At 45.6% G+C, this 50928-nt stretch overlaps 2 protein-coding genes across 4 annotated transcripts; one reads left to right on the forward strand and one right to left on the reverse strand.

Moving 5' to 3' along the window:
- The first annotated feature begins 1488 nt into the window (after window positions 1–1488).
- Window positions 1489–25242, forward strand: mapk9 (mitogen-activated protein kinase 9). Of its 2 annotated transcripts, XM_045690153.1 has the most exons (13): window positions 1505–1730; window positions 2800–2851; window positions 3553–3709; window positions 3925–4054; window positions 4250–4308; window positions 11363–11501; window positions 16111–16276; window positions 16493–16564; window positions 16986–17168; window positions 17369–17493; window positions 19895–19958; window positions 20945–21016; window positions 21420–25242. In XM_045690153.1, the coding sequence occupies exons 3-13, from the start codon at window positions 3594–3596 to the stop codon at window positions 21557–21559; spliced, it is 1266 nt and encodes a 421-aa protein (XP_045546109.1). In that variant the 5' UTR covers window positions 1505–1730; window positions 2800–2851; window positions 3553–3593; the 3' UTR covers window positions 21560–25242. The 2 variants fall into 2 exon arrangements, with proteins under 2 accessions (XP_013985080.1, XP_045546109.1); XM_014129605.2 differs by lacking the exon at window positions 2800–2851 and having other exon boundaries at window positions 1489–1730.
- On the reverse strand, window positions 24164–34314 carry LOC106563759 (rho GTPase-activating protein 24). 2 transcript variants are annotated; one of them, XM_045690152.1, is made up of 7 exons: window positions 33762–34314; window positions 33212–33419; window positions 32852–32981; window positions 32589–32662; window positions 28998–29119; window positions 27436–28504; window positions 24164–26719 (listed from the first exon to the last, which is right to left on the reverse strand). In XM_045690152.1, the coding sequence occupies exons 1-7, from the start codon at window positions 33853–33855 to the stop codon at window positions 26497–26499; spliced, it is 1920 nt and encodes a 639-aa protein (XP_045546108.1). In that variant the 5' UTR covers window positions 33856–34314; the 3' UTR covers window positions 24164–26496. The 2 variants fall into 2 exon arrangements, with proteins under 2 accessions (XP_045546108.1, XP_013985077.1); XM_014129602.2 differs by having other exon boundaries at window positions 32852–32984; window positions 33762–34313.
- Window positions 34315–50928: the final 16614 nt, after the last annotated feature.

The raw sequence follows: 50928 nt of genomic DNA on the forward strand, positions 1-50928 counted from the left end.
TTAGGTGCAGTTAACTCTAATGAACTTATCCTCTGCAGCAGAGGTAATTCTGGGTCTTCCTGTCCTGTGGTGGTCCTCATGAGAGACAGTTTCATCATAGCGCTTGATGGTTTTTGTGACTGCACTTGAAGAAACTTTTAAAGTTCTTGAAATGTTCCGGATTGACTGACCTTCATATCTTAAAGTAATGATGTACTGTCATTTCTCTTTGCTTATTTGAGCTTGGTCTTTTACCAAGTAGGGCTATTTTCTGTACACCACCGCTAACTTGTCACAACACAACTGATTGGCTCTAAAGCATTAAGAAGGAAAGAAATTCCATACATTTTAACAAGGCACAGCTGTTAATTGAAATGTGTTCCAGGTGACTACCTCATGAAGCTGGTTGAGAAAATGCCAAGAGTGTGCAAAGCTGTCATCAAGGCAAAGGTCTCAGTTGCAAATGAGAACTTGTTCTCAACTAGCCTACCTGGTTAAATAAAGGTGAAATAAATATATATAAAAAAGGGTGGCTACTTTAAAGAATCTCAAATATAAAATACATTTTGTTTTGTTTATCAATTTTTTGATAACTACATGATTCCATATGTGTAATTTCATAGTTCTGATGTCTTCACTATTACTCTACAATGTAGAAAATAGTAAAAATAAATAAAAACCTTGGAATGAGTAAGTGTGTCCAAACTTTTGACTGGTACTGTATATAACCATGAATAATATGTAACAATATTTATAGAAAAATAAATAATTATTACCATTATTTTTTGTTAGTGTGTTTTATTTTGAAATCTTCAGTGTGCAACTTGAAGTGTTTACAGGAATGATGTCTGTAAACCTTGGATTGCTGATGCTATGTATTGGCCGTTGAGAGGATTTGAAGCCACCTGTTGGCCATAATTGCACTCCCCAGTAGGAGTAGTCCACCATAGGAATGGAATTCTATGGTATTTCAATTAATTGTTTTATGGACAAAATTACATGTATTAAAGTATTTTTGTTGTTGTAGTGGGGACAGTAACATTAGTAATCTTCAGAAATGATATATTAAGGAAAATGCTAATATTTTTATTTTTGTATGTTTAGCTCACATAATATAATTTAAAAGTATGCATTAAAGTGTCTGTAATAGAACAAACATGGTATAAATTAATGTAGACATTAATACATGCATTTCTAGAGCTTCCAAAATATTTTTTACAACGGTGAGGGAGTGCCAAGATGGACGCGCGGAGTATATTTATACATATTTTACATATTTTTTTATTTAATCTTTATTTAACTAGGCAAGTCAAGTATATAGAACTCATTGGTTCGCAATCGCAGACAGCATCATATATTGTGTCACAGTTGTTTGTGTGAGTTTGTGAACGGTCTGTCGGGATGTGTAGTTACAATATAACAAACTACTGTAGCTACATTGTATCAATTAACGTGCGCTAACTATTACTGCTACGCGATTACGTCATGCACGCTCGCTCGTGGCCACTCGTGGTACTGTGTGGAATTGTCCCAGCAGCACCCCTTCGCCTGCCTCCGCCCCACCGGTCATGCTACGGACAGGACCGCAACGTTTTCAGCCAAACTACAAGGAAACATAAACACAAAGTCGCCAATTTCACTGAACATACCAAGTGGAACGATTGTTCTTCTAGACACATCTGGTGGCGCGACATTTCATTTGGTTAGCGGGTGTACGCATGGGAGTGATCCGGCAAAAGAAAAGGCAGAAGGTAAATCAGGCTATCGTTTTCATCCAGATTGTTCTTCGGCGCACTGTCTGCTGTGACTGGTACATTTACTGTTACTTTAGCTTTGCTATCGAGAAAATAAATGACAGGAATAAAATACAAAATGATGATACTGATAGCATTGAATATGTGAATAAGATACAAAACATGTTAGTCTAACTCTTTAATACTGTACATGTGAATAGGTTTGGCCTTTGTAGCTGGCAACCTGGGTTGAACGTGTCATGATGTCGGTATAGCACGCATACTGAGTCATTCATTCGACTAGAATCAGTCTGTGCGATGCATCCAGGTAGCCTATTGAGGACAGAACGCAAATCCCTCAATGTACAGTGACTGTGTGCCTGAGGTATAGAATGTTTGGCAACACTTACACATATTTTGTTCCATGGTAATTATTAGTAGGCAGTAGAATACTTTGTTTTAAAAAAAAAAAAGCATGTAGCCTACAATTTCAGGTAGAACATAGTTATAGGCCACAGTTGGCTAAATCGTAGCAAGTTATTACATAGGTTATTATTATTACTGTGGTCTGGTGTAAAGTCAAATGTGCTCGAATGTTTTGTAGCTAATTAGCAAAATATAAAAATAAAACAAATGTGTATCATGTAAATGCGAGAAATGAAAACATTATGACAGTCAGCCTCAAATAATATCTGGTTATTAGGCCAACTGAAAAGCCTGACTATGTCCGAGCTAGGCCTACAGTTGTTTAACTCACCCATGTCATCTTGCACAACACAGATGCCCCATAATCACTTCTGACCACTAGATCATATTATTTAAATGACATGTTGGCAACTGTGGGGTCATATCTAACCCGTGGGATGAACCAGTGGTTTACAGTTGGCAGCTGCCCATTGCGCCATTGCTGAGGGACCATGAGGCTTTTCTAGGTCACCATCTATCTACTAACTAGCCACAAGACTCTTGACATACTAGTGTATCTGTCTGCCCTTACCAACGTGTGAGAGAGAGAGTGCATGCGTTTGCGTGTCTAACATAGGATTGACTGCAATATTTTTTCCTGATTGTACGCGTCTCTTAACAGGTCTGCATGCTGTTAGTTGCTGCCGATCTGAGCTCTACCTGACCAGGATCAGGTGAAACACAGCCTTGTCCTCCAGGCATTTAATTGTGAACGTTCCAAGGGGAGATGAATCATGGTGTTTTTCTTCTTTGTTTTATTCACCCAGAACAGCACAGCTTTATAACTTTGAATTCAGGATTTGTATGTAGATGTGGTGTATGCCACCCAAGCACTACATCTGCTGCTCCGGGTAGAGTTCTGCTGCAGCCCACTAAGAGGGTACTGCTCACCCTGAGTCACATTCAGCATGCCCTCCACTCTGTCCATGTTATGGCTGACCGGCTCTGGGAACCATGGAAAAAAGGGAGAAAACAGGACAGAGTCATATCGCCCAAGGTTCCTCTATGTCATCCAGCATCACGCAGATTACTGTTATGGCCAAGAGAGATTGTGTGGGCGCCTGAACAGCGTTGCGTTTGCTGTGTGTGTGTGTGTGTGTGTGTGTGTTTGCCAGCTAACAACATCCACTATGTACCATAACTACATTATTCATTTTGTTTATTACATGCTTTCATGCAACTATAATGAAATATTGGTTCCACATGAATTGGTCTGTTATTTGTGAATCTTTCCTAATTTATAGTTATTTCCCTCTCTACTGTAGAACTAGTGGTAATAGTAGTAGTGCTATAACATGCCCTAAGAACATAATCTGATATGATATTGGATGATATTATCATAATATTCGAATTCTTCTGTTCTCTCTCTCCTCAGGTTGTATCCTATTCGTTAGTGGCAGCACGGGGGGAGGAGCCATGAGTGAGGGGGAGGGGCTCTTCCACAGCGTGCAGGTGGGTGACTCCACCTTCACTGTGCTGACCCGCTATCAGCAGCTCCGCGCCATCGGGTCTGGTGCCCAGGGCATTGTCTGGTGAGTGGGCATGGCACTGCCACACTGTTATTTAAACTCCTCACAATCATCCTGCTGTTGCATTGACTGTGAACACGATGAGTCATTCCTTCAATAGACGATGGAATACTTTGTTCCACAGTAATCAAGGTGTGGTGTCCTATTTTCATGGAAAACAGTGATAAATCAGATGGTGTCTCCTCTCCTCCCACTCCTCTGTGTGTCTGTCTATGTAGCTCGGCCCTGGACAGTGTCCTTGGGGTCCCTGTGGCGGTGAAGAAACTGAGCCGGCCCTTCCAGAACCAGACCCACGCCAAGCGGGCCTATAGGGAGTTGGTGCTGCTCAAGTGCGTCAATCACAAAAATGTACGTCACTGTGGACATACTCAGCTGTCCACGTATGTGGGTCTTTTAGACCTCGTCATTATGGCGAATTCCTTTGTGTGTGACTTCATTGGCTAACTATACTGTATGTGTGTGTATGAAATTATTGATTTAGTCTTATATCACCAAATTAGTGTCATATTTCAGTCTCCTGATATATTGTCTCTTCTCCTCCAGATTATTAGGCTCCTGAATGTCTTCACACCACAGAATTCACTGGAGGAGTTCCAGGATCTGTAAGTCGGCTGCAGGCTCATACTTTTTGCTTATCCTTTTATGGTAAGCATTATTCTCCTCATCACTGCTGCTGGGCTGCACTGCCTCCTTCCTATGAGAGTCTGGTTGCTTGAGAGAGAGGATGCTATGTAATCACAAGCTTAGTAGTGACCTTCAAAGCACATACACATTTTAACACATTATTATACATAAAAAAGATCTACATGACCGTATTGCAGGAGACAGAGGAAATAACTGAGAAATAACCTCAATGACTGTATTGCAGGAGACAGAGGAAATAACTGAGAAATAACCTCAATGACTGTATTGCAGGAGACAGAGGAAATAACTGAGAAATAACCTCAATGACTGTATTGCAGGAGACAGAGGAAATAACTGAGAAATAACCTCAGAGTAATATATAGAGGGATACCTTAAAATGAAAGTTGAAATAGTTTTTAGGAATAAAAGAGCTCATATTACGACTTCCGACTTCCGACGTATGTTATAAAACTCTAGATGTCAGTGGGCGGGGCTCCATAATAGAGGGGTCCTGGTTGGCTGGACCAGATGTAAGTACTGGAATCTTAGGAGTGGTTGTCCCATGAAGTTAGATAGAGGACTCTAGATGGATATAAGCAGTTTTAGCATGGATATTGATGGGGAGTAGGGCTGACCCCATTTAGTCGACTGGTCGATTGTTTGGTCGATAGGCTGTTTGTCGACCAAGATCTTTTTGTTGTTGAGCACCACGAGACACCTGTCTGATTTGCTCCTGCCTCAGTGGACTAATCCATTGAGGAGGCGGCAGGGATGCAACGTTCCAAGAATAAGGGGAGTGTGGCTCAGATGCACAAGGCACATCTCTCTCCAGCCATTTTGTGTGTATTTATTGTTTCATAACTTCATTATGAGCATTATTTGCTGTGTCTATCAATTCCCCATTACATATATCACCAGTAGTGGCCTACATTTACTGTTAATTCCCATAATTTCTAATCTGCAATGTTTATTTGGTTATGGTAATTTCTGTTAGGCTAATGCATTCAACATGTTAAACTCAGCAAAAAAAGAAACGTCCCTTTTTCAGGTCCCTGTCTTTCAAAGATAATTCGTAAAAATCCAAATAACTTCACAGATCTTCATTGTAAAGGGTTTAAACACTGTTTCCCATGCTTGTTCAATGAATCATAAATAATTAATGAACATGCACCTGTGGAACGGTCATTAAGACACTAACAGCTTATAGACGGTAGGCAATTAAGGTCACAGTTATGAAAATGTAGGACACTAAAGAGGCCTTTCTACTGACTCTGAAAAACACCAAAAGAAAGATGCTCAGGGTCCCTGCTCATCTGCGTGAATGTGCCTTAGGCATGCTGCAAGGAGGCATGAGGACTGCAGATGTGGCCAGGGCAATAAATTGCAATGTCCGTACTGACAGAGCTACAGGGAGACAGGATGGACAGCTGATCGTCTTCGCAGTGGCAGACCACATGTAACAACACCTGCACAGGATCGGTACATCCGAACATCACACCTGCGGGACAGGTACAGGATGGCAACAACAACTGCCCGAGTTACACCAGGAATGCACAATCCCTCCATCAGTGTCAGACTGTCTGCAATAGGCTGAGAGAGGCTGGACTGAGGGCTTGTAGGCCTGTTGTAAGGCAGGTCCTCACCAGACATCACCGGCAACAACGTTGCCTTTGGGCACAAACCCACCATCGCTGGACCAGACAGGACTGGCAAAAAGTGCTCTTCACTGACGAGTCACGGTTTTGTCTCACCAGGGGTGATGCTCGGATTTATGTTTATCGTTGAAGGAATGAGCGTTACACCGAGGCCTGTACTCTGGAGCGGGATAGATTTGGAGGTGGAGGATCCGTCATGGTCTGGGGCGGTGTTTCACAGCATCATCAGACTGAGCTTGTTGTCATTGCAGGCAATCTAAACACTGTGCATTACAGGGAAGACATCCTCCTCCCTCATGTGGTACCCTTCCTGCAGGCTCATCCTGACATGACCTTCCAGCATGACAATGCCACCAGCCATACTGCTCGTTCTGTGCATGATTTCCTGCAAGACAGGAATGTCAGTGTTCTGCCATGGCCAGTGAAGAGCCCGGATCTCAATCCCATTGAGCACGTCTGTTGGATCGGAGGGTGAGGGCTAAGGCCATTCCCCCCAGAAATGTCCAGGCACTTGCAGGTGCCTTGGTGGAAGAGTGGGGTAATAACTCACAGCAAGAACTGGCGAATCTGGTGCAGTTCATGAGGAGGAGATGCACTGCAGTACTTAATGCAGCTGGTGGCCACACCAGATACTGACTGTTACTTCTGATTTTGACCCCCCCCTTTGTTCAGGGACACATTATTCCATTTCTGTTAGTCACATGTCTGTGGAACTTGTTCAGTTTATGTCTCAGTTGCTGAATCTTATTATGTTCATACAAATATTTACACATGTTAAGTTTGCTGAAAATAAACGCAGTTGACAGTGAGTGTCACGCCCTGACCATAGAGAGCCCTTGTTTCTCTATGGTGTGGTAGGTCAGGGCGTGACGAGGGGGTGTTCTAGTTTAAAATTTCTATGTTGGTGTTTTGGTTTGGTTCCCAATTAGAGGCAGCTGGTAATCGTTGCCTCTAATTGGGGATCATATTTAAGTAGCTATTTCCCCACCTGTGTTTGTGGGATATTGTTTTGTGTTTGTGCATGTGCACCATGTAGTCACGTTTCGTTGTTCGTTTATTGATTTATTTGCTTTTGCTTAAAGTTTCACTTTGTAATAAATATGTGGCACTCAACATCCGCTGCGCCTTGGTCCCGTTCTTACGACAACCGTGACAGTGAGAGGACATTTCTTTTTTTGCTGAGTTTATTATTACAGTCGTTTACCGTTCTCGTTGCAAAGTTCACAACCTATGATACGCTTGTGAGAAACTTTTTTTTTTATTACATCCCATTTAGGAGTTCTGTAAATGTATTCATTGTCTTTTGTTTGAAACACTCCTGTCAATGTTGAGTAAGACACGCACCTGATTATGCACATGGAAGTAGGCCTAGGCTACCTGGCCTGATTGGTCTGATTAGTATAATTCCAGCTCTCTCCAATTCGATAACGACTCAGCATGAAAGGGAAAAATGTAATGCTCTTATCCAGTGGAAACGTCATAAAAAACTTGTGCACTTCTTATTCCTTGTACAAATAGCCTACAGCTATGTCTGGCCCGAGCTCACTGGCGGGGAAACTCTGAGGGCCCAGAATATTTTATACAATGCTGCAAGTTTGCTAGCGTGAGTTTCGGGCTGACCAAGTTGATAGTTGATACATTGTTGTAAGTTTGTTGCAAACAGGCCATGTGTAGCCAATGTGATTTATTTTTATCAGGATATTTTCTACCTGCAGGCTGCAATGTTTTATTTGTTGGCTTTATGTAGGCTATTTTTTTTACATTGTTGGTTATGGCAATAAAAATTACTTTTAGATTTGTATAATTTTCATTTAGACTGAAATAGAATGTAGATTAACCACAGACAATGATTTTGAGATACAGACCATTAAAAATGAAACTGTTCCACAAAAATGTGCATATGAAAATCATAACTGGCACGCAGATTGGTAGAAATGGTAAGATAAATTGGCACTCCAAATGGAAAAGGTTGCCGACCGCTGGTGTAGCCTATTACTGGCAACTTCAGGAGAATAACGGCCAGCAGCTGCAGGAGGAGGGCCGGGAACAGGTTTATTTTTTTTCATGTTTAGGCTATCTTGATCTCTGGCTCCCTCTTGAGTCATTTGTGTATCTTAGTTATTTAATCAAACAGCGTGCTTGAAGCAAGTTCAGTAGATATACATAGAGTTGCACATTTTGGGGAATATTCAGAGGTGGAAACTTTCCGTGGGAATTAACGGGAATATATGGGAATTAACAGAAATATATGCAAATTAATATTGATGCCATTTAAATGTAGATGTTTGTTGCATTGGATATATTTATCATATCATATGGAGACGGAAACATAAACCTTTTACCTTATCATAAGTAGACATAATTGCAATTGATAAAATCCTTCCAATAGAAATTTAAAAAATGATTTAGTTACGAATTGAACTTTAATTAAATGAGTTGACTCTTCACATGGGATGATTTCACTGAACAACAAAATAAAGGGAATATCGCATCTCCCAAAAACATTTTCAACATACATCTGTAAAATGATAGTCTAGAAACTAAAGCTTTAGTTCTCTTCCTCTCAGGCTTCCATGTCTTCTCCCTGGACCTCCTCAATGTCCACACCTCTTGAACATCAGACTCTGAGGCCTCATCTTCACTGTCACTTTCCAACCTTGTTGAGGATGGCTTGTTGTCAGGCTCAAAAAGCCTCAATGGCCACCAATTTTTCAACCCTGTTGCGTGCTTCGGTGTGTGTGTGTTCCCAAACAAGGACCAGTTGCGCTCTGAGGCGGCTGATGTTGGTGGGATTTGGAGGATGATCGAGGAAACAGGGGAAAGAGCCTCAGATCCACAAAGTCCCTTCCACCAGGTGGCTGATGAGATATGTTCGCACAACTGCCATATTGCATCTCCATCCCAAAGCCCTTGCTTGGAAGTGTACTTCACCAGACTGCCAAGAACCTTGCCCTCATCCAGGCCAAGGTGGCGAGACACGGTAGTGATGACACCATAGGCCTTGTTGATCTCTGCACCAGACAGGATGCTCTTGCCAGCATACTTGGGATCCAACATGTACGCTGTGGCGTGTATGGGCTTCAGGCAGACGTCTTCACGCTTTTTAAGGTATTTCAGAATTGCAGTTTCCTTTGCTTGGAGCAACAGTGAAGTGGGCAGGGCAGTACGGATTTCTTCTCTTACATCTGCAAGCAGAGTCTGAACATCAGACAGGATGGCATTGTCTCCCTCAATCTGTGCAATGGCTACTGCTATAGGTTTCAGGAGTTTCAGGATGCTTACCACTCTCTCCCAAAATACATAATCCAGGAGGATCCTCTTGACGGGGCTGTCCATATCGGCAGACTGTGATATGGCCATTTCTTGGAGAGACTCCTTCCCCTCCATGAGACTGTCAAACATGATGACAACACCACCCCATTGAGTGTCGCTGGGCAGCTTCAATGTGGTACTCTTATTCTGTTCACTTTGCTTGGTGAGGTAGATTTCTGAAATAACTTGATGACCCTTCACATACCTAACCATTTCTGTGGCTCTCTTGTAGCGTTTATCCATTGATTTCAGTGCCATGATGTCCTTGAGGAGCAGATTCAATGCATGAGCAGCACAGCCAATGGATGTGATGTGAGGGTAGGACTCCTCCACTTTAGACCAAGCAGCCTTCATGTTCGCAGCATTGTCTGTCACCAGTGCAAATACCTTCTGTGGGCCAAGGTCATTGATGACTGCCTTCAGCTCATCTGCAATGTAGAGACTAGTGTGTCTGTTGTCCCTTGTGTCTGTGCTCTTGTAGAATACTGGTTGAGGGGTGGATATTGATGTAGTTAATTATTCCTTGCCCACGATCATTCGACTACCCATCAGAGATGATTGCAATACAGTCTGCTTTCTCTATGATTTGCTTGACCTTCACTTGAACTCTGTTGAATTCTGCATCCAGCAAATTAGTAGATAAAGCATGTCTGGTTGGAGGGGTGTATGTTGGGCGAAGAACATTCAGAAATCTCTACAGCTCTACACATTGCCTGTGAGCATAGCTTCCCTGTGGCTCAGTTGGTAGAGCATGGTGTTTGCAATGCTAGCATGGTGTGTGGAATGAAATGAAATGAAATGTATGCATTCACTACTGTAAGTTGCTCTGGATAAGAGTGTCTGCTAAATGACTAAAATGTAAATGTAAGCATCAGAAGTGAACCAGTTGCATACACAGCTTCAGCAAGACATTCATCAGCATTTCTCTGACTATGTTCCTCCATTGAATCCAAGAAATGTCTGGTTCCAGGAGGACCATGAGCTGTTGCTATCGATAAGGTGTCTGATTCATCATTTTCACCTCGAATAGAAGTAGAGGGACTTTTGTCAGGGTTTGCTTGTTGTGAGCCTTTACGGAACTTTATGCACTTGGCCAGATGATTCTGCATTTTTGTTGCATTCTTCACATATGATTTGGCACAGTATTTGTAAATGTACACAGCTTTTCCTTCTACATTAGCTGCAGTGAAATGTCTCCACACATCAGATAGTGCCAGTGGCTTTTTCCTGTATAGATAAAAATAATAATAATACAATTCCATGTACATGTAAATATTTAAGCAGTTAGATTAAAGAACTCCTTTGTAAGATTTTTTAAAATGAAACATGTATGGACACAGGTGAATTAACACTCCTCAGTTAGCAGGCTCAAGCAAGCTAAAACCCACATGGTAGCAAAAACTAACTAGCAGAAATTGTTAACAAGTTAGAATTGATTTAAACACGCTTTGCTGTGGGCTACTATTTATTAGTTAACACAAAATCATGTATATCATATAAAATATATTCACCCCACCCAGTATTGTAATGAAAACTTACCAGAAAGCATGTAGTCCTTGGCTCAGACAGTGTAGTAGTGTGGGCTCTGTAGCATCTCATTAGTGTGCAAGATCTTGAGAATCAGCTGTACATGTGATGGAAGAGTGCACTGCACATGTGATGGAAGAATGCACTGTGCATGCAGAGGGTTGCAATTCCATTGGATTGGGGATAGTTTAACCAAAATATGCCACAAGACCTAGAATTGCCTTATGTGTATCCCACAAAAAAGGTACACTGTTATAAGCTGACTTTTTAAATAAATTTAAGCAAAATTCCCCATATTCCAAGGCTTAACTTCCCATGGAAAATTTCCGGAAAGTTACCGACGCTTTGCAACCCTGCATATACAGAAGTTTATTTTATTAAAACACATATGGTGTTTCTATATATGGAAAAATGCACGTTTTACAATTTCGTTTAAATGATTGGTCGAAAGAAAAGACGATTCTCGGTTGACCATTAGGCACAGCCCTAATGGGGTAGTCTATCTAACTCTATGGGTGGTCCCCTGTCTGTTTGCCAGTTACCTGGTGATGGAGCTGATGGATGCCAGTCTGTGCCAGGTCATCCACATGGATCTGGACCATGAGAGGATGTCCTACCTGCTCTACCAGATCCTCTGTGGCATCAGACACCTGCACTCCGCTGGCATCATCCACAGGGTCAGTCATTGGCTGATCATAAATGGTTGTGAATATGTGTTGTATGCAGATAATAACGTAAGCCATGTAGACATCTACTGTACTTGCCTAACATATTGATTTGAATTTGTATTACATCATCATTATCATCCCCACCATCATAACCATCACCATCATCATAACCACCATCATCATCACCACAATCATAACCATCATCATCACCATCATCATAACCACCATCATCATCACTACCATCATAACTATCATCATCACCACCATCATAACTATCACCATAACCATCATCACCACCACCATCATCATCACCACCATAACCTTTACCATCATCATCATAACCATCATAACATCACCATCATCATCATAACCATCATAACCACCATCGTCATCACTACCATCATAATCACCATCATCACAGCCACCATCATCACCACTATCATCACCACCATCATAACATCATCACAATCATTACCTTCACCATCAACACCACCGCCATCACCACCACCACTATCATAACCATCACCATTGTAACCATCACCATCATAACCATCATCACCACCATCACCGTCATCACCACCATCATAACCATCATCATCACCACCATAACCATCCACATCATCATCACCACCATCATCATCATCACCATAATCACCACCACTACCATCATCACCACCATCATATCATCACCACCATCATCATTCACCGCCATCATAACCATCACCACCACCATCATCATAACCATCACCACCATCATAACCATTATTCACCGCCATCATAATCATCACCACCATCATCACCACCATCATAACCATCATCAACATCATCACCACTATTATCACCATCATCACCACCATCATAACCACCATCATCATCACTACCATCATAATCACCATCATCAACACCATCATCTTCACCAAAACCATCATAATCATCACCATCATCATAATATCATCATCAACATCAAAACCATCATCATCACCACCATCATTACTACCATCATCATCGCCACCACCCTCATAACAATCATCATCACCACCATCATCACCATCATCACCACCACCATCATCACCACCATCATAACCATTATAACCATCATCAACATCATCACCACTATTATCACCATCACCACCATCATCATAACCATCATAACCATCATCAATACCATCATCATCACTACCATCATAATCACCATCATCACCACCATCATCTTCACCAAAACCATCATAATCATCACCACCATCATAATATCATCATCAACTACATAACCATCATCATCTCCACCATCATCACTACCATCACCACCACCACCCTCATAACAATCATCATCACCACCATCATCCCTACATCATCATCACCATCATAACCATCATCATCACCACCATCATCATAACCATAATCATCACCATCATGACCATCATCATCATCATCATCATAACCATAATCATCACCATCATGACCATCATCATCATCATAACCATCATCATCACCATCCTTACCATCATCACTACCATCATCACCACCATCATCACCACTATCACCACCATCATAACATCATCATCACCACCATCATCATAACCATGACCATCATAACCATCATCATGACCATCATCACCGCCACCATCATAACCATCATCATCATGACCATCTTCACCACATCATCATAACCATCATCATCATGACCACCATCACCACCACCATCATAACCATCATCATCATGACCATCATCACCACCACCATCATAACCATCATCATCACTACCATCATAATCACCATCATCACCACCATCATCTTCACCAAAACCATCATAATCATCACCACCATCATAATATCATTATCAACTACATAACCATCATCATCTCCACCATCATCACTACCATCATCATCACCACCACCCTCATAACAATCATCATCACCACCATCATAACCACCATCATCACCATCATCATCACCATGCCAACCATCATCACTACCATCACCACCATCATAACCATCATCACCACTATCACCACCATCATACCATCATCACCACCATCATCATAACCATCATCATCATGACCATCATCACCGCCACCATCATAACCTTCATCATCATGACCATCTTCACCATCATCATGACCACCACCACCATCACAACCATCATCATCATCACCACCACCATCATAACCATCATCATCATAACCATCATCACCACCATCATCATAACCATCTTCATCATGACCATCATAACCATCATCATCATGACCATCATCGTCACCACCATCATAACCATCAACACCACCGTCATCACCACCACCATCATAACCATCACCATCATAACCATCACCACTGCCATCATAACCATCATCACCACCACCATCATATCCATCACCAGCATCACCTCCACTATCATAACCATCATCATCATGACCATCATCACCACCATCATAACCATCATCACCACCACCATCATAACCACCACCATAACCATCACCATACACCACTATCATCACCATCATCACCACTATCATCACCACCATCATAACCATCATCACCACTCTCATCACCACCATCATAACCTCATCATCACCATTGTGACCATCATCATCACCACCATCATCATCATCACTACCACTATCGTCACCACCATCATAACCATCATCATCACAATCATTACCTTCACCATCAACACCACTGCCATCACCACCACCACCATCATAACCATCACCATCGTAACCATCACCATCATAACCATCACATCATCACCACCATCATCATCACCACTACCATCATATCCATCATCAACACCACCGTCATCACCACTATCATCACCAACATCATAACATCATCACCATCGTGACCATCATCATCACCAGCATCATCATCACCACCACCATCATCACCACTATCGTCACCACCATCATCACAATCATAACCATCACCATCATAACATCATCACCATCATGACCATCATAACACCACCACCATCATAACCATCACCATCGTAACCATCACCATCATAATCATCACCACCATCATCATCACCACTACCATCATATCCATCATCATCACCACCATCATAATCATCATCACCACTACCATCATAACTATCACCATCATCACCACCATCATCATCACCACTACCATCATATCCATCATCATCACCACCATCATAATCATCATCACCACTACCATCATAACTATCACCATCATCACCACCATCATTATCATCATCATCACCACCATCATAACCTTCATCACCACTCTCATCACCACCATCATAATCTCATCATCACCATTGTGACCATCATCATCATCATCATCACTACCACCATCATCACCACTATCGTCACCACCATCATAACCATCATCATCACAATCATTACCTTCACCATCAACACCACTGCCATCACCACCACCACCACCATCATAACCATCACCATCGTAACCATCACCATCATAACCATCACATCATCACCACCATCATCATCACCACTACCATCATATCCATCATCAACACCACCGTCATCACCACTATCATCACCAACATCATAACATCATCATCACCATCGTGACAATCATCATCACCAGCATCATCATCACCACCACCATCATCACAACTATCGTCACCACCATCATAACCATCATCATCACAATCATAACCATCACCATCATAACATCATCATCACCATCATGACCATCATAACACCACCACCATCATAACCATCACCATCGTAACCATCATAATCATCACCACCATCATCATCACCACTACCATCATAACTATCACCATCATCACCACCATCATCACCACCATCATAATCATCATCATCATCACCACCATCATAACCATCATCATCACCACCATTGTAACCATCATTATCACCACCATCGTAACATCATCATTATCACTACCATCGTTACATCATTATCACCACCATCGTAACCATCATCACCACCATCATCATAACCATCATCATCATGACCATCATAACATCATCACCACCACCATCATTACCACCATCATCACCACCATTGTAACCATCATCATCATCACCACCATCATAACCATCATCATCATGACCATCATCACCACCATCATCATAACCACCATCATCACCACCATCATAACCATCATCATCATGACCATCATAACTATCATCATCATGACCATCATCACCACCACCATCATTACCATCATCACCACCAGGCTATCTGCATTGTGTTCCACCACCCACCAACCCCTCTTTTACGCTACTGCTACTCTCTGTTCATCATATATGCATAGTCACTTTAACCATATCTACATCTACATACTACCTCAATCAGCCTGACTAACCAGTGTCTGTATGTAGCCTCGCTAACTTTATAGCCTCGCTACTGTATATAGCCTGTCTTTTTACTGTTGTTTTATTTCTTTACCTACCTATTGTTCACCAAATACCTTTTTTACACTATTGGTTAGAGCCTGTAAGTAAGCATTTCACTGTAAGGTGAAATGTGCTGAATACCTGTTGTATTCAGCGTACGTGACAAATAAACTTTGATTTGATAACCATCATCATCATGACCATCATCACCACAAGCATCATAACCATCATCACCATCAATTTATCAACTTTGTTTGTATCTCCTCCAGGACCTGAAGCCCAGTAACATAGTGGTGAAGTCTGACTGTACTCTGAAGATCCTGGACTTTGGGCTGGCCAGAACAGCCTGCACTAACTTCATGATGACCCCTTACGTTGTGACCCGATACTACAGAGCACCAGAGGTCATCCTGGGCATGAAGTATAAAGAGAATGGTAAGAAATGCTCAAGGATATTACCTTCTATTCTCAATCTCACCAACAGGATAAAACACTATTAGTTACTTGATTATAAATGTCCATCTTGCACTGTTGACCATCTATGGCTGTTCTCCTTTTACCAGCAGCAAGGGTCCACATATGACTGGTTATGGTGCTGTGTGAGATGAATGTGTGTGATGTGTGTGATCTCTATGTTTGTTTTCCTCCAAGTGGACATCTGGTCAGTGGGATGCATCATGGGAGAGATGGTGAAGGGCAGCGTTATATTCCAGGGCACGGATCGTATCCTTACCCAGTCGATCTATGACTCCCTATATGCTGTTTTTACATCTATAATATTACCATTTTGTCTGTGTGTTTAAACTCTATTTGGTTCACTTTTAGAGACATTGTATTATGTGTCTGCCAGGTTGACTTCCGCATGGCAAGGTCAGGCATGTCGGGATGTTCTTCCCCACATTCAATTGAAAAAACAACATCAGCTAGCTACTTCCTTAGCATACAGGCATTTCATTCACATTGATGAATTGATGGTCCGTACTAACTCGAAAAGTCTGGATCCTAATTGCTAAAGCCTCTTGCTACTGCTGTGTATGGTGCAATAATCAATATCCCATTTCCTATGTTTCTCTACCTCCCCCTGAGGTATAACTAGGTGTTTTGCATTAGTTTGTATATGTGTCCTGAACCAGCTCCGTATCAGACATTGACCAGTGGAACAAGGTGATTGAGGTTCTGGGCACGCCCCCCATGGAGTTTATGAACCGTTTGATGGAGACTGTGAGGAACTATGTGATGAACAAGCCCCAGTACCCAGGGGTCAGCTTCTCTCAACTCTTCCCTGACTGGGCCTTCCCAGCAGAAACAGAGCAGGATCAACTCAAGAGTAAGACTTATACCACCTATAGATGTCTACATACATTCTCTCTCTCTCTCACTCTCTCTCTCTCTCTCTCTCTCTCTCTCTCTCTCTCTCTCTCTCTCTCTCTTTCTCTCTTTATTGTTTAGCACCTTCCTACCTGATATGCTTCTGACTGAAATATGTTGACAGACATTGGCATATTTTCTGCCTTGTTATCGCTGCAGCCAGTCAAGCACGGGACCTCCTTTCCAAGATGCTGGTGATTGACCCAGAGAGCCGTATTTCAGTGGAGGATGCCCTGGATCACCCCTACATCCACATGTGGTACGACCCAGGAGAGGCTGATGCGGTGAGTCTGGCTATAATATAATAATAAGATAAGCGATTTAACAAACAATCATGCAGTCATACATTTGTTATGGGTGGTCCCAGGAATCAAACCCACTATCCTGGCTTGGCAAGAGCCTTGCTTTACCAACTGAGCTACAGCGCATATCAAATACTTCAGTCAGAAGCATATAAGATAGGAAGGTGCTCATCAATGAAAAGTTTAAATATTGAGAGAGTGAGAGACTATCCTAGCAACGTGATCTGAAGAACTGTAATATCCTATGTTTCCCCAAGTAGTGGCTGAACAAGGACATATTAATTATAAATCTAGCTGTTTTTTCTATAGATCTGCAGGACAGAAAGCTCAGGGGAGGTGGTATGTGTCTCTTTGTTAACAATAGCTGGTGTGCCATAGCTAATTTTAAAGAAGTCTCAAGATTCTGCTCGCCTGAGTTAGAATACCTAATGATAAGCTGTAGACCATACTATTTACCAAGAGAGTTTTCATCTACAGTTGAAGTCGGAAGTTTACATACACCTTAGCCAAATACATTTAAACTCAGATTTTCACAATTACTGACATTTAATCCTAGTCAAAATTCCCTGTCTTAGGTCAGTTAGGAAAACCACTTTATTTTAAGAATGTGAAATGTCAGAATAATAGTAGAGAGAATGATTTATGTCAGATTTTATTTCTTTCATCACATTCCCAGTGGGTAAAAAGTTTACATACACACAATTAGTATTTGGTAGCATTGCCTTTCAATTGTTTAACTTTGGTCAAACGTTTCAGGTAGCGTTCCACAAGCTTCCCACAATAAGTTGGGTGAATTTTGGCCCATTCCTCCTGACAGAGCTGGTGTAACTGAGTCAGGTTTGTAGGCCTCCTTGCTCGCACACACTTTTTCAGTTCTGCCCACAAATTGTCTATGGGATTGAGGTCAGGGCTTTGTGATGGTCACTCCAATACCTTGACTTTGTTGTCCTTAAGCTATTTTGCCACAACTTTGGAAGTATGCTTGGGGTCATTGTCCATTTGGAAGACCCATTTGCGACCAAGCTTTAACTTCCTGACTGATGTCTTGAGATGTTGCTTCAATATATCCACATCATTTCCCTTCCTCATGATGCCATCTATTTTGTGAAGCGCAGCAGTCCCTCCTGCAGCAAAGCACCCCCACAACATGATGCTGCCACCCCCGTGCTTCACGGTTGGGATGGTGTTCTACGGCTTGCAAGCCTCCCCCTTTTTCCTCCAAACATAACGATGGTCATTATGGCCAAACAGTTACATTTTTGTTTCATCAGACCAGAGGACATTTCTCCAAAAAGTACGATCTTTATCCCCATGTGCAGTTGCAAACCGTAGTCTGGCTTTTTTATGGCGGTTTTGGAGCAGCCTTTCAGGTTATGTCGATATAGGACTCGTTTTACTGTGGATATAGATACTTTTGTACCTGTTTCCTCCAGCATCTTCACAAGGTCCTTTGCTGTTGTTCTGGGATTGATTTGCACTTTTCGCACCAAAGTACGTTCATCTCCAAGAGACAGAATGCATCTCCTTCCTGAGCGGTATGATGGCTGCATGGTCCCATGGTGTTTATACTTGCGTACTATTGTTTGTACAGATGAACATGGTACCTTCAGGCATTTGGAAATTGCCAAGGATGAACCATACTTGTGGAGGTCTACAATTTTTTTTTCTGAGGTCTTGGCTGATTTCTTTTGATTTTCCCATGATGTCAAGCAAAGAGTCACTGAGTTTGACGGTAGGCCTTGAAATACATCCACAGGTACACCTCCAATTGACTCAAATTATGTCAATTAGCCTATCAGCAGCTTCTAAAGCCATGACATCATTTTCTGGAATTTTCCAAGCTGTTCAAAGGCACAGTCAACATAGTGTATGTAAACTTCTGACCCACTGGGATTGTGATACAGTGAATTATAAGTGAAATAATCTGTCTGTAAACAATTGTTAGAAATATTATCTGTATTGACCCTCTTTGCACTAACACTTTTGACTCATCACATACGCTGCTGCTACAGTTTATTATCTATCCTGTTGCCTAGTCACTTTATCTCTACCTATATGTACATATCTACCTCAATTACCTAGTACCTCTGCACATCGACTCTGTACTGTTACCCTGTGTGTATAGGCAAGTTATCATTACTCATTGTGTATTTATTCCTTGTGTTATTATTTGATATTTTTCTAATATTTTAAAACTGAAAAAGTTCTCTGATTTGTTGGGAAGCATTTCACTGTTAGTCTACACCTGTTGTTTATGAAGCATGTGACAAGTACAATTAGATTTTCTATCCCTTTGTTTGTGTCAACTTCTTGCAACACTTATTTGGGCTCACACGATCCAACTGTCTATAACTGTATGTGTATGCTGTGATTACGTCTGTAGCCACCACCACAGATATCTGATAAACAACTGGAGGAGCGAGAACACAGCATTGAACAGTGGAAAGGTATGACAACTGTTTTGTTTGTATTTTACCTTACTGTCCCTTCCCCCACAGCCATTATAGAGCTTCTGCTACCTCTCTGTACAAGGATGGTTTATGTGTTTATGTTTTGGCAGCCCATAGCCTGCCTTCCATCAGCCCGTAGCCTGCCTTCCATCAGCCCATAGCCTGCCTTCCATCAGCCCATAGCCTGCCTTCCATCAGCCCATAGCCTGCCTTCCATCAGCCCATAGCCTGCCTTCCATCAGCCCATAGCCTGCCTTCCATCAGTCCATAGCCTGCCTCCCATCAGCCCATAGCCTGCCTCCCATCAGTCCATAGCCTGCCTTCAGTCAGCCCATAGCCTGCCTTCCGTCAGCCCATAGCCTGCCTTCAGTCAGCCCATAGCCTGCCTTCCGTCAGCCCATAGCCTGCCTTCAGTCAGCCCATAGCCTGCCTTCAGTCAGCCCATAGCCTGCCTTCCTTCAGCCCATAGTCTGCCTTCAGTCAGCACATAGCCTGCCTTCAGTCAGCCCATAGCCTGCCTTCCTTCAGCCCATAGCCTTCCTTCAGTCAGCCCATAGCCTTCCTTCAGTCAGCCCATAGCCTGCCTTCCTTCAGCCCATAGTCTGCCTTCAGTCAGCCCATAGCCTGCCTTCCTTCAGCCCATAGCCTTCCTACAGCCCATAGCCTTCCTTCAGTCAGCCCATAGCCTTCCTTCAGTCAGCCCATAGCCTTCCTTCAGTCAGCCCATAGCCTGCCTTCAGTCAGCCCATAGCCTGCCTAGCTCATGGCCAGCCTTCAGTCAGCCCATAGCATTCCTTCAGTCAACCCATAGCCTGCCAAGCTCATAGCCTTCCTTCAGTCAGCCCATAGCCTTCCTTCAGTCAGCCCATAGCCTGCCTTCAGTCAGCCCATAGCCTGCCTAGCTCATAGCCTGCCTTCAGTCAGCCCATAGCCTGCCTTCAGTCACTGTGAATCAAGGACACCTTTCCTTTCATTTCTTCCAGAGCTGATCTATGACGAGTTGATGGACTGGGAGGAGAGGAACCAGAATGGAGTAATGAAGGAGAACTGTGCAGGTGAATGACCACGGATACTGTGCTTCTGACACATGCACTGCCTGTTGCTGAGGGGCTTTAGAAATGACATTTACAGTATACCTTCCCCGATGTTCACTGTTGGTGAGATCATCCTGGTCCTTATAATCCTTACTCACTTTCTCTAAGCCCAAAAATGAAGACAAATGTTTTTGTTCTCAAGAGAAGGTCAGGGTGTGAGTCACACTGTTATATGTTTTGATGATGTCATACTGTGTATCACTTCATGGGCCCTTATCTCTCTCTCGCTCTCTTTCTCTCTGTCTTTCTCTCTCTCTCTCACTGTCTTTCTCTCTCTCACTGTCTTTCTCTCTCTATCACTGTCTTTCTCTCTCTCCCACTGTCTTTCTCTCTCTCTCACTGTCTTTCTCTCTCTGTGCTGTAGATGAAGTGGCGAACCACAGTGCTACAGCATCCCAGTCGTCCTCTACGAGTGACTTCTCCTCAATGTCCACTGAGCAGACCTTGGCCTCTGACACCGACAGCAGCTGTGTTGACACCCTCACGGGGGCGCTAGAGGAGTGACAGTGAGCCTCTTTCCACCCCGACATCTGTTTCTTTTTCAATCATCACTAACTATCCATCTTCTTAGGTAGCACTTTTCACATTACTTTATACTGTCTATTTTTACTTTGGGTCCCGCTGGATGGTAAATCATACAACCGCTTTTGTTCTTTAAACTGAAAATGATTCCGTTTTAAATTGAACTCTCTCTGTCACTCTTTCCCTATCTCTGTTGTAAATAGTCCATACATACTGTACCATGGATCAAATAAGTCATGCACCTCTAGACTTGTTGTCCAAGCCAAGAGCACACACTGTTCAATGTGTAGTTTGACCACCTACAGTTTCAGTATAAAGTACTGTATATGCATTAAACTAGGGCTAGGCTATAATGTCTTATGACTGTTTTGTCATCGGAAATATCTAATGATGAACAAAAGACGTTGCTGCATGTTACTAAAAATGAATACTTGACTACACATATAAACAGCTGTGATGCAAGATCTTCATGTATTTCCATCCAGAGGACATTAGCCTCCTCTGTGTGAAGAAACAATACTTGGCTCTTGTCTGGGTTTTTCCTCATGAGGGTAAAGAGTGATACGTTTTATGCATGTTATGTGTGTTCATGTACATAAGTATCTATCTATACTGTATACTGTGTGTTTAAATGTAGTGATTGTTGTGATGCTGAGACTGGGTTTTACAGCTGATCCAAATATGCTGAGGCATACAAACTGTACAAAATACATTCATTTATTTTGGAACAAACTATTGTTAAAATGCAATGGGAAACATTTCAGAAATTCGTTGATGTTTGAAAGATGTATTATAATGAAACTGAATGGGAGAAAAGGCGAAGAACGGTGGATACATTGCACTTTCTAGACAATTTCATCTTAAAGTCATTCCAAGAAAAATATTGATTAAAAGAGGGATACAATCATGCATTCAGTTGTTTTTCAGATTGTTTCTAAAAATTGTATGACTATCCAAACTCCCCCTAAACACAAGCAACGCGCAACTGTGTCATCGTCCCAACAGTCTTGAGTCTGCATTTTTTTCCTTTTCTGTGCAGCTCTGTCCTCCAGATACACTCTCATTCTCAATCCTTCAATGGGCAATGTTGAATCTAGCCTGTAATGCTTTACTGTGTGTTGATTGATTTCATAGCGATACGTCTGTTTGGAACGTCTAGACCCTCAGTGTGGTGACAGGAGAAATGTTCCAGGGGTAACCAAAGACAGGTCTCACCACTGATTGGTAGCTTTCTGTCATTGTGTTCTTTTCCAGCCCATTACTGGTGTCCAGAACAGTCTCAATGCTGGACCATTAACTGACAGGTTTGATACCATGCGTCATGTATGTTTGAGAGTACAGTGGACATTCTCCTTGGGACTTGAAAATCAACACTGGCGAGACCCACATTGACTTAGGAATCTTGATAATTCTGGACCTCGATGTCCTGAGAAAGAGCGTTGTGATACCTGACCGACAGATCCATACTAATGTCTTTGCCTCAGTCCTGCTGGGGACAAACTGGACTGGAGCTGTGTTCATGGTGGCAGTCTGCTGGGGACAAACTGGTCTGGAGCTGTGTTCATGGTGGCAGTCTGCTGGGGACAAACTGGACTGGAGCTGTGTTCATGGTGGCAGTCTGCTGGGGACAAACTGGACTGGAGCTGTGTTCATGGTGGCAGTCTGCTGGGGACAAACTGGACTGGAGCTGTGTTCATGGTGGCAGTCTGCTGGGGACAAACTGGACTGGAGCTGTGTTCATGGTGGCAGTCTGCTGGGGACAAACTGGACTGGAGCTGTGTTCATGGTGGCCCTGAGAAAGATACAATGCATTCGGAAAGTATTCAGATCCCTTCACTTTTTCCACATTTTGTTATGTTACAGCTTCTAAAATGAGATGAAATTGTTAGTATTATTCTAAAATGGATTAAATACATTTTTTTCTCATCAATCTACACACAATATCCCATAATGACAAAGCGAAAACAGTTTATTTTTTTAATGAAAAAAATAAATATATCTGAGAAAGATCAACTCCATGGAGCACACAACACCGCCCCACAACCTCCCAAGGGCTTTTTTCCTCTGGGTTATTGTTTTTCACTGAGTGAATCTAATGTGTGAGGGACATTGAGTGGGGTTGTGTGTCCCTGGTTTGTGCAGTGTAGTAATATACAAGGCTGAAAATCTGAATATGAGTCTGACAATTTTGCTCCTGTTTACTAAGATATGGGGCAGGTTGACTCTTAAATCAACATTGTAAGGTCCCAATCAGTGATGTAGTGGTAAGAGAAAGATGTGGGTAAACTCTGATCGCCAGGCCACCGTGAAAAAAGTCACGCTCCCTTTCAATACATTTTTTCCGCAAAAGGTGGGTAAAGTGTCGGGCAAAATAAAAAGGTGGGTAAACTGTCGGGCAAAATAAAAAGGTGGGTAAACTGTGTTTACTTGTGTTTACAGTCCACTGGTCCCAATCATATTGACCAAACCCTGTGTTTACAGTCCACTGGTCCCAATCATACTTACCAAACCCTACTGGTCTATGTTACCTTATGTATTTATCTCTATCACTCATTTTGTTATCAAACAATCAATACAGACACTTTGTCTGGTTTGCTGTTTAATGCAATCAAACTTGTTTAATACACATTTCTTCAAGACATAGATACATAGTCAAGTCTATAAACTGGAGGTAGAATCTGTTAGATTGGCCTGTCTCTACTGCTTGTGTTCTCTGCTGTGTAATGCCATGTATGGACGCCCACTGGTGGTCTTATTCAGAGATGCATCACTGATGACTCCTTAAAGGTGCTACACATAAGATTTTTTCTTCACATTTTTGCATTGTAATTAAAAAAAATGTCCATAATGTATCTGCCGGTAATAGTGAAATGATAGTGTGTCGCAATATTACTGACCCACCAGTGTTGTGATTGGCTGGTGTATTCGCCTATTGATTTCTTCCGCCACAGCGGCATCTGTGGTCAAACTAGGAAAGCTGTTCTGACTTTGTGGCTGGGATATCTAGTGGAAATCACTCATTTCCTGGTTGAGAAAATTCTATACGGTTGGCTCAATTTCAGTTTATGTGAAAAAACAAGCACTGAATAGTGACCAAAACTGCTGTTTGATGCTGGTGGACCAAAACCAAAAGTAGCTTTCGTTTTGGTCCACCAGCTTCAAACAGCTGTAAAAATGATATGGTTTATTATTGAAAAGATATTTCACAGCAATTTAGATGGTACATTTATTCCCTACACTATGCAGTGCTTGTTTTCTCACATAAGCTGAAATTGAGCAAACAGTGTAGAATTTTAGCAACCAGAAAATGACAAAGCAATTTCCACTAAATAACATAGCTACAAAGTCAGAACAGCTTTCCCAGTTTGAAAACAGATGCTGCACCGGCAGGAGAAATCAATAGGTGAATATCACAGCCAATCACAACACTGGCGGGTCATTAATACGGTGAAACACCATCATTCCACTATCAGTACCGGATATATTATGGACATTTTTCTGAAAATACAATGCAAAAAGAAATCCTATGTGTAGCACCTTTAATATGTTCCACTATATTCATCCTGTCTGAAAAATATGCAAAAACTCAAGAGATGATTATCATTTGACATCAAAGGAGGACAAAATGAATTCTGCTAAATAAAATGCTATTGCTATAGACAGGATCTATTGCTTAAGTCTTTGGTTATTTTATTTCATACAAGTGTGTGTGTTTGCGTGCTTGCATACAAGTGTGTGTGTTTGCGTGCTTGCATGCGTGTTTCAGTGTGTGTGTGCGCGCACGTTCCTCAGCAAAATGATTTAGTAAAAGTATGTTTTATTATTCAGGACGTTAATATTGCACTATACATATTGGTTTCGTGGAAAAGCTACAGGGTATTTTCAAGTGGTGTACTGTTAAAAGCTGTGACTCACCCTGCCCTGTCATAACGAAGTGAAATAGTGTTCAGATGGGTCCCAAATTATAATCCTTCATATTTATAGCAGTGTGAAATACCTGCATCAGTAATATGAGTCTGTTCTTAGATACCCTCATAGACAAACTCAGAACATGACCTCAATACTTGGAAGCACTAAATCAAATCCTATTTAAGATCAGCTTTCACACAGTGTCGAAATGGCTGTGGGATCTTGTCAGAGACTGGGAATAGTACAACTTGTCTGCGTTTCAACACCTTGTTTGGGCCTCACATTCAAATCTGGACCTTGAAGCTAGTTCCAATGCCCCCCCCCATTCTTCCCTTCTAAGCAGGGACATATTTAGACCTGGGGCACCAGGTGGGTGTAATGAATTATCAGGTAGAACTGAAAACCAGCAGTACTCCGGATCTCATAGGGTCAGATTCTATGAGACTGTTATGTTACTTCCCAGATCTCTTTCAAAACTTTTCCTGTGTGGCTCAGGACAGACTGGCTGGGTCTGGGCCTCTCTTTTATATCAATGGCCAGGCCAGCTGTCAGCCATCCATTGTCTCCAAGTTTTGATTCTGTATGTTATAGGGCTCATTTCAGTCATAGACACATTTAGTGAGCTCAGTAGCTTATGTTTCTTGTCTGTCTCCATCGTCTCCAGTCCACCTCATTCTGGTCTGGTCTGGTCTGGTGGTCAATATGTCTGGTTGAACAATGTCCAAGGCATCAGAGCAGAGCTGTCTATCTCAGCAGGTTCCATCTCAAAACTGTCTTAGAACCATCCTCAAACATGTACAACTCATTAAGAGACAAATCCAATATGGATTAATCATGGCAACAGACAGTTCTCTCTGTATTCCATTCAGATGGATAGTGTTTTCTCCTGATACTGCTCTTGTAGTGCTCTGATAATGGCATCTTTCTCTAATCTGACTGGCCATCAGAAGCTCTGTAAGATATGCTTGCTCTTCCTGGCCTCAGCGCTCAGCTCTCCAGGGGTGCTAACCCTAACCTTCGCTCTTCCGTGCCTCAGCGTTCAGCTCTCCGAAGGTATCAAAGAACTGCTCCATCTCCCTCTGTAGAGTGGTGTTGCGGCGGTCGGCGTCGGCCCGGGCACGCTCCACGTTGCGGATCTTGATCTCGGCCACGCTGTACCAGCGGCGCTGCTGCTCCAGGCTGGTCCGCAGTCCCACCACCTCCCCCTGGAGGGCCTCGTTACGCTTCTCCAACCTGGGAGAGACAGGACAGAGAAGGACAGGGAGTCACACACAGTGGTTTCACTCTGCTGGTACTACAGGACTGTGGTGTAACATGGAACATGTAGGACTAATATCATGTTATTGTAACCTGACACATGTTGAAGACTATATAGACTACACTGAGTGTACAAAACATTAGGATCCCCTTCCTATTCTTGATGAGTTGCACCACCTTTTACCATCAGAACAGCCTCAATTCGTCGGAGCATGGACTCTATAAGGTGTCAAAAGAATTTCACAGGGATGCTGGCCCATGGTGACTCCAATGCTTCCCACAGTTGTGTCAAATTGGCTGGATGTCCTTTGGATGGTGATGGACCATTCTTGATAAACACAGGAAACTGTTGCTTGAAAACCCAGCAGCGTTGCAGTTCTTGACACACACAAACCGGTGCACCTGGCACCTACTACCATACCCCGTTCAAAGGCATCTTAATCTTTTATCTTGCCCATTCACCCTCTAAACTGTATACATACACAATCAATGTCTCAATTGTCTTAAGGCTACACTGATTTGAAGTGGATTTAACAAGTGACATCAATAAGGGATCATAGCTTTCACCTGGTCAGTCTATGTCATGGAAAGAGCAGGTGTTCCTAATATTTTGTACACTCCGTGTAGCATGTATATAGACTGTTGACAAGGACTGCTGTTGCATTGGCATGGTTTATTCACAGTTCTATTACCTCTGGATCTTGGCCTCGAACTCAGCCCTCTGCCTGGCCATCTGTTGTCTGAGGCCAGTCAAGAGCCAGTGCATGGCCTGGGAGGCCGGGGGGACGCGGAGGTCTGGAGGAGCAGAGGGCAGGAAGACCTCCGAGCTGCCCGTGCTCAGGGGGGCATCAGTGAGAGCAGAGGAGGAGGCTGGGGAGTTAGGATGGAGGTCCTCGTCTCCTGGGTCAGTCCTGAAGGAGGGGAACCTAGTGGACCCTCGTCCTGGGCTGGTTCTGACCACACCACTCCCACTGTCTTCCAGGGACAGAATCTCACAGGAAGACCAGGAGCTTCTGGTATCTACCATGCTGGCCGTGCCCACCTCTACCTCCACTGGGCCAGCAGGGCTGCCCCAACCACCATCCGCAGCCACCTCCTCCATGCGTTGTAGTGTGTCCAGGTTGTCATAGACAGACAGAGTACTGTCCTGAGCCTCACTGCTGCCACTGGTGCCAGTGGTCCCCTGTTCTGCAGCCCAGCTGGGATCCTCAGGGCCCCTCCAGCCAATGGGCAGCATGCTGCTGGGTTCTGGGGCAGCCTGTAGCGTCACTGTGGAGGCAGAGGTTGTGAGTTGGGAGGCAGGGTGGGGGCTGTCTGCGGTCTCAGTGGACTGGGACAGAGTGTATCTGTGGTACAGAGGCCCAGAAGCAAGACTCGCTGGAGAGAACACCTCAGCTGGCTGCTGCTGGTGGTCTGTGATGGACAGCCGTGTGGCTAAGCTGGTTTTATCTGGGTATTGGGCCGACTCTCTCCTCTTAGGGATCAGAGGCAGGGAGAGCTGGCGGGAGCAAGGGGAAGGATGGTGAGCTAGCTGTTGTTGGGGGAGGTGCTCAGCTGTTATGCCCAGCCTGTAATCATGCGACTGGGTCTGGGCAGTTGGCTGGATGTGCACACCCTGGAATGGGTCTCCTTTCCATCTCTGACATGGGTAAGAGTCAGGACGTGAAGAGCCAGGGGCCTCTATGTCTCCCCCCTCCCTGGAAAAAAGGCACTGGTGCTCCCTGATCAGCTCGGACATAAGCTGCTGCACCACGGCTGCCCCTGGGGGGGGGGCAGACAGACAGACAGACAGACAGACAGACAGACAGACAGACAGACAGACAGACAGACAGACAGACAGACAGTGAGTAACAGCTGGACACATACAGTACAAACAGCATCACATGGCACATAGCATGTTACACAACAATGTGTTGATATAAACAGTCTCAAGGACACACGGGCAGACAGACAGACACTATCTTTACCTGCCTATATCTGTCTCAGTCTGTCTTTACTGGCTCTGTATCTGTAGGCTAGTTCTGTCTGGCTCTGATCCATGTCTCTTTCTCTGAATAACACTCTCACCAGTGGAGGCTGGTGGGAGGAGCTACAGGAGGACGGGCTCATTGTACTGGCTGGAATGGAATAAATGGAATGCTATCAAATATATGGAAACCGCGTTTGACTCCGTTCCTTAATTTCAATTCCAGCCATTACAATGAGCCCATCCTCCTATACCTCCTCCCACCAGCCTCCACTGACTCTCACACACCTTCAATGATACTCTCAGGAACTTCAGCTTTGGGTCGTAGGATGTTTGGGCCAAAAACAGTAGCCAGGTTCTGGGTGCTCATCTTGTTGCTGCTAGAATAGGACTGGACTTCGTTCAAAAACCTGTATTGGCAGTGATTTATCTGTGTGAGACTTGGGCAAAGTCGATTTTGTCACATCTGCTACATAACATACAGAAATGTGTCATGGTTGAACAGATGAGGCTGTATGGCGTATGTTGTGACTGGGCCACAGGTCAATTCTATTGGGTCGTTCCACCTCTAAAAGTCCAAGAAAGAGGATTTTGACACCCACTATCTCAGATTGTTCTGAAATCGTTTCTGTTGTTAGAAACAGATAAGATTAGCATTTTTGCACCATTATTTTTTGGAGATACATATCATCAATTAAGCTAATTGATTTCACCCAAATTTGTCATTTTAATTTATAGCATTCATTCATATGGTCCCATGTGGCTCAGTTGGTAGAGCATGGTGTTTGCAACACCAGAGTTGTGGGTTTGATTCCCATGGGGGACCAGTACCAAATACGGAGAAAAAATTTATGAAATGTATGCATTCACTACTGTAAGTTGCTCTGGATAAGAGCATCTGCTAAATGACTAAAATGTAAACAAATATAATATTTAAAAAATATCGTAACTAACATCTGATTTGGATCAACCTTTTTTAAACAATGAGTTAGACATGAAGAACACACAAAAATGGTCAAAAGCCATGCTTCATGTCCAAATCATCCTGAAGTAGCTAAAAATTGATTGTGTAACTCAATGATGTTACTTGGATATGAAACGTGAAAATGCTAGTATAGGTACCATTGACTTGCATTGGATTTCTGCCACAAATGAAAAGAAGTTAGCATTTGAAACAGTGGCCAGGTAAATAAAAACCAAAGCATAGATTGCTGTCATACCTTGTCCATAAACTGCTTACAGGGTAAGGAAACCAATATGTCATTTGGTATTATGGGTGAACTATTAACCCCTTTAACATTGAGGGGGGAATTCTTTAAAAAATAAATAATAATAATAGCAGGAACAGCTATCTATGGGACATAAACCTAACAACTTCAATGACTCTGAACAGGGGGGATAAACATCACTAAATTCACAGAGAATATATCACATAGGATGAAGAAACTCCAAGCCGCAGCTCCATACTACTAGTCAGACATACTGTATACTTTATGTAAGGATAGGATTGGCGTTGGGTGTGGGGTGTGGGGGGTTTTCTGGGTGGCTTTTGACAATCTATTTGGATTCCACGTCTTACTCATTGTTAGAAAAAAAGTTTGGTCCAAATCGGATGTTGGGTACTATATTTATTGAATATTATATGAGTTCTATAACTTAAAATGCAATCAATTAGCTTAATTTCTCAGATAATTATATTTCAACAAAATTATGTTGCAGGAATTCTATCTAATCTTATCTGTTTCTAACTACAGAAATGATTTCAGAACCATCTGAGATGGTGGGTGTCATGGTTTGTTGAAATGACATAAAACGACCGATAGTGCAGGAATCATCAACTAGATTCAACTGCAGGCCGATTCTTCTTGAGCTAGATGGTCAGGGGACCGGAACATAATTAAAAATCATTTGTAGACTGCAAATTGACCGCGAGAAACAAAAACAGATATAATATTTGACTTAAATAGAATCATTTCAAACCTTGCTTACGTTTGTATACGATCACATACAGTGCCTTCGGAAAGTATTCAGACCCCTTGACCTTTTCCAAATTTTGTTACATTACAGCCTTATTTTCTAATTGATTAAATTGTGTTTTTTTTCTCATCAATCTACACACAAGACCCCATAATGATGAAGCAAAAACATTTTTTTTAAATGTTTTCTAATTTATTAAAAATAAAAAACATTTATCACATTTACATAAGTATTCAGACCCTTTACTCAGTACTTGTTGAAGCACCTTTGGCAGAAATGACAGCCTCCAGTCTTCTTGGGTAAAATGCTACAAGCTTGGCACACCTGTATTTGGGGAGTTTCTCCCATTCTTCTCTGTAGATCCTCTCCAGCTCTGTCAGGTTGGATGGGGAGTGTTGCTGCACAGCTATTTTCAGTTCTCTCCAGAGATGTTAAATCGGGTTCAAGTCCGGGCTCTGGCTGGGCCTCTCAAGGACATTCAGAGACTTGTCCCGAAGCCACTCCTGCGTTGTCTTGGCTGTGTGCTTAGGGTTGTTGTCTTGTTGAAAGGTGAACCTTCGCCCCAGTTTGAGGTCCTGAGATCTCTGGAGCAGGTTTTCATCAAGGATCTCTTTGTATTTTGCTCTGTTTATCTTTGCCTCGATCCTGACTAGTCTCCCAGTCCCTGCCGCTGAAAACCCCCACCATGCTTCACCATAGGGATGGTGCTAGGTTTTCTCCAGACGTGTCACTTGGCATTCAGGCCAAAGAGTTGAAACTTGGTTTCATCAGACCAGAGAATCTTGTTTCTCATGGTCTAAGAGTCTTTAGGTGCCTTTTGGCAAACTCCAAGCAGGCTGTCATGTGCCTTTTACAGAGGTTTGGCTTGTGTCTGGCCGCTCTACCATAAAGGCCTGATTGGTGGAGTGCTGCAGAGATGGTTGTCCTTCTGGAAGGTTCTCCCATCTCCCCAGAGGAACTCTGGAGCTCTGTCAGAGTGACCATTGGTTTCTTGGTCAACTCCCTGACCAAGACCCTTCTCCCCCGATTGCTCAGTTTGTCCAGGCAACCAGCTCTAGGAAGAGTCTTGGTGGGTCCAAACTTCTTCCATTTAAGAATGATGGAGGCCACTGTGTTCTTGGGACCTTCAATGCTGCAGAAATGTTTTGGTACCCTTCCCCAGATCTGTGCCTCGACACAATTCTGTCTCGAAGCTTTACGGACAATTCCTTCAACCTCACGGCTTGGTTTTTGCAATGACATGCAATCTCAACTGTGGGACCTTATATAGACAGGTGTATGCCTTTTCAAATCATGTCCAATCAATTGAATTTTCCACAGGTGTACTCCAATCAAGTTGTAGAAACATCTCAAGGATGATCAATGGAAACAGGATGCACCTGATCTCAATTTCGAGTGTCATAGCAAAGGGTCTGAATACTTATATAGATAAGGTATGTGTTTTTATTTTTTATAAATTTGCTAAAAAAAAATACTGTTTTTGCTTTGTCATTGTAGGGTATTGTGTGTATTTATTTAATCAATTTTAGAATAAGGCTGTAACGTAATAAAATGTGGAAAAAATCAGAGGTCTGAATACTTTCCGAAGGCACTGTATATCTCTCTATTATGTGTGGGAATACTTTGGAACACATTTCCAACATTAAAATCACTTGGATGTCCAACAATAAACAAACAAATAAAAATGAATCAAATACAATATTTTTTTATATTGCTCAGAAAAGTTGAGGTGCCTAATAAAATCCCCGCGGCCCGCAAGTTGGGGAACCCTGCTTTTGTGATTCAATCAATTTCCATTCATTGCTTTGGAAATGCATTAATCGTGAGGTATGTTGTATGCAGATTTGACCATATCTTGATTTGTGATAATTGTTGTAAATTACAGGTAAACGGTAGACTTACTGGCAGATGTAGTTGAGCAGGTTGAAGTTAGCCACTGGAAGTTGATGAAGAAGATGCCGTAGTTCTGTCAAACTCTTGGAGACACAGGCAAAGATATTGTTGTAGGTAGTGCGCTACGCTGCTTCTATCACAATATTAACCATTGGTGGAGTTTATCAATTAGATTTCTCCCTTGGACTTTTAGATCAGCGGTGTTCTGTCTTCATCTGTTTATCCGGTGCATCTCAGCATGGCCTGCATGATGTGGCTGGATGGAGACTTACCTGCTTCCTCTCAGAGGAGATCTTCTTGCCACACACCAGGAAGTCCTGGTATCTAGAGAAGGGCACCAGTGGCTCTGGCAGCTCCCGCAGATACAGCTTCAGGAGAGACGCCACGGTGTGCACGTCTGTACTGCTAGGATGACAAACCCGCACGCACACACACACACACACACACACACACACACACACTTAAAATACAGCACATCACTACCAGTGTATGTGGGTGATCAACTACATATAGTGAGACATCCAGACATACCTGGAGCATAGGTATAACTTTATGAACTTGATCTGTTTGCTTGGGAACTGCAGTGTTTGCAATCAAGCAGAACCTGTTTGGGTTGACTGGAGAGCTCTTACCTGTCAAAGGAGGGCTTCTCCCCAGCGTCGAAGGCATCCTGCAACTCTTTAACCAGCGTGGCCTGGCCTGGCTGGCGGAACAACCCCACCTCCAGAAGACCCCGCTCCCGGATAAAGTCCACACACTGCTCCACCACCAGCGGTGCCATGTTTACCCCGTAACGCCGCTCATACAGAACCGTCTCCTCCAGCCGCTGGCCAAACACGCCTGAGAGAGACAGAGAGAGAGAGAGAGACAGAGAGGAGAGAGAGACAGAGAGGAAAGAGAGAGAGAGGAGAGAGAGAGAGGGGAAAGAGAGGAGAGAGAGAGAGAGAGAGGATTTAAGATCACCCAGGCTAATTTAATAAACAGATGATTATAGAGTTTGATGGTTCAGGGATTTTCTTTCCTTTCCTCAGACAAGTGAACTCAAACCCTCCATACCCCCATACCACCTATCTACACAGCCTGCCTCACACTGCAGCTCTGTGTGGGTCTCTGTGTGGGTCTCTGTGTGGATGCCTGTGTGTGGTTCTCTGTGTGGGTCTCTGTGTGGTCTGAGAAACTCACGCCTCCTGAAGCTCAGAACCCGCTTGATCTTCCTGTAGGCAGAGTGGGACAGGTAGCTGCTGGTCCTGTACACTGTCGCCTTGTTCTCCGGCATCTTCGCTTTTCTCTTCACACTTATTTTTTCTCCGTCCAGATCTCTCTCTCTCTCACCGTCCAAATCTCTCTCTCTCTCTCACCATCCAGATCTCTCTCTCTCACCGTCCAGATCTCACTCTCTCTCTCATTGTCCAGATCTCTCTCTTTCTCTCACTGTCCAGATCTCTCTCTCTCTTTCCCCACCCAGATATTTCTCTCTCTCTCACCATCCAAATCTCTCTCTCTCTCTTTCTCCTTCCAGATCTCCCTGTCTCTCTCACCATCCAGATCTCTCTCTCCTTTTCCCCTCTTTTCCTCCACTCTTTTCTTTCTGGCCAGTCGGGCTGTTTGATGGGGGATTATGAGAGGACCCAGATGGCTTGTGACAGCTCGGCTCCGCGGAGACCAGTGCGTGTCCTCGCCCACTTTTATCTACCTCTTTTTGTTTTGTAAACTCTCTCCTGGCTGGTACTCCGTGTTATGCCTATTCTCTCCCTCCCTCCCTCCTCCTCTCCCTCTCTTTAGGTAAACAGATAAGGCTCCTTGCTCTGATGACTCAAGAAATGAGGGGGCAGACTTTCCTTGTCAATGCTCAACAGTGGTCCCTGAGCTCAACTATGTGACCTCATCAGATAAATGAGCATTCCAATGGAAAGAATTTCATTCTACAAGAAGAGGCATTGTAAAGTGCCGGACACATCAAAAACTCACAATCACTGAGGCATAGAATGGAGCAAACATCCCAATCAATTGAACAGCCACAGGAATATGAGCAATGTCAAAAAGTAATATGGAATGTTGAACTTTGGAAAGTAAAATCTCCACTTCATTTTTGGTGGTTAATGTCTCCTCTACAGAGTCTTAAGTAAAATGATTTGACAGGAGATTTGAGAGTCCAGTAATACTACATGTTCTACTGATAACACAGGTCCCTTTTATCACCACTGAACATTGGAATGTCAGAAAAGTTCTTCCACACGTTGTTGCTGAATCCAGATAAAGAGTGTCGAGGGGGCACTTGTGGCTCGGCTCCTCTCATGCTCACCTCAGCCTTGGTTCCCAGGGCTCAAGTCCTTTTTTAGGCTGCTAAACTTATCTCAATCTGGTTAGCATTGAAAAATACAGAGGAACTACTTTCAGGCTGGATTGTGTTGACAAAGGAATCCACTCAGTCCCCTCCCCAGCCCACTCCCCAGCCCTCTCCTCAGTCCCCTCCTCAGACCCCTCCTCAGACCCCTCACCAGCCCCCTCCTCCCCCCCTCCCTCAGCCCCCTCCTCAGCCCGCTCCTCAGCCCCCTCCCCAGTCCCCTCCTCAGCCCACTCCTTAGTCCCCTCCCCAGTCCCCTCCTCAGCCCCCTCCTCAGCCCCCTCCCCAGCCCCCCCTCCTCAGCCCCCTCCCCAGTCCCCTCCTCAGCCCCCTCCTCAGCCCCCCTCCTCAGCCCGCTCCTCAGCCCCCTCCCCAGCCCCCTCCTCAGCCCCCTCCCCAGCCCCCTCCTCAGCCCCCTCCCCAGTCCCCTCCTCAGCCCGCTCCTCAGCCCCCTCCCCAGTCCCCTCCCCAGTCCCCTCCCCAGCCCCCTCCTCAGCCCACTCCTCAGCCCCCCTCCCCAGTCCCCTCCTCAGCCCCCCTCCTCAGCCCCCTCCCCAGTCCCCTCCTCAGCCCCCTCCTCAGCCCCCTCCTCAGCCCCCTCCCCAGTCCCCTCCTCAGCCCCCTCCCCAGTCCCCTCCCCAGCCCCCTCCTCAACCCCTCCCCAGCCCCCTGCCTACTCCACCCGTCAAAAAATAAATGAGTTAGAATGATTTCTGTCCCCCCCCACTCCCCTGTGTCCCCCCACTCCCCTGTCCCCCCCCACTCCCCTCTGTCCTCCCACTCCACTGTTTCCCCCCACTCCCCTGTGTCCCCCCCACTCCCCTGTGTCCCCCCCACTCCCCTGTGTCCTCCCCACTCCCCTGTGTCCTCCCACTCTCCTGTGTCCCCCCACACTCCCCTGTGTCCTCCCCACTCCCCTGTGTCCTCCCACTCTCCCTGTGTCCCCCCACTCCCCTGTGTCCTCCCCACTCCCCTGTGTCCTCCCACTCTCCTGTGTCCCCCCACACTCCCCTGTGTCCTCCCACTCCCCTGTGTCCCCCCCCACTCTCCTGTGTCCCCCCCACTCCCCTGTGTCCCCCCCCACTCCCCTCTGTCCTACCACTCCCCTCTGTCCTCCCACTCCCCTCTGTCCTCCCACTCCCCTGTGTCCCCCCCACTCCCCTGTGTCCCCCCCACTCCCCTGTGTCCCCCCCACTCCCCTGTGTCCTCCTACTCCCCTCTGTCCTCCCACTCCCTGTTCCACTCCCCTCTGTCCTCCCCACTCCCCTCTGTCCTCCCACTCCCCTGTGTCCCCCCCACTCCCCTCTGTCCTCCCACTCCCCTCTGTCCTCCCACTCCCCTGTGTCCTCCCACTCCCCTCTGTCCTCCCACTCCCCTGTGTCCCCCCCCACTCCCCTCTGTCCTCCCACTCCCCTCTGTCCTCCCACTCCCCTCTGTCCTCCCACTCCCCTCTGTCCTCCCACTCCCCTGTGTCCCCCCCACTCCCCTCTGTCCTCCCACTCCCCTCTGTCCTCCCACTCCCCTCTGTCCTCCCACTCCCCTCTGTCCTCCCACTCCCCTCTGTCCTCCCACTCCCCTCTGTCCTCCCACTCCCCTCTGTCCTCCCACTCCCCTCTGTCCTCCCACTCCCCTGTGTCCTCCCACTCCCCTCTGTCCTCCCACTCCCCTCTGTCCTCCCACTCCCCTCTGTCCTCCCACTCCCCTCTGTCGCAGCATACTACTTTGCCTGCTGGCTGCCAGCCCCCTCAAAATAACTTTCCACTGAGCCCCTTATGAACTACCCCTCTCCCCCTGTAGTCCAAGCCTCTGTGGGACGACGCTGGCCCCTGATGAGCCCCATGCAGCCCCAGCTGAGTCTAGCTCAGAAAAATAAAGATGTTAATTAGGTGGTTGTGTGGCCTCAGTGAGCCTCCTAATCTCTGAAGATCTCTCTCCTGGACGACGTCTCCTGGATGACGTGTGTGTCAGAGAGAGACAGTAGGCTCAGGGATGGAGCAACTAACTGCTCTGGGACGGTGCGAGGAATCCATTGTGAATGTTCATCTCTCTTGTGAAATGTGTTGCTGGGCATTGATCCGGCTCAGGGGTCAGATTTATATGGTAGGCACTGTAGGCACACAACACAAGTACATAGTCTAAAGACATTTAAGAGCTTAAGGTCTTTACAGGCCGTAAAGTGTATTTTGATCCAGTGAATTCCCTCCATGGTGGCCTGATGCTCAAATATTACAGGATTACTATGTCATTATTACTCAGGTCTGGATAACAATCAATATTTCTCCACACAAGGAAATTCAGCACTTGGCCTGCACGTCACATGGGCTAGTTCAGCTTAACCTGTGAAGTGTGTGTGTGTGTGTGTGTGTGTGTGTGTGTGTGTGTGTGTGTGTGTGTGTGTGTGTGTGTGTGTGCGTGTGTGTGTGTTACTCCCGTGCTCTATTTGCAGACCTCTAGGTGGAGCCCCCTATGTTTCGTCCCTGGGCCTTGAGACTGATGGGGCTTGAAGGGGAGCTGGCCCCTCTCTGGGTAACTACGGTGTGAAGCCCAGGCAGCCACCCAGCTAAGGCAGACACACAGCTGTGCCCACCAAGGGGGAAGAGGAGTTGAGGCTGATGAATGCACACACACACATGGCTGATTGGAAGAGTCAGACTCTGGTCAGTTCAGGAAGTCTGTTGAACTAAAATGCATTAAACAATATAACGTGACCAAATGATATGGTAGACAGTGAATTGATTGTTTGAATCTTGCGGAGAGCACGTGTTCTATTTCTGGCAAACCAAACCTGAGTTTTCAAATCCAGCTGGATTTGTAAACAGTCGCCTTAGTCTACCGTTTCCAGTGAGAGACAGTGAGAGCGTCAAGTGTATGCATTTGAGTGATGTAGGCTAATAAGTGTGTAACAGTGTAGTAGTATTGTTCTAGTGAAGTTACCTGTAAAGGGTATCCAGACACCCTTGTTGAGGGTCTTGAGCCACTCCTCTCCCTGACCACAGCTGTTGGAGAGGAAGAAGTATGAGCCAGGGCTGACCAGTACATCTCTGTTCCCACCTGTGGTGGAGGGAGGGAGCGAGGCAGGGATGGAGGGAGAGAGGGAGGGAGCGAGTGAGCGAGCGAGGGATGGATGGAGGGAGAGAGTCACAGACAGACAGACAGATAGCAAAGACGTGACGCACCAGGGTTATGAGTGTGTTTAGTTTGAGTAGACTGTGACTGCACGCCACTGATGACCTCTACTTCAAATCAAATGTTATTGGTCACATACACATATTTAGCAGATGCTATTGCAGGTGTAGCGATAATACTTCATATTTTTCTGAGACGAGGAACAGCAGACAAGTTGTATTTATTGTTACTGTCCAGGGCCACAATTACCCTACGGATGGATCAATATGCCTGTCATTACAGATGACGTGCTGGTTACCTCCCAAATGGTACCCTATTACCTATCTAGTGCACTACTTTTGACCAGGGATAAGGCTCTGTAGTGCACTACTTTTGACCAGGGATAGGGCTCTGTAGTGCACTACTTTTGACCAGGGATAGGGCTCTGTAGTGCACTACTTTTGACCAGGGATAGGGCTCTGTAGTGCACTACTTTTGACCAGGAATAGGGCTCTGTAGTGCACTACTTTTGACCAGGGATAGGGCTGTGTAGTACATTACTTTTGACCAGGGATAGGGCTCTGTAGTGCACTACCTTTGACCAGGGATAGGGCTCTGTAATGCACTACTTTTGATCAGGGATATAGGGCTCTGGTCAACTGTAGTGCACTATAAAGGGAATATAGGGCTCTGGTCAACAGTAGTGCACTATATAGGAAATATAGGGCTCTGGTCAACTGTAGTGCACTATATAGGAAATATAGGGCTCTGGTCAACTGTAGTGCACTATAAAGGGAATATAAGGATCTGGTCAACTGTAGTGTACTATATAGGAAATATAGGGCTCTGGTCAACTGTAGTGCACTATAAAGGGAATATAAGGCTCTGGTCAACTGTAGTGCACTATATAGGGCTCTGGTCAACTGTAGTGTACTATATAGGAAATATAGGGCTCTGGTCAACTGTAGTGCACTATAAAGGGAATATAAGGCTCTGGTCAACTGTAGTGCACTATAAAGGGAATATAAGGCTCTGGTCAACTGTAGTGCACTATATACAGTAGGGCTCTGGTCAACAGTAGTGCACTATATAGAGGTCTGGTCAACTGTAGTGCACTAAATAGGGCTCTGGTCAACAGTAGTGCACTATATAGGGCTCTGGTCAACTGTAGTGCACTATATAGGGCTCTGGTCAACTGTAGTGCACTATATAGGGAATTGGGTTCCATTTGGGACGCAGGTGTTGTTGTACTGTGTCCTCAGTAAATCTGCAAAAATGATGTCCTCTTTTTCTGACTGGGATTGATTGGACGTTTAGTCTTCTCTCATTGCCATGTATTTTAAGCATGGTTTAGATATGCCCCAACCAACCACATCTCCATGTACTGCAGGACTCTGGATTAGAAACCCCTGAAGTAAACTAAGTCATCAAACTACCTGACCAGTTTGATCAGTGTATTTTCTCTAGTAATCAAAACAGACATCGATTGGCCCCTTTACGCTGTGAATACGAGATAGGACGAGTAGTGTAACGAGGATACTTTTACACACTGTACATAGATGTAGAGGTCAATGAATACATGTAGCCAATAAAATCTTAAACTACATCACATTAACGCTTGTGCTAATGAATTGACTGCTGACAGTGCAGATCAGGGGCATTTCATCTCTCCTTCACTCATACAGAGAGAGGGACAGACTGTGCGTGCATGAACTGGTATACGCAGTGTCAGTGTCTGTCCTCTCTGCCCGTCTCCACAGGCCCAGAGACTGACTTCCTCTCATATAGTCATACCACAGCACCAGTCAAACATGACTAATCCCCAAAGGCCAATACAGATAACACTGTTTTACATTCCACAATCTCACCCGTCTCCACCTCTCTCCGCCTCTTTTTGTTCATCTTTGAAGAGTGTAGGTGCTGGGAAAAGCAGTGTAGGATCCCTATGTACACAAAGGAAGGGGGCTTTCTTGGAAATAGCAAGTGGGGGTGTTGTAGTAATGTTTAATGATCTTTATCTGCCAGCCTCAGAAGAATGGTTTTCAGATACCACGTGTGATTTATGCTTGCCGACTGAGCTGTTGGGATTTATTCCAGTCAATTAAAGGGGCAATTTTTCTATAATAGTGCAGGACATGTGATTCTGGCTCCTCACGGTCACTGTGTCCTTTCAGGTGGAGTGATCGCTGGACAATGGCCTGGCAGAATCAGATGGCTATTCTTTATCTTTAAGCACTTCTCGGATTCAACAAGGGAAGAAGAACTCAATGATTTTCATAATTTCATTAATATGCTTGCTGCCTTTTTTAAATACATTTTTCTATAAAGATATTAATCACGTTATGGGGTTCTGGAGACAATTAAACTGTGCTCTCAATTCTGCTCACATTCTTTCTGGAAAAGAGTTTGGTGATTCATTTCAGGGAAGCCACTTTTCTTTTTGACGTGGTAGAGTTGAACCCGCTCATTGAACCTGCTCATGCACTACTGAGAATGAATCAGACCAGGAATCAGCTACTTGGGAAAAACGTAAATACTTTACTGAATAATTGAGAACATAACGATACAGAAAACTTTAAACCAACAAAGGAAACTGAAATAAAGAACTAACAAAGGGAAACAGAAAACACACCTCTCTTAAAGGGGAAACAATCAGTGAAATAATAAGACGCCTGAGTACAATAAAAGTCTCTAGGGCGGTCTCTGCAGCCAGGAGGAACCATGACAGTACACCCCCCCCCCCCAGGAGCAGTTCCAGCTGCGGAGCCATGACGACAACCACGTAGTTGTTTGAAGTCTCTAACAAGACCCGGATCCAGGAAGTTCCAGGCAGGCACCCAAACCAGCTCCTCGGACGTAGCCCTCCCAATCCACCAGATCCTGCAGGGTCCCTCGAACCCGAAGAACCTCCAGACGCCGATCCGTGTAGGCCGGGCGGCTATCCACAAGACAAGGGGGCGGAGGAGCAGGTTTGGAGGGAGAGAAGGGACTGGTCCTTACCAGCTTGAGATGGGAGACATGAAAGGACAGACAGACCCTCATGGACCTGGGAAGTTGGAGAAGATAGGTGACCGGGTTGATGCGACTCAGGACCTTGAATAGTCCGATTTACCTTTATTTAACTAGGCAAGTCAGTTAAGAACAAATTCTTATTTTCAATGACGGCCTAGGAACAGTGGGTTAACTGCCTTGTTCAGGGGCAGAAAGACAGATGTTTACCTTGTCAGCTCGGGGATTCAATCTTGCAACCTTTCGGTTACCTGTCCAACGCTCTAACCACTAGTCTACCTGCCACCCTAGGTAGCAAGGAGCGAGCTTCCACGAGTCCACCTTTAAGGGACGATCATGGGTAGACAGCCACACCTGTTGACCCGGTCACAGGAGCCGAAGAGGTCTTCGGTGTCAGTTTGCCTGATGATGGTGTCAGGCAGAGGATCGGAGGAAGGAGGATCGCACGTTTGATCCAGGTGCGGCAACATGGTCGAATGAATGCCTCAGCCCAGACAAGGAACTTGCTCCAGTTGCTGGCCTGGGTGGAGACGAAGCAGTGGAGGAACTTCTCCAGCTCCTGGTTGGCCCGCTCAGTTTGACCATTCGACTGTGGGTGGTACCCAGAGGAGAGACTCACCGATGCCCCCAACAGGGAACAGAAGGCCTTCCAATACCGTGCGATGAACTGGGGCCAACGATCTGAGACAATGTCCTGGGGAAGTCTGTGTAGTCGAAAGACATGGGTAATCATGAGATCAGTGGTCTCCTTTGCTGAAGGCAACTTGGGTGAGGCGATTAATTGGCTGCCTTGAAGAACCGATCGATGACCACCAGGATAGTGGTAAGCTCTTGAGATGGAGATAACCCTCTGATAAAGTCTACAGACAGATGAGACCAGGGCCGGCTGGGGATGGGCAGAGGTTGGAGCAGCCTGGCCGGTCGCTGACGTGAAGACTTGCTTTGGGCACAGATGGAACAGGCTGCAACAAAGGATCTCACATCCTCAATCATGTTGGACCACCAGAATTTCTGCCTCAGGAACTCCAGTGTCTGATTAACCCCTGGATTCCCAGTTAATTTCGAGGAATGTCCCCATTGTAGTACTTGGGACCGGGTGGATTGCAGAAAGTAAAATCTGTTAGTGGGTCCCCCGCCGGGGTCAGGTTCTCGGGTCTGGGCTTGTCGGGCCGTGGTCTCAATACTCCATATCACAGGGGCCATAATGCGTGAGCTGGGTATGATGGGCTTGGGATCCCTTTCCTTGTTAGAGACATCGTGTTGGCGGGACAGGGCGTCTGCCTTCTGATTCTTGGATCCTGAGCGATAGGCTAGTGTGAAATCGAACCTGTTAAAAAACAGCCCACCTAGCCTGGCGAGCGTTCAACCTCTTGGCTTCTTGAATGGAGACCAAGTTCTTAAGGTCCGTCCAGATCACGAAAGGATGTGGTGCCCCCTCCAACCAGTGTCCCCACCCCTCAAGGGCCCACTTGACTGCCAAGAGCTCCCGGTTGCCTACATCGTAGTTGCGCTTGGAGAGAATGGAGCATGGGTGCAGTTTCTTGTCCTCCTCGTTCCGCTGTGAAAGGACCGCCCTGGCTCCGGTGTCCGAGGCGTCCACCTCCACCACAAAGGGACGAGTCGGATCAGGATGAACGAGGATGGGTCCAGAGGTGAAACATCCCTTGAGCTCTATGAATGCCCTGTCAGCCTCAGCAAAAACGGGTCTGGGACTTGTGGGTTAGGACTGTGAGAGGCGCTGCCATCGCACCAAAGTTGAGTATAAAATGTCTGTAAAAATTGGCAAACCCGGAACCTCTGGACCTGATTTTCACTAGATTGTAAGCGTTGCAGAGGTCCAGTTTGGTGAAGAATTGGGCCCCTTAGACCAACTCCAATGCGAAGGACATCAGGGGTAGGGGGTAGCGAATCTTGATTGTAATCTGGTTCAGCCCTCTGTAATCGATGCAGGGACGCAGGCTTCCATCCTTCTTACCCATGAAGAAGAAGCCTGCATCAGCAGGGAATGTAGAGGGGCGAATGAAACCTGCCTCCAGCGACTCCTGGATGTAATTGTCCATTACTGCCGCTCCATGGGTCGAGAGGGAGTACACATGACCCCAGGGAGGTGTGGCACCGGGTAGGAGTTCTATGGCACAATTGTAAGGACGATGAGGGGGAAGGGTGGCAGCCTGCCTCTTATTGAAAGACTCCCGGAGGAAAGTCTTGGTCTTCAAGGGATGCAGGAGGACATGGCAAGGGCTCTTGGTGGGGGTCTTAGACATTTAGTCTGGCAGTCCTTACCCCAGTCTAGTAGGTGTCCCGTGGACCAGGAAACTAGTGGGTTATGTAGCGCTAGCCAGGGTTACCCTAGGATAAAGGAGTTCTCGGGAGCACTGATCAAGAGAGAACTAAGAGTCTCAGAGTGGTTCACCCAAACCTGCAGTAGAATGGGCTTGGTCTGATATTCCACCTGACCGGAGCTAATGGGGCATACATGGAGGGCTTGAATCTGCAGAGGGATGGAACATTTCACCCAGGGAATTTATAGCATCAATGAAATTATCTGCGGCCCCAGAGGCCACAAAGGCTTGAATCTGGTACTGACGGTTGTCCCAGTGGAGGGTTGCGGGTAGTGACAGACGGTGACTGGGTAGCCGGGAGGTAACTGCACAGCTCGTCAGGGTCTCCCCCTGTCCTGGCGAGCCCTGGTGTTTCCCATCAGCTCTGGGCATGTAGCACAGAGATGGCTGAGACGTCCGCAGTAGTGGCAGCAGCCTTCGCACATGCGCCTGTCACGCTCCTGTGGGCTCAGACGTGTGCGACCCAGCTGAATGGGATCCTCCACGCTGGGCTCGGTGGGCTTGGGTTGCTAAGGAATCTGGAATGCTGGAGTGGTGTCAAAAGAGAGCTGTCTCACCCATTCTCGGATGCGGTTATCAATTCTGATTGCCAGCGTTATCAGGGACTCGAGGTCCTCTCCCAGTTCCCAAGCGGCCAGTTCATCTTTGATGGAGTTAGACAGACCCTGGTGGAAAGCGGTAACCAGTGCCTCCACTCTTGGTGGCGAGGGTGCGGAACTCAATGGCGAAGTCAATCACTGGTCTGGCCCCTTGGCGGAGGTTGAAGAGTCGGCTGGCCGCTTCTTGTCCGCCGACTGGGTGGTCGAAGACTCGTTGCAGCTCGGCAGTGAAGGCTACTATGGATCTGCAAGATGGTGGCTGCTGTTCCCACATCGACTCAGCAAGTGCCCAGAGGGTCCCGGAGATTTGGGAGAGCTGTTCTTGCTGCCGTCCTAACTGTGCTCCCACATTCCGGATCTGGGTGATCGGTGCTGGGTCCATATTGGAGGTTAGTTCTTGCTGTGATGTGGCAGAGAATGAATCAAACCAGGAATCAGCGTGTGACGTAGAAGTCCGTCACTGGCCGCGGGCAGCATTTGGTACTTTAACGCACGCACACATTCATCACTCCTCCCTGCTCCGTTATCAGATAAGTTAACAATGTGGGTCGACACACAAGTTAACGTCTCTATCTTAGTACATACATTTCACACCTACTTCAGTAACCAGTTAGGGTATAAAGAAATAAAGACAGGTGTTCATATTTAATATAAGCAATATTTAGTATACTTATCGATGTTATGGATGAGCACGGTTGTTTGTTCTGTTCCTCTCTCTCTCCATCTCTGTAGCTTCCAGGTATGCTGGATAAGGACCCGAGCTAAGGGAATTGGGCTTACTTTGTAGTGCCTGTCCGGAATGGCTCATTAATGTAAACGGGCATATTGGAAGACACTGTCAGTAGTGAATTAATTTTGTAAATGTTATATTGTGATGTTGTTTCATAAACGTGTTGCAATGTATATATTTTGGTATGTTTAGATAAATGGAAACTGTATGTTGAATAGGTAATTGCTTAATTAATTAGTGTTAATTGTTCTGAGGGGAGGGGCTACCCCTACAAAAGGAGCCTCTCTTTCAGTTCATGGAGAGGCATTTTGGATTGAGCTGTGGGTGGGGCAGCTTTGTTTATAAGCTGTCCCATAAGGTATACGTTTGATGGCAGTACTGTTGTTTTGTTCCGGAATCACTATGTAAATAAACACCGTTGCACAGAAGAACTTTTGCGGCTCCGCCATCTTTTTATTTTTTATAGAGGTTAGGTTTTCCAGTTTAGCCTTCTGGCCTACTCTACGTGACATATGGTGGCAGCAGTGGGGTGGCGCACCGCAAATCAGTGAATTCCAACAAGAGAGGTAAAGGAATGCGTACAGGATTGCGTTCTCAGCAGCAGCATCAACTGTCATAAAAGGTAATTGAAGTTGAAACTGGGTGGAATACCATGGAATCTTCTGGTGAAGAGGTTAATTATGAGAAACTAGGAGCCCGACCAAGGGGCCAAACACAACCAGAACTGTTTGAACTACCGGTTGAACCAGCAGATACAGCAATAAGAGACCAGCTAACTGAAGGAGCAGTTGGGGGACCAGAACCACACCCAACCATGGTAGCCCTTTTCCAGCAACTTTTCACCTGCCTTGAGAAGAGGGACGAAGACCTCAAGCAGGAGTTTCGGGGCCTACGCCAATCTATCCTCACAGCTCCTCACCAAGTGGAACTCGTCAGTGAGAGCCCAAGATTGGGTCTGCCAACACCAGGACGACAAAGGCTCGACGCAGCAGGGACTTCAACTCCACAGCAGGATCCCCAAGCAGTAATGAGGCCAGCACCAGGAGACCAGTCCAGCAGTGTTAACGTTCATCTTCCAGCATTCCTGAGGAAGGAGCCAAAGATGCCCTCATACCAGCAGGGGGAGGACATTGAAAACTACTTGCTGAGGTTTGAGCGAATGGCCAAGACGTGGCAGTGGCCGGAAGTAGAGTGGGCCTGCAGGCTTGTCCCATTGCTCACGGGCAAGGCCTTAGAGGCTTACACAGCAATGGATGAGGGGCTGTCCAACGTCTACAAGGGCTTGAAGGAAGCGCTGCTGATGAAGTTCGACATCTCCTCGGAGACCTACCGTCAACGCTTTAGAGTTGCATCGACGCCATCGGGTGAGTCACCGACAGAGACGTACCACCGCCTCAAGGGTCTCTACCGACGATGGGTTCAACCAGAGGAGAAGACACAGGACGAGATCGGTGAGGTCATCATCCTCGAGCAACTTCTACAAGTTCTACCACACGACATTCGAACCTGGGTTCGAGAGCACGAGCCCAAGGACGGGCTTATGGCGGCCAAGCTTGCGCTGCAGTACCTTAATGCACGTAAAGGGGGCCCACCACGACCTGCAGCACCCGCTCCAAGGAGTCTCCGAGACACAAGGGACATCAGAGATACCCGAGATGGTGGAGGTAACTCTGGGGGTTATGTGTCTGGGAGGAGGGAGGTAAGGGATTATGCAGTTCGCTCTGATGGGAGGGGTCTGACCTGTTTTTACTGCCGACAGCAGGGGCACAAGGCTTCAATGTGTCCGCTACGTAAATCCAAGCTCTCAGGTTACTGTTATGTGCCCAGAGAGGGGGATGGTGTTCAGAATAGACAGACTGGGGAAGGGTCAGTCTTGGTACCTGTAAAAGTGAATGGTAAAAGTCTTACTGCAATGATTGACACCGGCAGTTCCCTGTCGTTGATCAGAAAATGTAATGTACCTGTTAATGACATTGATTACGGTCACCAGACACTGATCCAATGTGTCCATGGTGACCAGTCACAGCAGCCCACAGCTGAACTCACAGTGGAGATTCAGGGTCAGAAAGACCTCCTCAAAGTTGGGGTAATGGAGAAGCTACCTTTTGAGATGATTTTGGGGAGGGATGTGCCTGTACTCTCTGATCTGTTGGGAAGTGTGGGGGGTCAGCTATATGAGCAGTCAGTTTGCCAGTCTGATGTTCAGGTGTCATGTTCAGTTGTCACTCGTGCACAGGCCAAAGCTGGTTTACAACCTCTGCCTGACTTGTGTGATAGTCTGTGTGAGGGGGGAACCAAAGGGCCCAGAAAGTCACGCCGCCAGCGGCGTCTTGAGAAGTATGTGGGAACCCCTGTACCTGTTGCTGATGTGTCTGGGTTAGAAGTGCAATGGGAAGTTCCACAAAATTTTGCTACACTGCAGAAGTCTGACGCAACCTTGAAAGGTTTATTTGATAAGGCCTTAGCTGGGGACAGCCTATCTTTATGTGGGGAATATACACAGTAGACAACCACATACTCTACCTTGGGTCAGAAGCAGATAGCAGGAAGTTAGTGGTGCCATCTACATGTAGACCACTTGTTCTCAACCTTGCACATACAGTTCCATGGGCAGGCCATCTAGGGCAACATAAGACCTATCTTAGGCTAGGCTCCCGTTTCTTTTGGCCCTCCATGTATACTGATGTACAAACATACTGCAAAACATGCCCCACGTGCCAGAAAACCAGTGCTGTCCGTAGGTCTGACCGGGCTCCTCTATGTTCACTGCCAGTTATCTCTACCCCATTCAAGAGAATTGCAATGGACATTGTTGGACCCTTGGAGAAGAGTAGTGCAGGTTACCAGTATATATTGGTGATCTGTGACTATGCCACCCGGTTCCCAGAAGCCTTCCCACTCCGTTCCATAACCACTCCAAAAATAATCAGTGCTCTTGTTCAGCTCTTTTCTCGTGTAGGAATCCCAGATGAAATCCTGATGGACCAAGGCACAAACTTCACTTCACGACTGATGGTTCAACTCCACCGACAGCTGGGCATTAAAGGCTTGAGGACCACTCCCTACCATCCCCAAACGGATGGGCTTGTAGAGAGATTCAATCAAACGCTCAAGAATATGCTGAGGAAGTTTGTGGCTGACACTGGTAAAGACTGGGATAAGTGGTTACCCTTTCTGCTTTTTGCTTACAGGGAGGTGCCTCAGGCATCGACAGGTTTCTCACCATTCGAACTCCTCTATGGATGGCCAGTGCAGGGACCACTGGACCTGCTGAAGAAGTGCTGGGAAGGTTCCCCAGTAGCTACCTCAGGACAGGGGATTGTCCAGTACGTTCTCCAGATGCGAGACAGGCTGGAGCGGTACCGAGAGGAGGCTAGGGCAAATCTTCAGCAAGCCCAGAAGGCCCAGAAGCGAGGGTATGACCAGCACGCTCGCCACAGAGCGTTTGAGCCAGGACAGAAAGTCCTGCTCCTCCTTCCCTCGTCTACCAGCAAGCTCCTTGCGCAGTGGCAAGGGCCGTACCTAATCGGGAGGAAGATGGGCCCGGTGACCTACGAGGTGCTGCACCCGGACAAGGGTAAGGAGAAGCAAACCTACCATGTGAACCTCCTCAAGGCCTGGGAGGAGAAAGGGGAACTCTCCAAGGTAAAGTCCTTTCTGGTCCGCAGAGTAGAAGAGGACGAGTCAGATGGGGTCACAGAGGCATGGAAAGGACGAGCAGAGGTCATACTGGCTCACCTAGAAGAAGACAAGCAAGATGAGCTGAAGCAGCTGTTTGGCAAGTATCCGGCCCTCTTCAGTCAGAGGCCAGGAAGAACCAAAGTCCTGGAACACGTCATTCGTTTGAAGCCTGGCCAGAACCCTGTCCGCCAGCATCCTTACCGTGTGCCTGAGAGGCTGGTGGTAGCCCTCAAAGAAGAGGTCCACACCATGATAGAGATGGATGTTGTCGAGCCATCATCAAGTGAATGGAGCAGCCCTATTGTCATTGTCCCAAAGAAGGATGGCTCTTTGCGTGTCTGCATGGACTTCCGTAAGGTGAATGCCATCTCCCAGTTTGATGCCTACCCCATGCCCCGCATTGACGACTTACTGGAGAGAATCGGTAGAGCTCATTACATCACCACATTGGATCTCTGCAAAGGGTACTGGCAGGTGCCCCTGGACCGAACAATCCAAGGCCTACACTGCCTTCCGGACACCGATGGGCCTGTTCCAGTTTAAGGTCATGCCGTTTGGCCTTCATGGGGCCCCTGCAACTTTCCAGAGGCTTATGGACAAGGTCCTCCAGGACTGTGACGATTACTGTGCTGCTTACTTGGATGACGTGGTGATCTACAGCCACTCCTGGGAAGAGCACATACAGCATCTTAGCAGAGTCCTGGGGAAGATCCATGATGCAGGCCTCACGCTTAACCTCCTGAAGTGTGAGTGGGCAAAACAGGAGACTAAGTATCTGGGTTACCAGCTGGGTAAGGGTGAAGTTCGACCTCAGGTGGACAAAGTGGAGTCCATCAGGAACAGCCCTCAACCCAGAACCAAGACACAGGTGAAGTCCTTCCTAGGTCTGGCAGGATGGTACCGGAGATTCATTCCGCAGTTTTCGACCATCGCTGTCCCTCTAACCAACCTCACTTCAAAGGTGGCCAGCAACCCTGTGAAGTGGACTGAGGAGTGTGAGGAAGCCTTCAGGATACTGAAAAAACGACTGTGCTCATTCCCTGTTCTCCAGACCCCTGATTTTCAGAAGAGGTTTCTCGTGCAGGTGGATGCTTCGGCTGTGGGAATTGGAGCTGTACTGGCCCAAGGGGAGCCAGGAGAAGAGCTTCCTGTACTGTACCTGAGTCGGAAGCTGTTGCCGAGGGAAACCAGGTATTCGACAATCGAGAAGGAGTGCCTGGCTATAAAGTGGGCCCTAGATAGCCTCCGTTACTACCTTCTTGGGAGGGAATTTGACCTGCACACAGACCACAGAGCACTGACCTGGATCCAGACCATGAAGGACCGGAATTCTCGTGTGACCAGGTGGTATCTGGAGCTCCAGCCTTTCAGGTTCTGTGTCCGTCATAAGGCAGGAAAAGAAAATGTCACGGCAGACTACCTATCCAGACTCCCGAACCTGGTCGCTTCAGGAGAGGAGGAAGGTAATGTGACGTAGAAGTCCGTCACTGGCCGCGGGCAGCATTTGGTACTTTAACGCACGCACACATTCATCACTCCTCCCTGCTCCGTTATCAGATAAGTTAACAATGTGGGTCGACACACAAGTTAACGTCTCTATCTTAGTACATACATTTCACACCTACTTCAGTAACCAGTTAGGGTATAAAGAAATAAAGACAGGTGTTCATATTTAATATAAGCAATATTTAGTATACTTATCGATGTTATGGATGAGCACGGTTGTTTGTTCTGTTCCTCTCTCTCTCCATCTCTGTAGCTTCCAGGTATGCTGGATAAGGACCCGAGCTAAGGGAATTGGGCTTACTTTGTAGTGCCTGTCCGGAATGGCTCATTAATGTAAACGGGCATATTGGAAGACACTGTCAGTAGTGAATTAATTTTGTAAATGTTATATTGTGATGTTGTTTCATAAACGTGTTGCAATGTATATATTTTGGTATGTTTAGATAAATGGAAACTGTATGTTGAATAGGTAATTGCTTAATTAATTAGTGTTAATTGTTCTGAGGGGAGGGGCTACCCCTACAAAAGGAGCCTCTCTTTCAGTTCATGGAGAGGCATTTTGGATTGAGCTGTGGGTGGGGCAGCTTTGTTTATAAGCTGTCCCATAAGGTATACGTTTGATGGCAGTACTGTTGTTTTGTTCCGGAATCACTATGTAAATAAACACCGTTGCACAGAAGAACTTTTGCGGCTCCGCCATCTTTTTATTTTTTATAGAGGTTAGGTTTTCCAGTTTAGCCTTCTGGCCTACTCTACGTGACACAGCGACTTGGGAAAAAACGTAAATACTTCACTGAATAATTGAGAACGTTAACAATACAGAATACTTAAAACAACAAACACTAGCACTCAAAACTCACATGTGGGAAACACACAGGAAACTGAAATCAAGAACTAACAAAGGGAAACAGAAAACACACCTCTCTTAAAGGGGAAACAATCAGTAAATAATAAGACACATCTGAGTACAATAAAAGTCTCTAGGGCGGTCTCTGCCGCCCTCTGGTGTCAGGAGGAACCATGACATTCTTCA

Source organism: Salmo salar, chromosome ssa11, assembly GCF_905237065.1.
Source record: "Salmo salar chromosome ssa11, Ssal_v3.1, whole genome shotgun sequence".
NCBI lineage: Eukaryota > Metazoa > Chordata > Actinopteri > Salmoniformes > Salmonidae > Salmo > Salmo salar.

Excerpts from the sequence above, each read along its gene's own strand:
- mapk9 (XM_014129605.2), top strand. The coding sequence starts at position 3,594 with ATGAGTGAGGGGGAGGGGCTCTTCCACAGCGTGCAGGTGGGTGACTCC. Across the intron at positions 16,565-16,985 it reads TATATTCCAGGGCACGGATC|ACATTGACCAGTGGAACAAG; the intron begins GTATCCTTACCC and ends GCTCCGTATCAG. Across the intron at positions 17,169-17,368 it reads AGAGCAGGATCAACTCAAGA|CCAGTCAAGCACGGGACCTC; the intron begins GTAAGACTTATA and ends TTATCGCTGCAG.
- LOC106563759 (XM_014129602.2), bottom strand. The coding sequence starts at position 33,855 with ATGCCGGAGAACAAGGCGACAGTGTACAGGACCAGCAGCTACCTGTCC. Across the intron at positions 32,985-33,211 it reads GAGAAGCCCTCCTTTGACAG|CAGTACAGACGTGCACACCG; the intron begins GTAAGAGCTCTC and ends TTGTCATCCTAG. Across the intron at positions 32,663-32,851 it reads TCTCCTCTGAGAGGAAGCAG|AGTTTGACAGAACTACGGCA; the intron begins GTAAGTCTCCAT and ends TGTGTCTCCAAG.